Below are 72,089 nucleotides of genomic sequence, written 5' to 3' on the forward strand. Positions count from 1 at the left end.
AAAACATTTAAGAACATTGAAGAGAGAGTGAGATGTGTGTGTGTGTGTGTGTGTGTGTGTGTGTGTATGTGTGTGTGTCTGTGTGTGTGTGCGTCTGCGTACAGACGTATGTGTATTGTATGTGTGTGCTGTGTATGTGTGTGTCCGTGTGTCTGTGTGTGTGTGCTGTGTCTGTGTGTGTGTGCTGTGTATGTGTGTGTCCGTGTGTCTGTGTGTGTGTGCTGTGCCTGTGTCTGTGTGTGTGTGCTGTGTATGTATGAAAGAGAGAAAAGAACAAGATATGAAAGCGATACGATGTCCGAGATTACCAGCACACAATGTGCCGTACTGAAATGTCCCTCTGTCCAAGTTGTTTTAAGAACGTCAGCCAGACCGTCTTTCAGCACTGCTAGTTGACCTATATTAAACTAGTCCACCCCATACACATTTTCCCCAACACTGGTCTTTAATTATTATCAATAGAAGTTTATTCAACTTAAAGCATTGGTTTAAGAGTACAGAACAGAATTAATACAGAAGTAATACAGAACAGGGGTGATACAGAACCAAATTGATATGAAACCCGGCGCCGGTCAGAAAAGGAAGAAGAAGAAGAGAGCGGTCCCTCCCCTTACATTGACTTTTATAGACATTCTAGAACAGTTGATCACATGACAACATGACAGGCTTAAACAGGCGTATCTTCTCCCTAACATCATACCATATGATCACGACCCAAAATGCTTCTGAACGGGATGTCATTATGCCTCTGTTTGGTGTAGACAAACACATCCCTTCACAGAGGCCTGTTAAAGTTAATATATTACCGAGTACTCTGGAAGGGCTGAGATCGATCGCAATGATGTAATTCTGATCTAATATCATATAGAAACTATACATTTTCCACAACAGGGTTAATTGTATTAACGTTACCCACACCAAAAGAGTTAATAATAGGCTCAGGAATGGACACAGAACACAGAACCCCAGGAATGGACACAGAACCCCATCTAATTCTTTATGTTAATTGTACTGTTCAGTTACAAAGATTTAATGGCAATGTTTAAATAGGATGGAATTTTACCATTACCCAAGTTGTAACTCAATACCTTCTAGACACTTATATTATACACCAATGTGCTTGACTCATCACCCACGTCTGGGTTAGTACCAGGGATAATACTTCTCTCAGGCTTTAATTATATGGTAAGGATAGTACCTCTCTAAGGCTTTACTTATAGTACCACTGGTCAGTAACCTTCCCGCAGGGAAAGGGTTAATTAGATGGGAAATTATTATTAAAGAACAAACACGTTATCACACTCAAAGAAAATGAAAAGGTGGGCCCACTTTACCAAAACAAAAGTCCTATACTAATGCCGGCATGTAATGTTTATGGGCTACCCCTATGAACTGTAGTTAGCAACGTTAGCTTCACCCGTAGGCCGCATCACACTGTGTACTGTGCAATAAGATCCTGAGCATCGAAGCTCTATTGTACTCAACCAAGATGGCGGCCTCGCCGCGCCACCACTGTCCGGGTAGCAAGATGGCGTCGAACGCTCTCGTCACGGGCGTTAGCAAGCGGGGCTGGGGCAGAGGGAGCAGTAGCGGGCTGAGAGCGCGTGCTGGGTGATGGCGACCTCTGCTGGACGGGAAGAACTCCCGTGCTGGGCTGAAGACAGCCGGTGCAGAGCAGATGTCGAACGTCGGCGAAGACTGGTTGTTGATGGCCGGTGCTGGGTAGACGCGCGACACTAATCTGACCCTACCTTAACTGAAGCTACTCTGTGGGTCCCAAACAGCCCTCCTGTTATTCGGTTATACTGTTAACGCAACGTGGCTGACTACACCACCGGTCTCTTCAGCGCCTCGCGCCCGGTGTATACTGGAGTCAATATAGCCGTTAGCAGCATGCTAATACACCGCACACACTGCTACTATAACACGTTATCTAGGGACGTTAGTCCTTGGGTTCGGTCTCTCTTACTCACACACTATCACGGATAATTCTAGGATAACCCGTCATATACTCAAGTTCAATACGTTCACCCGTGTGGTCCACAACGGGGGCTCTGTCAAGACACGACCGACCAGGTCCAAGTCCACTGTCGAAGAGGCTGGCCCGCCTCACTTCCGTTCCCGTTCACTTGCTTCTCCTGCTGTCTCTCTCTCGTGCGCTCTGCCTGCCACCGCCGCCCCCTGCTGGTACCGCCAACTAGCCCCACAGGAAGCACTGGGTGGAAAGAATATGATCCAGTTTACTGTTTATAATCCATATTCCAGCCGGTGAAAGAAGGAGAAGCCCGCGTCATTGTTCGAGGGAATATCAATGGAAACTAGTTAATATGTCTTTGTGCACAAAGGGGAGATAAAAGGCAAGTCAGCACTTCTGAATAATAGCCACATATTCAGGGTGCTACATTTATATATATTTTTTTGGGTGGCATTTCTCCCTTTTATTTGACAGGAAAGATGGTTGAGAAAGAGAGAGGTTATGCCATGCGACAGAGAACGGCGGCATAGAACTTCAATTGATAGATTCTCATTCAAATCTACGTTCTTGAATGGTAATTTGGTTGATATACAACGTCCAATGGCTGCCACAGAATGTTTGATAATCACGATTATTAAACACGATTACTCATTGATTTGAGAACATCATATGACGAAACCTGCCTTCTCAACCAAAGGCTGCCTTTCTGTCATCTTCTACAAGTTATCAAAGATAACTGGAGAAATGCTCTGTGGCTCCTCCCTCCTCCCTCTCAACACGAGCCGAAACTACTGTTTGGGCAGAGCGCACCACTGTGAAGGAAGGGTGCGCTGCATTTACAACACAAGACAAAATTAGAGCAACATGGCATGCAACACAATAAGGAGAGAGAGGTAGGGAGGGGTTTTAGCTTGTGTGACTTGTGAGTTCCAAAAAATTTGTGTTGTGAGTTCCAAAAAATGGAACTTAAGTTATTTCAAGTTTCTTTAATAGGATGTGAACATTTTAAAGCTCAATATATCAAAACGTGGCACTTTAGAGTAAACAATAGATTGTTTAAATGTCTAGAAGAGCAAAAAAAATTATAAAAAGTTGTCAAATGATATTTTCGTTTCCTTTTTTGAGTCGATATAAATGTTACTGATTGTGTTAAATGGGCATATGATATTGTCTCATATCGTTCGCAGGCACCTGAATCGAATCGGTGCAGACTTTGTAGGGATGGGTACCGAATTCGGTACTTTTGAGGTACCGAACCGAAACACGTCGGTACTACCGAGTATCGATTCAAGTGAGATACCAAAAAGAATTAAATAAATAAAATCATAATTTCTTTTTTAACTTTTTTTTCTTTTTTTTTTTAACCTTTTTTCTTTTCATGTCAATGTTCACACGCACAATATATGCTTACCTAGGATTCGACTTGATTCAACAACAAAGCAGTCCGAGCAATGGCAAGCCGAAAACGGTCGAAATTGTAGTTATTTGAAGTTTGGATTTTTTTTCACAACTGAGGTAGGTAAATTAAATTTCTTGAGACTAAAGTACCGAAAAAAGGTACCGTTGGGTACCGGTATCGATTCACAGGTACCGGTACCGGTACCGTATCGGTTCAAATGTGAAAGGTACCCATCCCTAAGACTTTGTGATATCGGCAAATATCGATGTCGTATCGTGATGAAACCGGTGATTCCCACCCTACTCCAGCCCTATAATCAACATTATGAATAATTGCTCTACATGGCAACTAGGGCTGCAACTAATGACTAATTTGGTAGTCGACTAATCTGTCGATAATTTTTTCGATTAGTCGACTAATCGAAAACCAATTATGTAAACAAAAAAAAAACAAAAAAAAAAAGGATATATATATATATTTTTTTTTAAACTACCTATCTTTGTGAAAGTGGCTTCTCAGCTCTGGTCCAGCTGAAGACAGAGCAGAGGAACAGATTGGACATTGAGCATGACCTCAGAGTTGCTTGTCTACCATCACCCCAGACTTTGAGACTCTTGTCAGGACCAAACAACAACATCATAACATGATGATCCCATAGCAAATTAAAATAATGACTCATGAAACATTTGAATTTGGATCTTAAGCCACTTTAAATGAAAATGTATTTGAAGAACAATACAGCAATCACTCATAACAAGATAAATAAATTAAATAATACAAATTAAAGTGGAAGTGTACTTTAAATAACTAAAAAGATAATAATAAAAAAGAAATAACTAGCAGCATCTGCCCCCAGCACCGCGGCTGATGGGGCTGTAACTTGGTCCAGGACCAGGAGTAATTTGTGTATGTGTGTGTGTCTTACTCTTATCGCTGTGTGTGAGTGAGAGGAGTGTGAATGTGTGTGTGTCTTACTCTGATCGCTGTGTGTGAGAGAGAGGAGTGTGAATGTGTGTGTGTCTTACTCTGATCGCTGTGTGTGAGTGAGAGGAGTGTGTATGTGTGTGTGTCTTACTCTGATCGCTGTGTGTGAGTGAGAGGAGTGTGTATGTGTGTGTCTTACTCTGATCGCTGTGTGTGAGTGAGAGGAGTGCGTGTGTAATGTATTGTGTGTCTAGTCTGATCATCATCTCCTGCAGGGGAACAATGTTTTCAATGTCCAAAATTTGCTATGGGATCATCATGTTATGATGTTGTCTGGAACCCTGAGAAGCCACTCTCACAAAGATAGGTAGTGCACAAAAAAAAAAAAATTAAATAAATGATTATTATTATTTTTTTTTTTAATGACTAATCGACGCAACAATTTCTCGTCAACGATTTTTTATAATCGACGTCGTCGATTATGTCGACTAATCGTTGCAGCCCTAATGGCAACGTCTCTTCCACCTGAGCTTCCGTTGTGAGAAGTGGATGAAATCTGTAGCTTTTGAAGGTCAACCCTTTCCCCCTCGCTGTCGTCTCGGCTCCTGACGTGCGTTCGGTATGCACACCGAGTCCGGTGCCGGCGACGCCGAGCTTCCTGACAGGCAAATGAAAGGCCCCATCCCTTTCCCCGTCTCTCCCCAGTTGACGCCCGCCGTCCCCATTCCGTCACCGTCGGAAAAGCCAACGAGGAGACGCAGCGACTCTCAGAAGCGGTCCATTACGGGGGGCTGCCTGGGGGCGCGGCGGCGCCATTAAGGAACGATACCGGCTACGAATAATGCATGCCTCGTCCTCGTCTCTCTTCTGATGGAGGAGGGACACGGCTGGGATGTACTGTACAGATGCACCACGGAGACCGCGGAGGATAAAGGACGTCCTCCTCCTCGCGGACCAAGGGCGTGTTCCCTCCCCTCCACCGGAGACGTGGCGCTGATGAGAGGACCCGGCATGTGTGCTTTCTGTATCCCCTGAAGTTATTGAACGTTTGGACAATGACAATAAGCAGTAAAAAGTCTCTGAGCGCACCCCCATCTGTGCTGTCCTTTTTATTATAACCTTATATATATAATAGCATAATGTGACTTTAAGGCTCAGTTTTGGTGACGGAGGACGCTTAGTATTCCAGTTCATGAAGCAAACTGATAAAACAAAGAGTTGTCATCAGTCTCAATAACCTCACCACCGGCGGTATCGGTGTCATTTATCCTGCCGGCTGGAGTGAAGGACGGCATGGTCGGACGATGTCATTACTTAGGAGGAAGTCATTACTCTTTAAGCATCTTTGCACGCGGCGTAGCTGTGCAACAGCGCTGTGGAGCTGTTCTCATCAACCTTCAGACACACGGGGTTAGACGAGCAGCACACATCACCAGCAACATCTCTGTCGGGGCGGTGAAAGATGCAGAAAACACAAACAGGGCAGGACGCCATGCAAGATGGATTTCACTAGAAAGGTGGGATCAGTAGAGTGCAAGTCCCCACCAGGCACACATTTCTCTCTCTCTCTCTCTCTCTCTCTCTCTCTCTCTCTCTCTCTCTCTCTCTCTCTCTCTCTCTCTCTCTCTCTCTCTCTCTCTCTCTCTCTCTCTCTCTCTCTCTCTCTCTCTCTCTCTCTCTCTCTCTCTCTCTCTCACAGAGCAAACAAACACGCCTACGATATTTTAACAAATGCAATGACCATCTATGTACACTATTACACACTCTCACGCCATTCCACTATTACACACTGAAGCATGTGGGGGCGTGGCTGACCTAGACCAATGACAGTAGTTGTCTGTACTGAGTCCATTGACACCACGCAGGAGTCTCTCTCTACGACGAACGGTATTTCAATGGACAATGATAATTTATAAATGTTTTAGGGAATAGGTGTATAAATGACAATAGGTTCTCTCTGGCAATTCCATGTTGTGAACAGGAGTCAGAGCTGATGCTCTGAACAGAACCTGTGAACAGAACCTCTGAACAGAACCTGTGGACAGGAGTCGTTTTGAGATCAGATATGGGCCCCTTATCTTATATTAACACATCTCTCTGTGTTGGTGATGTTGCCTTTTTGTGTTTCCACCTGTGCATCAGTTATCCACGTTGACACAGTGCTGCGCATTTATTTATTTTATCCATCCAGGGTGTGTTTGCTTTGTCAACCCTAGGCCCTGCAGGCGAGTGGGGCCGGCTTCTGTTGAAACAGGTGAAACATAGCTAAGGCCCCCCCTATGACTAGCACAAAGGACCAAGGTGTTTTGTGGTGTGTGTGCGTGTGCGTGTGTGTGTGTGTGTGTGTGTGTGTGTGTGTGTGTGTGTGTGTGTGTGTGTGTGTGTGTGTGTGTGTGTGTGTGTGTGTGTGTGTGTGTGTGTGTGTGTGTGTGTGGGGGGGGGGGGGGGGGGGGGTCTATGCAGTATTTTCCCAAGATGTGCAACGTTATGTGTTTACAATCTCCATCCATCCATGGCATACTTTTTCTCACCAACCCCCCCACCCCCCCCCCCCCTCCTCAAACGTATCTATGAGCCAATTATGTTGTTTTATAGACACTGTAACCCTCTATTAAGCTACATGTAGCTTGTTTGTAATCAGATTACTGTAATCCCATCACATGTAATCAATATGAGACAGAATGGATCTTGTTGGTGTCCATAATAAGAAGAGAAAAAGTCTTGGTTGGTTGATTATCTGAAAAGCATTACATTACATGGATTTCCCCCCTGGCCCCCCCTGGCCTCCCCTGGTCCGGCTGGAAGCATCTGGATGAGTAACTCTCTCCTGTCTCCCAATACCAACTGCTGAGGTGCCCTTGAGCAAGGCACTTAACCAACTTCTCCAGTGGAGCTGCTCAGTGGCCAACCGTGTCACACTGTGATTGTACCCTGGGCAGATAAACCTATCATGGGCAAATAAAGGGGAAACAAACAACAAAAACATTACACTGCCAATAGTATGGAGATGAAACCATTAAAAGAAACTGCTGCAGAAAAGAATAATAAAATAATTTTGATGATACTGTATGACAATTGTTTTTGGCAGATCATCAGAGTTTCAGAGGGAAATCGTTGCATGACTTCACAATCAACAGGCAACAGTGTGCCGACAGCAGCCACTCCTGTTTCTATAACGAACGATCTTAAGATATAATCTCAAAACTCTGAGGGCCGACCTCTTTTAGTCGCAGATGCCATTAACTTCTGAGGCATTTATGTATTTTTAATGAGCGGAGCTAAATCGCCTTCATACGCCGTGATTTCCGTGCGAATGAAAGCCCGGTAGACCATCGTGTCAAGCAGAGTAGACGACGGCTGAATGTCCCTCGACACACAGTGGGGCCGCCCGCCGGCGCCGGGATCCTTCACAGCGATAAGCGCTGCGAGTAGAACACAGAGTAAAAATGCAGATTTATGGTGAGACAAGATTGAAGTTATAAATTAGCCGTAGAATGTGCATCACAGATTCTTGAACAAAAAGTGCTTAGTGTAATAGTCGCCCCCGACCCCCCCCTCAAAGAAAAAGCAGAGTACTTCATTCTCTTTTCTCCCTGCTGGTACAGAGTATAGCTGAGACAACACTGTGCGTACTACAGAGTAGGGCTGAGCCCAAATGTTCGAACGTATATGTATATATATTTTATGTGTCTATTCATTCTGTTTAAACCAATGGGGTTTTTCTTCACAGTTGCAGATAAAGATTAGGCTACACTAATATTATAGTATTAGACTATTATAGTATTTTACTCGTCATACAAATTAAAATAAAACATAATGATGTAGCTTTTCTGCATCCGCTCGGCGCTCCATCAAGACGTCACCATCACTTTCGTACCAACCGTGCCCTTATTGGATTATTTATGTTGACGAAACTGATGAGTTATATTCATTAAACAAAGTTGATTTAATAAAAAAAATACTAATTTTATCAGATTAATCACTTTATTCAAATTGAGGATTTAGATTGAGGACATTTTATATAAAAAAATAGATTTTAAATTTTTTTGTGTTTTTTTTTGTAATTAAAAACGAAGGTTCGAACGTCCGTTTGAAAAACCCTGACGAAGTTCGAAGCCCAAAAACAGGCTTCAGGGACAGCTCTAGTGTACTACAGAGTATAGCTGAGACAACACTGTGTGTACTGTATGTACTGTAACAGTAACCAAACAGGTCTGATGTCACCAAGGCCGTAGGTTTGGTTTCAACATGCGGGGGACACATTAAGCGGGGGGGGGGGGGGGCTCCCCCAGGACATTTTTTGCATCAAACACTTCATTTCCTGCATTGTGGTGAACTTTTGTTTCTCTCTTGTTCGAATATCTCACATTTGCTATTAAGTAAAAACAAAATCATTATGTTAATGTGTGGGTGGGGGCTATCGATTAGTATTCAAATAGGTCCCCAATCCATCCCTAATCATCAATCAGAGGCATCGGACATCGTATGGGAGGACCCAACATCTCCCAAGAGTTTGCTCAACAGCTTCAGTTAAGCTGGACAGGGGAATGGGGGAATATCACTCGAGTTCCGAACAGATTCCAAGCCCTACTAGCAGAGGGAGGGAACATTAATGACAAGTGGACACGATGCAAGACGGGCCCCTTCAAAAAGAAAAGATCGGATTGGATCGGAAAGATTGAAACCTTGAAAGAGATGGAAGCCAGGCAACTTTACAAAAGAGAGTGGAGTGACGACAAGAAGAAGGAAGTCCTCTGATAGGAATGTGAACAGAAGAAGCAGCAGGAGTAGGGATGTTCGATATTGGCTTTTTTTTACCCATATCTGATATACCAATATTGTCCAACTCTTAATTTCCGATACTGATATCAACCGATATCAACCGATACCGATATATGTGGGGTTTCCCCTCCCGCCAAAAATTTCAGGTAATTAACATTACATATCTCTCGTCATGGAATTAACACAACATTATGCATACTTTTGACAATAAATAAAATAAGAATTTGGATTTAAATTGTTTTTTGAAAAACCGATACCGATAATTTCCGATATACATTTGAATGCCAATATCGGCCGATAATATCGGACATCCCTAAGCAGGAGGGATGAGGACACAGAGAAACAGAGAGAACAGACAGAACAGACAGAACAACACCAAGGCAGACAGCAGGAGGGATGAGGACACAGAGAGACAGAGAGAACAGACAGAACAACACCAAGGCAGACAGCAGGAGGGATGAGGACACAGAGAAACAGAGAGAACAGACAGAACAACACCAAGGCAGACAGCTGGAGGGATGAGGACACAGAGAAACAGAGAGAACAGACAGAACAACACCAAGGCAGACAGCTGGAGGGATGAGGACACAGAGAAACAGAGAGAACAGACAGAACAACACCAAGGCAGACAGCAGAAGGGATGAGGACACAGATAAACAGAGAGAACAGACAGACCAACACCAAGGCAGACAGCTGGAGGGATGAGGGCACAGAGAAACAGAGAGAACAGACATAACAACACCAAGGCAGACAGCAGGAGGGATGAGGACACAGAGAAACAGAGAGAACAGACAGAACAACACCAAGGCAGACAGCATGAGGGATGAGGACACAGAGAGACAACAGCTCAGACAGAACAACACCAAGGCAGACAGCTGGAGGGATGAGGACACAGAGAAGCAGAGAGAACAGACAGAACAACACCAAGGCAGACAGCTGGAGGGATGAGGACACAGAGAAACAGAGAGAACAGAGAGAACAGACAGAACAACACCAAGGCAGACAGCTGGAGGGATGAGGACACAGAGAGACAGAGAGAACAGACAGAACAACACCAAGGCAGACAGCAGGAGGGATGAGGCCACAGAGAAACAGAGAGAACAACACCAAGGCAGACAGCTGGAGGGATGAGGACACAGAGAAACAGAGAGAACAGACAGAACAACACCAAGGCAGACAGCTGGAGGGATGAGGACACAGAGAAACAGAGAGAACAGACAGAACAACACCAAGGCAGACAGCTGGAGGGATGAGGACACAGAGAAGCAGAGAGAACAGAGAGAACAACACCAAGGCAGACAGCTGGAGGGATGAGGACACAGAGAAGCAGAGAGAACAGAGAGAACAACACCAAGGCAGACAGCTGGAGGGATGAGGACACAGAGAGAACAGAGAGAACAGACAGAACAACACCAAGGCAGACAGCTGGAGGGATGAGGACACAGAGAGACAGAGAGAACAGACAGAACAACACCAAGGCAGACAGCTGGAGGGATGAGGACACAGAGAGACAGAGAGAACAGACAGAACAACACCAAGGCAGACAGCAGGAGGGATGAGGGCACAGAGAAACAGAGAGAACAACACCAAGGCAGACAGCTGGAGGGATGAGGACCCAGAGAAACAGAGAGAACAGACAGAACAACACCAAGGCAGACAGCTGGAGGGATGAGGACACAGAGAAGCAGAGAGAACAGAGAGAACAACACCAAGGCAGAGAGCTGGAGGGATGAGGACACAGAGAATCAGAGAGAACAGAGAGAACAACACCAGGGTAACAGAGCATGAGGTGAGGCGGACCTTTAAAAAAGTGAATAGCAGGAAGGCAGCAGGACCGGACGGCATCCCCGGCCGCCAGGGCCGCCTCAGGGGGTGTGCGAGCAGTGCGGTCGCACAGGGCCTCGCGGGAGGGGGGCCTCGAGAAAAAAAAAAAAAAAAAAAAAAAAAAAATATAATTTTTTTTTATTTTTTTTTTTTATTTTTTTTTTATTTTTTTTCAAGGCCCCCCTTCCCGCGAGGCCCTTTTTCATCACAGACCTAAAATCTAGTTTTGCTTATATGCTTATATATTTCACATTAGACACGTTTGTAGAATGTGTCTGACTTGTTCCTGGGTCCTGCAGACATACTCACTATTGGAGCTCAGCTGGGGTTCTGCAGCAGCAGGCAGGTTTCAACGAAGGGAGTGGTTTTACTTACGTCATGTGTAGACAGTAGTACGCCCGCCGGCGCCGCGTGAGTCGAGATGCTTCCAGCGTGAGTCAGCTGCGTTTGACTATTTCATTTTCAGCGTGCAGCTTTTGACTATGCTTAGTCAAAGACGAAGACGAAGAAAGAGGTCGGTCATTATCATCATTATCAGTCGGTCGGTCGGTCACCAAGGAACGTTGACGAAAGGCCTCTCGCTAGCGGGACAAATGGCCGGAGCCATGATGTCGGCTATTAGCTAGCTTAGCTAAATGCTAACTAGCGTTAGCTAACCTATCCAGAGGGGCGAGGCGAGTGGATGTCTTTTCAAAAGAAGGAGAAGATAACTTGTGAGCAGATAAATCTGTTAGGCAGCAATACGCCGAAAGGTGTCCAGTCTGCCGGAAAGTACTCGAAGAAGAAGAAGAAGAAATTACACCGTGGGGCCAAGAAAGTCTCCTTCCACGTTGATACTGCGTTATGGTGAGTGACCGTGAGTCAACCTATGATTATATACCCGCCGTGGATCTGACATCTCTCTTTCTCTCTCTCTCTGGAGCCAAACTGGTCGACTAGCTAATACTACTAGTAGCTAACGCTAACGGTGTGTGCCTGGTGGTGAGAGCACCTGGCTGTATGCATGTATACCATGACAAGGCAGCGAGAGGCCTTTCGTCAACGTGGAGACCTGTGTTGCGGCCTTTCGCCCTGCGCCCTCGTGCAGGTAACTAAGATTAATGAAAATGTCATGACATTACCCCACTCTTCCTTCCTTCCCCTCCCGAATGTTTTGTTAATAACGATGTTTTTTTCCAGGCAAAACATATGCTACTTCACAACATTTGGAGATACGACATGTGCTGTGTGTGAATGGTGTAGCTTGTGTAGCTTGTGTAGCTTGGGTAGCGTTGGGCCATTGGCCAAAGCTGTGTGTGGCCTGGTGTCTCACAGTACCTGGCTAGCCTATTTAGCTGATGTCGGCCATTGGCTCCTTGCTTTGGTTTCTCTGGTATACCCTGCTCTTCTTGTTGGATTTAAGTGTTGATCTTTGTCCTTTTGAATCTGTCATACATGCTCTAGTCTCTCTCTAACACACACACACATGACAAACACACATGTTCTCTCTCTCTCTCTCTCTCTTTCTAACACACACAGTCTGCCTATGGCGGCCTTTCTCGATGGCTAGGCTGTGCTCAAGGATCTTCAGTCACAGTGCTCAGGTATTCTGCCACTGTGTACTCTCTGTTTAGGGCCAAATAGCATTTCAATTTCTTTCCAATGTGTCTCTCTCTCTCTCTCTCTCTCTTTTGATCTTTGTCCTTTTGAATCTGTCATACATGCTCTAGTCTCTCTCTAACACACACACACACATGACAAACACATGTTCTCTCTCTCTCTCTCTCTGTACACTGTATATTGACTGTAGAACGGGAGCTCTCTCTCGCTCTCTCTTTTGCTATATGTTGACTGTATCATGCCCCGCCTCGGGCAGCGCTATTATTTAAGAATATGTTGACTGTATATATAAAAAAAAATATATATATATATATATATATATATATATATATATTTTTTTTTTTTTTTTTTTTTTTTTTACCTTTGGGGGGGGGGGGGGGGGGGGGGGGCTCGCGTTAAATCTCGCACAGGGCCTCGCATTTCTCCCAGGCTGCCCTGCCGGCCGCGTCCTAAAAGTCTGTGCAGACCAACTGGCCCCGGTATTCACTGACATATTTAACCTGTCCTTAGAACAGGCTGTCATCCCCACCTGCCTGAAGAAGTCCACTATTATCCCTGTACCCAAAAAATCCAAGCCTGCTTGCCTCAACGACTACCGCCCTGTAGCTCTCACCTCCATAGCCATGAAGTGCTTTGAGAAGCTAGTAAAGGGCTACATCTGCTCCTCCCTCCCCATCAACATGGACCCCCTGCAATTTGCATACCGCCCCAACAGGTCCACGGAGGACGCCATAGCCCATGTGCTGCACACAGCAGCATCACACCTGGACAAGAGGAAGGGGAACTATGTGAGAATGCTATTCATCGACTACAGCTCGGCATTCAATACCATAGTCCCCTCCATACTCATAGCCAAGCTCAGGGACCTGGGCTTGAACTATGACCTCTGCCAGTGGGTCTTGGACTTCCTGACGGGAAGACCCCAGGTGGTGAGAGCAGGCAACTGCACCTCCTCATCCATCACCCTCAACATAGGGGCCCCCCAGGGCTGTGTTCTGAGTCCCCTCCTCTACTCCCTGTACACACACGACTGTGTGGCTCAGCGGAGTAGCAATACAATCATCAAATTTGCTGACGACACAGTGGTGGTGGGCCTGATCTCTGCCAACGACGAGAGGGCCTACCTGGAAGAGGTCAAGGTCCTGGCGGGATGGTGCCAGGAAAACAGCCTCTCCCTGAACGTCAGCAAAACAAAGGAGATGATTGTGTACTTCAGGAGGTCGGGGGTCAAGGACTACAGCCCCCTCAGCATCGACGGGGCACCGGTTGAGAGAGTCAACAGCTTTAAGTACCTCGGAGCCTACATATCCGAGGACTTGACATGGACCACACACATTGACTGTTACAAAGGATCAGATTAAACCGAATATATATATTTATTTATTGATATATATTGCATAGTATTTGTATATCGTTTGATATCCCTTGTATATTCCTTGTACATATACACGGAATATCCCTTTAGCCCAGACCATAATATTTCATTCTCCTATTGGACAGCGGTCCACCGGCGCCAGGGACCAGCCTCCAGAGTCAGGTTCAAAGTCACCGTCAAGACATGTCTGTGCATGCCCGGCCTTGCCCAGGGATACGAGACAGAAATGTCGTTGGCACTAGTTTGTTCACCGTACGTATAAATACGGCGCAGGTGAATACAGAAGCACTTAGTCTTACTTAGTCAGAAGTCAAGAGTTACCCAATAAGTTGAAGCCTCACCCACGATACAACGTGCGGTGAAGTATGGCCTGTTTGGCCCCAGAATAGAGCATTGAGACCGCGTGCGAATTAATAACTGAATTGTCAGAGTTTGGCGCTATACCGTCGAGTGCGACATATTTCTATTAAGTCAGTAATAGTCTATTTGTGTATAGTGTATCGTGCGGCTAAAGTTCTACAGTGACCAGCATCACCAACGCTTCCTCGTATTAGCTAGAGTTCTTATCCAGGCTGGGCTGCTCTCATGGCGCTTTCACCCGAGGAGACCTAGACGAGAACCGTGTGGACATGTACACTGGATTAATCTACCCGACGACTACATAGCCCTTTGCGGCTGGATTATATTTGTTTTGGTCCTGTGATTTATGGAGCGGAGAATCGCCGACGCTTACACGTGTTGGATTTACCCCGCGAGGAGCCAAGTCGAGTCGGCGCCTCAGAGAGCCTGAGGCCGGCTAGCTTTCTTCACTGTGGAGCTACAGTCTACGGAGAACAGCTGTATTCGTCTGTGGATCAAGAGGCTATTGCACCGTCTCCTGTACTTGGAGTCTCCTTAGTCATCGTTGACCAGACTCTCTACTACCGACAGATCCTCTACCCCTGCTGGCTTACAACCAGGGGGACCCTTCCAGTATCTCCCGCTATATATTACTAGTGTACCATAGATATAATTCCCTAAGATTCAGGTTGTATAATTACCTCCTGCGTAACCAGAGAATGGACATTCATTATTGATTTGCCTACGCACATTCCTTTGCCTTATAAGCGCATCCAAAGTATAATAGAGAAGTATTATGTACCTTTTGCTGCAATAAATACTTAAAGACAACTTTGTGTAGAACCGGTTCATTGTGGGAAGTGTTCATTATATTTAGATATCATGTACTGTATGGCCAGTAATTAAAGTACATAAAGCGGTAGTGGTTTAATGATACCATACTTATCAATACAGTCAGGGAATTGTACCCCTCAGTTACAATTGGTCCTTCGAGCCGGAGGGTAACTAGTGTAATATTAATATTGGACTTCCTGATTAATATTGACATGGCCTATGATGAACACTCCACAAAACGGTTCTCCTAAAGTAGATCGCCCGCAGCGTAGACGGCAGACACCTCAGTACTTAGAGGATTACGTTGCCAATATACTACCTAGCTTTCTACAGACGGTAAACGCGGAAAAAGTAGATAGTAAAATGATGTCCGACCCTATCGACCAGGCTACCCCGCCAATAGAGGCCCTAGTGGGTTCTAACGTAACTGACCAAGCTCACGGTAGGGACCAGGAGGGACCCGACATGACTTTACCCCCCGCCAAGACCGAAGAAGTAGTCCCCGGAGAGCTCCAGGATAAAGACAGCCCTCCAGGGATGGAACTCTACCCGCTACAAGAAGAGGAGAGCACCCCGGAGATGGATCTCCAGGACTCGCCACAGGAGAACAGATCTCCAACGAGTACTGCCAGGAGCGGATCACCTCAACCAGCGTCTTCCCCCAGCGAGGCGGACAAGATGCTGGCACAGGCATTCCTCGCCAGCCTAGCAGCCTCAACAGAGCGCGATCGACTCCAAGCACAGACGCTTAGTGAGCGCGAACATTCTTCCATGGAAAGAGAACGCCTTCAGGCGCAGCAACGGAGCGACGAAGATCGTATACGTCTAGAGATTAGACGCCTTCAGACGGAAGAGAATATGGTAAGGGACCGGGCCGAAGCCCAGCGCGCCGCCGCCGAAGCCCAGCGCGCCGCTGCCGGTGCCCAAAGAGGAGCAGAGCGCGACCTCGCTCTCATCAAGCGCGAAGCCGAGCGCGACCGATTACAAGCACAGATAATGGAGCAGCTGATCACCAGGGCAACACCCCCTCCCTCCGCACGGGGTTCCAGGGCCTCGTCAAGACAAGGGTCAAGGGCACCCTCCCCTACCCGATCAAGCGACCCTGAGCCCGACCACCAGAGAGAGCCTATACCCCCCTCCGAACTCCTTCCCCGACCGGTCCACGCGAGACCCAGCTACAAGGAAGAAACGGTCTACACCGCGGAGAGGCTAAATAGACGACTACAGGATCTAGAGGACCTGCCAGAGGAAGAAGAAGAGGGAGAGGAGGAGAGTCAAGCCCGACAGCAGCACAGTACTCCACAGGACCAGGAGGTCCAGTACAGCCCAGGCTCTACCCCCGCGGCTCTGCGCTACAGACCCCCGACTCAATTCACGGGTGAGCTTGACGCACGACCAGCCCAGAGGAATAGCACCTGGATACGCGGGCCATGGTACCCAGCAGGTACCAGCCCACCAAGAGGCGTAAGAGGAGACTCGCCTAGGAGGCCTCTCTTCCAACGCTCACCGATGTGCCAGCCATCCATGGCATCATACATTGGCACACCGACGTTTCCGGACTTCACCCACGAGAACAGAGCACAGTACACGGAGCTACGAATGTGCTTAGAGACAATGATGTCCGATGTAGCTGATGAACCGTACAAGTATGCTATCCTACTGAAGCACCTCAAGGTGCCCCGAGCGCACAATATAGCGCTGGCCTATGCCACCTCTACTACCCCATACACAGCGGCTCTAGCAGCACTCGACCAAAGATATGGACGCATATGGGACTACGTAATACAAGAGATAAGGCATATTGACCGCCTACCCCCAGCCACAGACAATCGCTCACTAGATGACCTGTCTATCAAGGTACAATCCCTGGTAGGGATGCTGGGGGCGCAAAGAGAAAAGGGTATGCACGAACTGTACGCAAACTCTAATGTCGAGAGGATTTTAGAGAAGCTTCCGCCCGCCCGACAAGAGCGCTTCAGGCGGCAAAGAGACCACCGTGATCCTAACGGTCCCGAGCCATCCCTCCTAGACCTAGCCGACTTCCTGGCGAGAGAAGTCAACAGCCTACGGTTGGATACGTTCATGCGGAGCACCCCAAGCTCCAGAGAGGGACCTAGGAGAGCAAACGATGGCCGAAGATTGGTGACCGTCATGCACCAATCAGAATCAGTACCGAGCAGCAAGAACCACAGTACCCCCTCGATGAAAGAGAAGTGGAAGATGGTGTGCCCGTACTGTGAAAAGGAACACTGGTTGTCACAATGTGACACGTTCAAGAAGATGACCGCCGACGAGGTGAGTCAATGGATAAAGTCCAACCGACGCTGTTACCGATGTGCGCGCAGTCACATGGCAGCCGATTGCCGCTTAAAGAAGAGGTGTAGTCGGTGTGACGGAGCCCACCTAGATGTCCTACACGACAGTAACAGAAGAAAGCCTGCACCCTCAAGCAGCACAAAGGCAAGTGTTATGTACATTGACCCCGCCAGCAGCGGGGGCGCCCGGGTGCTCTTAAAGGTGGTCCGCGTAACACTGAGTTACCAAGATAAGGTCATGGACACTTACGCCGTCCTTGACGATGGGTCAGAGAAGACCCTTCTCCTCGCGTCCGCTGCGGCCCAGCTGGGGCTGCGGGGGAGCGAAAACCAGATGACGATTCGGACAATAAGAAGAGATCTAAAGACGATAAAGGGCGAGAATGTCTCCTTCACTATCGCAGCAAGCGGGCAGCCAGAGAGACGGTATAGGATTACTAACGCTTTCACCAGCCAAGAAATAGGCCTGTCGCAGTACACCTACCCCATCGCCAAGCTGATGGATAAATATGTGCACCTGCGTCAACTACCTATACCGCTCATAGACGGTGCCACCCCGACCCTGCTGATAGGCTCCGACCATGCAGACCTCATCGTCCCGATAGACCGGGTCCACACAGGGCCCAGAGGCTGTCCTGCAGCAGTCGAGACCCGCCTAGGATGGACATTACAAGGCCCCCTCGCTAAGTCTCTTAACCGAACAGCAGCCACTAACTGCCTCCACTCCAGAGTGACAGAAGAAGACACCACCCTCCTACAGCATGTCGAGAGGCTATGGACACTAGAGACAATGCCCTTTAAGAACGAAAAGAAAGACATTCGTTCCAAGGAAGACATTTACGCTATAGCCCTCCTCGATCAGGGGACAAAGAGAGTCAAAGTCAACGGAGTGATGAGATACGCAACTCCACTCCTGAGGCGAGAGGGTATGCCTACCTTCCACGCCCCAAAAGAAGCGACGGAGCGGTATCTATTGAACACAGAGCGGCGCCTAGCCAGAGACCCCGCTCAAGAGACGGTGTACCGCGCTGAGATTAACAAGCTAATCACAGCGGGACACATGAAGAAAATTGACATTAAAGAGGCCGATCAGACGACCGAATCATGGTACGTGCCGCACCACAAAGTCCACCACAACGGCAAGGATCGTATTGTGTTCAACTGCAGCTACCAGATCGGATCACAAAATCTGAATAAAGAGCTCTTGCCCGGCCCAACACTCGGCCCCTCTCTACTAGGCGTGTTACTACGTTTCCGCCAAGACAAGGTGGCCATCAGCGGCGACATCAAAGGGATGTTCCTGCAGGTGAGACTAGTGGAGGAGGACAAGCCCCTGCTGCGGTTCCTATGGAGAGAGAGGATCGGGGATGAGCAACCAGCCATCTATCAATGGGAAGTCCTCCCTTTCGGAACCACATGCAGCCCATGCTGTGCTACGTTTGCACTGCAAAAACACGTCGCAGAGGACCCAGCAGCTGATGAAGAGGTCCGACAAAGTGTAGGAAATAGTTTCTACGTGGACAACTGTCTGCAAAGCGTCTCGACGCCAGAAGAAGCCGAGGCTCTTCTACTCAAGCTCCGCGCCTCCCTGATCAAAGGCGGCTTTGATCTCAGGCAGTGGGCCAGCAGCGACCCGCAAGTATTGCGCAGCCTCTCCCCCGAGGACAAGGCAGCAAGCAGCGAGACCTGGATGGCGACCATCCCAGGAGAAGCCCAAGAAATGACATTAGGACTAGTCTGGCGCTTCAAAACAGACTCGTTCCATTATAAACACACACCCCTGACCAAGGAGCAGGGAAGGTCGACTGCACTACCGACCACCAGACGGAGTGTATACAGAACACTCGCCAGACAATATGACCCGTTGGGATGTATTCTACCTTACACCACCAGGGCAAAGATGATTGTAAGAGCGTTATGGGACAAGGACCAGGGCTGGGACGACCCCATACCCGAACACCTTGCATCCACATGGAGAGAGTGGGAGACGGAACTCAGCTCACTCCCAGGTGTCAACATACGCCGCAGCTACTTCCCACCCACAGTGAGGTCGGAGACGTGCCAGATGGACCTGCACGTCTTCAGCGACGCCTCCGAAGTAGCCTACGGTTCGGTGGCCTACTTGCGTGCCCGAGAGGAGGGAGGAGAAATACATACTGCTTTCATCCTGGCTCGCTCAAGAATAGCCCCACGAAAGCAACAATCTATCCCGCGTCTAGAGCTCTGCGCAGCCCTAGCAGGAGCGCAACTCGCCACGTTAATCCAACGTGAACTCACCATTCCGGTGCAAAGAACAATCTTGTGGTCAGACTCCACGACAGTACTCACATGGATCCGGTCTGATTCGTGCAGATACAAGGTCTTCGTGGGAGTCAGAGTCACAGAGATTCAAGATTTAACAGAAGTAGCAAGCTGGAGGTATGTGGACACAAAACACAACCCAGCTGACGTCATCACCCGGGGAATGTCCCTGGATGACCTCACCCGTCACAACCTATACAGTGACGGGCCAGAGTTCCTCAAGCTCCCGGAAGAAGAGTGGCCTACACCCACCCCACGGGAAGCGAGTAAAGAGGAGGCCGAAAACAAGAAATCTATGTTCTGTGGATTGAACACACTCGTCTCCACAGACCCCGACATAGACGATTGCCTCACCCTAGAGAGTGCGCAGCTAAAGACATTCCTGTGGCACCACCCAGAGGTTCAGCTCACTACTGACATTACAGCAGCTGACTACGAAGAAGCAGAACTTCTTCTACTACAACGAGCCCAGAGAGACTCGTTCCCCGATGAGCTAGACTGTCTACAGGGAGCAAAGCCCGTCTCATCAGACAGCAGACTGCTCCACCTAGCCCCCGAGAGCGACGCCCATGGTCTCATCAGAGTGGGTGGTCGTCTGCGGAGAGCTCCAGACCTACCGGATGACGTCAAGTACCCGATAGTCTTAAACAGCCGACACAAGGTCACAGAGCTGATCATAAAGAAATACGACGAGGATGTGCATCACGCCGGGGCAGAGAGAGTCTTCGCGGAGATCAGACGTCGTTATTGGATACTGCAAGGGAGAGAAGCAGTGCGGCGCTTCCAGCGAACCTGTCTAGACTGTCGTAAGTGGCGAGCGCAGCCCAGTATACCCCGGATGGCTGACCTACCTCCCTGTCGCCTCCGACTCGGCGACAAGCCTTTTCACTCCACCGGTATGGACTGTTTCGGCCCGCTGTATATAAAGAAAGGAAGAGGGACCGAGAAGCGGTGGGGTATTGTATTCAAATGCATGACCACCCGAGCGATGCATATAGAACTCCTTCCAACCATGAGCACAGACTCATTCCTTATGGCCTTCCGAAGATTCACATCGCGGAAAGGCAAACCGTCTATATTATTGTCTGATCACGGGACAAACTTCAAAGGCGGAGAAAGAGAGCTGAGAGAGAGCTTCCAAGCTATGGGCCCAGAACTTAAGACCCACCTCGCTCCATCCCAGATTGACTTCCAGTTTAATCCCCCGAACGCACCTCACTTCGGTGGAACTTGGGAACGAGAAGTACGTTCAATAAAGACAGCCCTGTACGCCGTGCTTGGGGCCCAGACCGTGGCGGAAGAAGTCCTAATGATCTCCTCACGGAGATCGAGGGAGTATTGAACTCAAAGCCCCTCGGTTACGTCTCAAGTGATGTAGCAGATGTCGACCCAGTCACCCCCAACACACTCTTGATGGGGCGGCTGGACCCCGCGCTACCACAGACAATGTACAGGCCTGAAGAAGCGAACGGCCGAAGAATGTGGAGGTACAGTCAAGTATTGGCTGACAAGTTTTGGAACAGCTTCCTACTCCACTATCTACCGTCTCTACAGACCCGCCAGAAATGGGTGAAAGAGAGAGACAATTTGACAGAAGGAACAGTCGTCATGATTATCGACCAGTCACTACCCCGAGCTATGTGGCCGGCTGGCCGCGTAAGCAAAGTGATCACCGGTGCCGACGGAAAGGTCCGAGCAGCCGAAGTGCTCGTCCAAGGACGGATCTACACCCGACCCGTGGCGAGGCTAATAGAACTGCCAAGGCTCCCCGATACTATCGATGACGACCATGACCCCATGACTTTGTGAACTGACCGACCCCTCACAACAGACATGTAGTGGACAGTGCGGTTAATCTGTCTCTGCTTAGCTAATTAGGTGGGACTAATTAGGGGGCGGCTGTTACAAAGGATCAGATTAAACCGAATATATATATTTATTTATTGATATATATTGCATAGTATTTGTATATCGTTTGATATCCCTTGTATATTCCTTGTACATATACACGGAATATCCCTTTAGCCCAGACCATAATATTTCATTCTCCTATTGGACAGCGGTCCACCGGCGCCAGGGACCAGCCTCCAGAGTCAGGTTCAAAGTCACCGTCAAGACATGTCTGTGCATGCCCGGCCTTGCCCAGGGATACGAGACAGAAATGTCGTTGGCACTAGTTTGTTCACCGTACGTATAAATACGGCACAGGTGAATACAGAAGCACTTAGTCTTACTTAGTCAGAAGTCAAGAGTTACCCAATAAGTTGAAGCCTCACCCACGATACAACGTGCGGTGAAGTATGGCCTGTTTGGCCCCAGAATAGAGCATTGAGACCGCGTGCAAATTAATAACTGAATTGTCAGAGTTTGGCGCTATACCGTCGAGTGCGACATATTTCTATTAAGTCAGTAATAGTCTATTTGTGTATAGTGTATCGTGCGGCTAAAGTTCTACAGTGACCAGCATCACCAACGCTTCCTCGTATTAGCTAGAGTTCTTATCCAGGCTGGGCTGCTCTCATGGCGCTTTCACCCGAGGAGACCTAGACGAGAACCGTGTGGACATGTACACTGGATTAATCTACCCGACGACTACATAGCCCTTTGCGGCTGGATTATATTTGTTTTGGTCCTGTGATTTATGGAGCGGAGAATCGCCGACGCTTACACGTGTTGGATTTACCCCGCGAGGAGCCAAGTCGAGTCGGCGCCTCAGAGAGCCTGAGGCCGGCTAGCTTTCTTCACTGTGGAGCTACAGTCTATGGAGAACAGCTGTATTCGTCTGTGGATCAAGAGGCTATTGCACCGTCTCCTGTACTTGGAGTCTCCTTAGTCATCGTTGACCAGACTCTCTACTACCGACAGATCCTCTACCCCTGCTGGCTTACAACCAGGGGGACCCTTCCAGTATCTCCCGCTATATATTACTAGTGTACCATAGATATAATTCCCTAAGATTCAGGTTGTATAATTACCTCCTGCGTAACCAGAGAATGGACATTCATTATTGATTTGCCTACGCACATTCCTTTGCCTTATAAGCGCATCCAAAGTATAATAGAGAAGTATTATGTACCTTTTGCTGCAATAAATACTTAAAGACAACTTTGTGTAGAACCGGTTCATTGTGGGAAGTGTTCATTATATTTAGATATCATGTACTGTATGGCCAGTAATTAAAGTACATAAAGCGGTAGTGGTTTAATGATACCATACTTATCAATACAGTCAGGGAATTGTACCCCTCAGTTACATTGACAGTGTTGTGAAGAAGGCACGACAACGCCTCTACTTCCTCAGGCGCCTAAGGAAGTTCCAAGTCAGTCAGAAGATCCTTAAGAACTTCTACTCATGTACAATAGAGAGCATCCTGACTGGCAACATCACCTCCTGGTTTGGGAATAGCACTGCACAAGACCGAAGCAGACTACAAAGAGTGACACGTTCAGCCGAACGCACAATTAGAGGGGGGCTCCCCACCCTCCAGAGCATTTACAACAAGCGGTGCAGGGGCAAGGCTAAGAGAATCATTAAAGACTCCAGTCACCCGAACAACTGCCTCTTTGAACTGCTGCGGTCAGGCAAGAGATACCGGAGTCTCAAGGCGAGCACAGAAAGACTCAGAAGAAGCTTCTATCCCCAGGCCATCAGGCTGCTAAACGAACAATGAACACTACACAACAACAACCATCAAACGCACATAGCACACACATCCACACGCACACACTCACTTTAAACAAACACACTGTAGCACCCACTCCACACACTTTATAGCACACACTCACTTTAAACAAACACACTGTAGCACCCACTCCCCACACTTTATATTTATTGATGAAGGATTGCACTACAACTCGTACACCTTACTGTAAATTGTACCTAAATTGTACCTCATCCCATTTCTGCTTGCACAATATAGTATTGTACATTAGTACACTGCATAGTATTGAATATTATATGGTAACTCAGTTACGTCTATTCTGCATCGAACATTGTACATTATGTCTATACTGAACACTGTGACCTCATTTTCTACTTCTAAATTACATGCTATACTATGTTATTTGATACTATCTTGTCTAGCACAGTCTCTGGAGCGTAACAGTAAGAAGCATTTTGTATGAAAGTATTCTGTACTTCTCTATGACAACTATTAAAGAAACTTGAAAACTTGAAACCAAGGCAGACAGCTGGAGGGATGAGGACACAGAGAGAACAGAGAGAACAGACAGAACAACACCAAGGCAGACAGCTGGAGGGATGAGGACACAGAGAGACAGAGAGAACAGACAGAACAACACCAAGGCAGACAGCTGGAGGGATTGTGGGATATTTGTGGATATCCTGATGAAGAATGTTCTCAGTCAACCGAGGTTTGGATAATAACAAAGGTTTATTAACCAAACAGATAGTAAGTACATAGAGAGAATGGCTGAGGGCTTCCCCCAGGTGATCAGCTGAAATGACCCAGGTAAAAGACCTCGATTGTGGTCGGGAGGAGCCCTATATAGTTCAACAAGGGGGGGTGTGTGGTCCCATTTGATAGGTCAATTGGGGGGGGGGGTACATGTTTGGGAAGAAAGGGGAGGGGAATGTATTTACACAGAGAGGGGGGGGGGGCACAGGTAAGGGGGACACAGGGGAGGGGAATATATTTACATGAGGACATTATATTATACCACAATACTCACTTTTCTCTGTTATAATGTGGGTGAGATTAATGTATAATATACCAGGATTGTTTGGAACAGGTAAAAGTGAAAATAGAAAACAATTAAAATAATGAACATTTTGGCCGATGTGATGTTGGTTGGCATAACAGTTTAAAATAGAATTATTTACATACATGATTCATGACATGATCGACTGGACTGCGGTCTGTGTTATTTTTGATATCAGAGATGTGGGAATAGATATCACCCTTTTCTTTTATTAATTGATCAATGAGTGGTCTTCAACTCTGATATCAAACAACAATTAACATCATATATCTTGGCATACCTTCAGTCGTTCATGTCGTGACTCAGGGGAGCTAATGTGATGGTTGTACATACAGGCATCGTAATAAACCAATTAAATACATGCACTGTCTCTGTGTGGTCAGAGTGCACAGGGTGAAAACACAAAATCATGTGCATAATTATTAGGAATAGGATTTACACATAAGCATTAACTTAGTGGCTAATGTGTACAAAAACATTTAACAATCGTTAACCTAGTGGTTAATAAAACTAACATGATTGATTATGGGAAACTGTTCAAAAATATATATATGCACAATTTATAATGATTCTTGATGAAATTACTTAGGATCCAGTTGTATTTAACCTGAGTTTGAGTGTCACTTTCATCTGTGATTGAAAGATTGATCTTTACTTAGAATCAGGCAATTTTGTAACTTAAGTAATTCAAATGTGATGTAATGTGATCATGTGACCACTTCTTCCTTCAGCAATACATTTTAGCTCATTATTACTAACCATTGTTAATGCTTTCTCATTGATTTCTTTTCATCAAATCCCTAGTTCATCGTTTTGCAGATACATACAATTGTGTGAAAAGTTTCCTGCTTGTGAAGGTATTAATCTGAATGATGTTGCGTCGTTGTTGACAAGGTGTTCTCTGTCGGTCGTGTGGCAGGGCCAAACAGTAACACATAAAAATTACATAAATACATAACAATGTGGACACTGTGTGTTCAGAAGTCTCTTGGTTCACAGGTCTCTGATGATGTGTCTCTTGTTGACGATGCAGTCGGGAACATCCACTCCTCCATCATTCAGAGGGGGCCTACAGGAGGTTGCCGTCCACTCCCTGTGTACCTTGTCAAGGGTCACCGGTAGCAGTATGCTAGTAGTGGCCTTGCAGACTCTTTTCCTGGAGCCTATGTTGTTCTCCACCACCATCACATGTCTGCCACTGTGCTCACGCTTGACCTTTATCAGGCCTAGAGACATGGCGGTAGGGTGGTCTTGAACGTGCTGTGTGATGGTTGGTCCCCCGCTCCCCGTCATCGTGGTACCAGAGGGGCGAGGGTTTGCTGGTGTAGTGGCCTGTCTGTAGGACGCTCTCTCTCACACGGATGACAATCTTGTCATGGGAATCCACCTTGATGGTCGGGGACTTCAGTTCCCTTTTGCAGATGGTCTGCCGCGGGTCGCCGGGGTGAGGCTGCATGTCGTCCTTTCTGTCTCTGCTCCCCTTCCTTTGGGGACGTCTGTGTTGTGTGGGCTGGTGGTTCTCCCACGGTTGTTGTCGTCGCCCTGGTGGTCCTCTGCTGTCGTGGGTCGCTCAGGTCACTGGGTTGTGTTTCTCTTTGCCTGGTCCTGCCGTCGTTCGTGGTTCAGGTCACGCGTTGTCTCACTCGTCCTGTCCTCTCACCAATTTGTGATCTGAGGATGATAAAAACTGCCTTAGAAAACTCCTCACATAAATGATTCAACGCCTTTCTGCTACAGAGGAAAATCATTTAGGGTTAATTAATTTCATTGTGTAATACCATCGTGCATTTGATATCGTTTGGATCCGATCTTTGCATGGAATCAGAAACATTTATTTTTTATCTTTATAATCTGTGATTTAATTTAATTTAATTTGATCTTACCTCAGGATGCGTTTGGTGTACCTCAGGATACTTACCTCGCCACGCCTTCTCTGGCGTTCTTCACATCTCAGTGTGGCTCGTCATAATTTAGCATGGGGAAAAAACATAAAATCTAGGCAGCCAGTTAATTTTGCATGAAAAACAATCATTCATTTTCTCGTCTACTCTTAAGTAGTATTAATTTAATTACCTCTAATATACCTTGTGCATTTTGATAATCATTGTGTAAATGATTATCCTGCTTTCAACTGATACAAATAAATCTAACCCTAGCTAACCTTACTGTTATGCATTTGTCCTAATAAACTAACCTACACTGTAGCACTCAACACTTTGATGAACATTGTTACTCAGCTGATAGAGTTGTGCCCTTTTTGATGTCCTGTCATACAGACCCTGTGAGTTGCTTTTGGATAAAGTGTCAGCTAAATGATCAATGTACTTGTATATCTTGTACATTTAGATAATTGTGTTTCAATTTTGGTGGTTGATATTTTGCAGTCATGGAAATGTATTAGTTTGTTAAAAGAATCATGCATGTTATTGGTTATAAGCAGAGAATAGAAGGAGGGGATAGCATGCAAGTTATGTTATTTTGTTAGTATGGGAAATATGGTGCCTTTCATGACTGAAAATTCTTCACCCGTGTCTGATTCATGTTAACTAAGTGGTTCTCTGTTGGTCCACCAAGTCTGTGGTCAGAGTGTAGGCATACCCTGTGGGTTTCAAGTGCCCATCTTGAATAGTGTCTGCTATCGTCTCACAATTGATTTCCCTTTAGCTCCAAACTGCTTTGTTCTAATGTAGATTAACTCAGTCCCTTTCTGTCTCTTGATTGTCTGTTTGCTTCTTGTAAACACAATTTACATGTGGGTGTTTGGATGCAGATTTGTTTTAACTGGTCAATCGATTGTCTTTCAGCTCCACACATGTTGACATGCAAATTGTTGGAGTTTCAGTCTTTTGTGATACAATTTGGGTGTAGGTCTCTGCATCTCGCCTCAGAGCTTGACTGAAAATAAAAACACATGTTAATTTTCCACTCTTAAGACCATTTGAGTGGGTTCTTTGTTGATTGTCTGTGAGCTTAACAAAACATCAGCTAGTTCTCATCCATCCCATCCTAGGATGTAATGATAGTGTTATCATTTATCAATCATATCGCATATGTACACAAGCATCATATGAATGTGGAACCACACATTTTGAATCATGTTTAAAAATGTCTTACGATGGAAAGGGCTAGTTATCTTTCATTGGTTCTTTAGATAAACACATTAACTCAAGTGAATATAACCTAAACATCTTACTTTTAAACATAATCTATGTTGTTTGTGTCCAAGTTTTCAACATTAAAAGCTTATAAAGTCTAATCTAACGCTGTTTATGTGGACTACAATTCCTGTACTGCCATATACCGGAAACCGGAAGTGTTTGTTTAGCTCCCCGTATTGGTCAGTATGACCGGTACGCCCACAGATGTATTATAATTCTGAAACAGACATTGTAATTAGCTTTATGTGACTTATAATGTGTAAATTAAAGCAACATAAACACTCAAGTGATCTGAGATAGTTGTAATTTACTGTAACTGAGATGATAATTGTGTATGTACAGTTTCTACGTCAAATCTATATACTCTCTTTTCTTGACTCCTTTTGTATCAGCTAACCTTACTGAATTTGCAAATCTGGTATGTCATAAATGTATAGATGTAGCAGTACTGACTATCTGTATGTCATGTATGTCATATATGTCCTGATGAATTGAAAATGGGGGACCCTGATGTAAACAAGACAAAAGTCTTTCTCTGGTCTGCATCCCCTTAACAATTGTGTGTATTGAGCTGTACTGTATTGTACCCATTCTGCAATCTGTTAATAAAGTTTTCAATCAATCAATCAAAGCATCTATATTATGATTTTCATACTCACCGGGGAAAGCTGTTGTGTTGACGTCGTATATTATACGTGGATTTCATATACCTTCGGCCTCGGGCATATTAAACCTTACCGTTCGCCCAATGATAGTTTCATATCGCACTTTTGTATGACGTCATCAGTCCACGCGACGTTCATGCGTTCCCATTCATCTCGGAAATAACGCTTTGCAATTCATACAGTATTTTTTTCACGAGCTCTCAATAGCCTGGAATTCCTAAACCAGCGTTTTGTTACCGAATGAACGCGCCTGTGCATATGTGAAACGTAAACAAACTGAAACGATAAAACTATACTTCCCCAAATGGTCGTTCCCGTGGGCCGGTTTTGTTGATTCAGGAAATTACTATCCTAGTTTGTCGCGTGAATTGCACCTCAATGTTATTCTCTGTATAACGGTACTCGTCTCTCAATGCTTGGCGCGATATCAGTCGGCATATTGTGCGTATACAAACGAGACTTTAAACAGACAAACAAACATTAATACATATAAGTTAATGTGTGTGTATATCTGACTGTTTTGGATCGCTGTTCGTTTAGTCGACCAGCATCTGCTGCGACAAGGCATTTATCCCTTGATATATAACTATACATCGTTATTAAAGTCATAACGACCGAACCTGACTTCGAAATTTACCAGCGATATATTAGATGTGAATATACCGTTTAATCATACTCTCGGTCTCTTCAACTCGCGACTAATGTCCCGTTTAATGTACTTTCCGCGACTGATGTCCCGTTTTGATGTACATTCACGTACTCCCGGGGCATCGCGTAATCATGTACTACTAGGACATCGCGTGATCATCTTCCCGCTATCTGTATGATCAATTGGTTAATTTAATCCAAATACATCGTTTTCAGGAATGGAAGAGATTGTGGGCTTAGTTTGAGGTTGAAACAATGAATATTATGATGCTACTCTGGTAATTTCTAATTATGATTCCATCAGCTTCTCGGTCCTAACTTCCCGCCTCTTTGCAAAGGAATCACAGAACGTTTTTAACAGAGTAGCGTTTTCAAGGATATCACATCTAATAAGCCCACGTTTCTTGCCTTGTTGCCTATATTTTAGTCTGCATCAGCTAGACTTGGGTTAGCAATCCAACAACCTTATTTTGTGTGCCTTAGCTTTTGGTCGGCTCCAACTCGACCTGGAATAGCACTTCAACCTTTGTGCCTAAACTTTTGGGAATAGCACATATAACCCATCCTCTCAGAACTGCCTGATAAGGACCCAGGTGCACGCGCACCCTGGTAACGATTCTCAATACAGATCAGATATATTAATGCACATTATTCTTACTCAGCCATGATCTCAATATTTGACAACATTCTGTAATATTCACCTGGCACAGAGAAAAGCGGGAAGGTTTTAATTCATTGCCATACATTTTTGGTCGACCATCTATTATACTCACTTTTCTCTGTATAGCTGAAACAATACAGCACGCCGGTAGGACGCAAGAAGTCCGTCACAAGTTCGTAGACGCCAATTGTGGGATATTTGTGGATATCCTGATGAAGAATGTTCTCAGTCAACCGAGGTTTGGATAATAACAAAGGTTTATTAACCAAACAGATAGTAAGTACATAGAGAGAATGGCTGAGGGCTTCCCCCAGGTGATCAGCTGAAATGACCCAGGTAAAAGACCTCGATTGTGGTCGGGAGGAGCCCTATATAGTTCAACAAGGGGGGGGGGGTGTGGTCCCATTTGATAGGTCAATTGGGGGGGGGGGTACAGGTTTGGGAAGAAAGGGGAGGGGAATGTATTTACACAGAGAGGGGGGGGGGCACAGGTAAGGGGGACACAGGGGAGGGGAATATATTTACATGAGGACATTATATTATACCACAGATGAGGACACAGAGAGACAGAGAGAACAGACAGAACAACACCAAGGCAGACAGCTGGAGGGATGAGGACACAGAGAAACAGAGAGAACAGACAGAACAACACCAAGGCAGACAGCTGGATGGATGAGGACACAGAGAAACAGAGAGAACAGACAGAACAACACCAAGGCAGACAGCTGGAGGGATGAGGACACAGAGAAACAGACAGAACAACACCAAGGCAGACAGCTGGAGGGATGAGGACACAGAGAAACAACAGCTCAGACAGAACAACACCAAGGCAGACAGCTGGAGGGATGAGAACACAGAGAGACAACAGCTCAGACAGAACAACACCAAGGCAGACAGCAGGAGGGATGAGGACACAGAGAAACAGACAGAACAGACAGAACAACACCAAGGCAGACAGCTGGAGGGATGAGGACACAGAGAAACAGAAGCGTAGACAGAACAACACCAAGGCAGACAGCAGGAGGGATGAGGACACAGAGAAACAGAGAAACAGCAGCGTAGACAGAACAACACCAAGGCAGACAGCTGGCTGGAACACGAACAAGGAGCGTACGCATCAGAGACAAACAGGGAAACCTGGAACAACCGGTGCACTGGAGGGAACACTTTGAGGAAGTCCTACAGTAAACACATCCCCCCCCCCCCCAAAAAAATATATTGAGCCTGCGAAAAAGGTTGGGCAGGGCACCAGGAACTGCGGAGAGCAGACATCGGTACCACCGCTGATGCCCGACATGGCCTCCGGGATGAGAACTAGGGATGGAGATTATTCATTTTGTATCGATATCGATATCATTTCTGAGACTGCTTAACAATCAGGGAACAAACTTAACTTTTTGACTTACCAGCCATTTGGCTAGTAGATTTAAAAAATGTATTACCAGCCAAAAATGATAAATAGCTTTTTAGTATATCGCCATGTGTTATTATTACTATATAATACTCTCATATGCTATTTTCAATTAATATCATAAACAACATACAGTAAGGACTATTAGCATAATTTTGAGTGGACTGAGGGAATGAGTCAGCGTTAATAGTTTTAAATGCAAATAATTTATTGAAACATAGAAGTGGGGTCGGGACCCAGATAGCAAAAGGTGTTAATTCAATGTTGATTTATGGTCACAATGCTTGATTTTTGGTTAAGGTCGACGATTGATGTTGAATCACCCATTAACCGCTAAAGCAATTGACTAATATTGAAAACATATCATTGAATCAATATTGTTTTGTGGTTGCATTTTAATGATTGAAATGCCAATATCAATAAATGTTGAATCAATGTACGCTGCTCAACGTATGCTGTCGTCATTGTCTCATCACCCAGACTGCACTGCACTTGTGTGCTGCCCCGCCTCCCAGAATGCACCTGTGCGGCAGCTTCCTGGCTGCTACCTCATGTCTCTCTGCATCGTTAAGACTGGTGAGTACTGCATGGCAATAATGTCGATTATGTTGTATGTTGTATGTATGCTTTCGATTGCAAACGCCAGCGGAGTAGTGCCGTGTTCGTTTTTACATGGTAGAGAATATTATATTAACCGTTATTCATGCCTGCTAGCTGAAGCTAATTTAGCTAGTAGCGTTAGCAGTTAGCTATGATGAATGTTTCTTGATTTTGGTATAGTGATCCACCTGTTGCATATACTGTTATACATTTTATGTAGGCTAACGTCAGTAACGTTTCAAAATGTGGCTTATGATGTATTCTTTAACAGGATACACTGGCACAATCAGTTAGCTTAGCATTGCTGCTACCTTGCTTGCTAAAAAGTCATGGTAAACCAACATGGCAGGGTGCAGGCATACAGGCCGGGCCTGTCTCTCTCCCTCCCTCCCTAATGTGTTTGTGCTTAAAACAGTGAATGATGACCGCATGTTCTCAGAGCATTTTCAGAGCACTGTTAAACTGTTAAATGGTCATTTTAAAACTAATATAAGAAATTAATGTATATAGTGGTATATTTATGAGGGAAAACAAATATTTGCAACAACTTTTAACATTTATACAGGTAGGTTATTGATAACTAATTCTGCTATGAGTGTCATATTATAATCAATCAAAGCGAGGAACATAGAACCCGGGGAACATAGGACCGGGGGAACATAGGGATGATCCCCTGGTGGGTATCCACTTGCATTCATTGTGCTACAGTAAGCTAGGCTAGCTGGTTTGTATCCACTTGCATTCATTGTGCTACAGTAAGCTAGGCTAGCTGGCCTGTTCTGTTTCCATTCATTGTGCTAAGCTAGGCTAGCTGGTTTGTATCCACTTGCATTCATTGTGCTACAGTAAGCTAGGCTAGCTGGTCTGTATCTGCTTCCATTCATTGTGCTAAGCTAGGCTAGCTGGCCTGTTCTGTTTCCATTCATTGTGCTAAGCTAGGCTAGCTGGTCTGTACCTGCTTCCATTCATTGTGCTAAGCTAGGCTAGCTTGCCTGTTCTGTTTCCATTCATTGCGCTAAGCTAGGCTAGCTTTCAGCAGGATATCTTTCTACTGAATGCACAGAGAGGAAACTGGTATCTATCTTCTTGTCTGACTCTGGAGAAGACGATAAGATAATTTCCCATAATGTTGGCGCATTCTACTTTAAACACTCACTTTTAACATTCACTTTAGACACTTTAAAAAATGTTTAACAGTCCATCATATAATATCTATGTATTACTAAACTATACTATATTTTGTATCCAGGTGACAGCCACTGGCCCACTATCGCCCCAGACCATTGCAATGGTTCCAGACAGTCTCCCATCGACATCGTGTCGGCTAATGCCACCGAGGACTCTGCCCTCACTGCCTTCTCCTTCGTCAACTACGGCAACACCTCTGCCCTGTACGAGAGCGAGAACACCGGCAAGACAGGTGAGCAATGATAGGGACCCTGTATTGAGAAAGGATAGGGACCCTGTATTGGGAAAGGATAGGGACCCTGTATTGAGAAAGGATAGGGACCCTGTATTGAGAAAGGATAGGGACCCTGTATTGGGAAAGGATAGGGACCCTGTATTGAGAAAGGATAGGGACCTGTATTGATAAACTATAGGGAACATGTATTGATAAACGATAGTATTCAGTCACATAAAGAGGAACAAAAATAAACAGGATGATTAGTAGTCATTTAGAACAACGCCACCAGACTGTTTGTAAAGAGTTTCTAGTTTGAGGAGAAACAGGATTCCTTTCACTCGAGTCTCCAGTCAGTCTGGGTGTAGTTTGTGTTCAGTGCATCACCTCCATCCCAACAAGAAGACCCCCTGGAGACCCCTGTCCTAGAGGACCTCTCTCCCAGTCCAGACCCCTGTCCAGGACCTCTCTCCCAGTCCAGACCCCTGACCTAGAGGACCTCTCTCCCAGTCCAGACCCCTGACCTAGAGGACCTCTCTCCCAGTCCAGACCCCTGACCTAGACTAGAGGACCTCTCTCCCAGTCCAGACCCCTGACCTAGAGGACCTCTCTCCCAGTCCAGACCCCTGACCTAGAGGACCTCTCTCCCAGTCCAGACCCCTGACCTAGAGGACCTCTCTCCCAGTCCAGACCCCTGACCTAGAGGCCCTCTCTCCCAGTCCAGACCCCTGACCTAGACTAGAGGACCTCTCTCCCAGTCCAGACCCCTGACCTAGGGGTGGTTAAGGACGGGGACATGTAGGCCTAATGTATGGAGATGTTTTTCATCCACATGCTCTTGTACAACCCCATCATGTCTGACTCTGTGTGCATGTTATGCTTGTTCAGTTTATTATTCAACGTTTTGTGCCCTGGCTTTCTGGAATAACTTCTTTTTTTGTATGCAAGAATGTGCTTTAAAACTCAATGCATTATTCTGTGTTTTGGATTATTAAAGCTGCAGTAGGCAACTTCGGAGAAGTTTAGCAAATAGCAGTTATAAATAGAGGACAGTTTAGCAGTTATGAATAGAGGACAGTTTAGCAGTTATGAATAGAGGGCAGTTATGAATAGAGGGACAGTTTAGTTAGACGAATTGTGCACCATGACAATTCGACGAAAGGTCATAAGCCAGGATTTGAACCCGTAGCGTCGCGGTACGTAGCTGAACCCACCCTCTGTTTGTTTGTCTTCCAGTCAAAGTGACTCTGAGGAGTGGCGTGCAGGTGTCCGGGGGGGGTCTGTCCGAGGCCTACGACAGCCTACAGTTCCACCTGCACTGGGGCAACGGCTCTGAGGTGAAGGGGTCCGAGCACACGGTGAACGGCAAGCGCTACGCCATGGAGGTACGGGTTCGACTAGGGATCAGACTGGGGGCTAGATCCACAAAGAATGTATTGCACGGTGCTAATTGCACCCTTACTTACAATTCATTATGAATTCAAAATGGGGGACCCTGATGTAAACAAGACGAAAGTCTTTCTCTGGTCTGCATCCCCTTAACAATTGTGTGTATTGAGCCGTACTGTATTGTACCCATTCTGCAATCTGTTAATAAAATGTTCAATCAATCAATCACCTGCACTGTGATTGATTGAATGACATTTGTACTGTACTTTACTGTACATATAAAACCATTGAAACAATAGAAAAAAGATGCAGGTGCGTTGAAAAAGGAGTCCAAAGAAGTGGGCGCAGGCGAGCGTTTTGAGCCCCAGATGTTCATTAACCCCCGCATGGCTTCCCCTCAGATGCACATCGTGAACCTCAAGTCGTCCTACGGCGGGAACACGTCGCTGGGCGTCGCCGACCCCGCCGGGCTGGCTGCCTTCGGCTTCTTCAACGAGGTGAGGATGTGTGTGTGTGTGTGTTTGGGCGTTCGAACGTTCGGACCTTCGTTCATTACGTTGGCATTCAAATTCTAAATCAACATTAGAAAATCTTAATTTTTAATTAAAAAAATAAATCTATTATTTTTAATTGTTTATGTCTATTCATTCTGTTTAAACCAATGGGGTTTTTCTTCACAGTTGCAGATAGAGATTAGGCTACACTAATATTATAGTATTAAAAACTGATGAATTATATTCATTAAAGAAAGTTGATTTAATAAAAGAAAAAGACTCACTTTATTCAAATTGAGGATTTAGTTTGAGGATATTTATATATATAAAAAAAGAAAAAAAAATTTTAAGATTTTTTTTTTATTAAAAACGTAGGATCAAATGTCCGTTTGAAAAACCCTGACGAAGTTCGAATCCCAAAAACAGGCTTCGGGGACAGCTTTAGTGTGTGTGTGTGTGTGTGTGTGTGTGTGAGAGAACAGGGTACAATAGACTCGAGCGCTAAACCATGACTGCGTTTTGACAGGAAATGTCTGGAAATGCGACTAACTCACCTGCCAGTTGAAACGCCTTGACCTCCCACCTGAGCAACGTCATGCTGAAAGGTAAGAGGATGTTTCGATATGTGTTGCCTTGTCCAACGAGAGTTAAATCATCTCCTATCAGGCTGTCTGGCTGCAGGTTCAACAAGTTAAATCATCTCCTATCAGTCTGGCTGCAGGTTCAACAAGTTAAATCATCTCCTATCAGTCTGCCTGTAGGTTCATATAAAACCATTGAAACAATAGAAAAAAGATGCAGGTGCGTTGAAAAAGGAGTCCAAAGAAGTGGGCGCAGGCGAGCGTTTTGAGCCCCAGATGTTCATTAACCCCCGCATGGCTTCCCCTCAGATGCACATCGTGAACCTCAAGTCGTCCTACGGCGGGAACACGTCGCTGGGCGTCGCCGACCCCGCCGGGCTGGCTGCCTTCGGCTTCTTCAACGAGGTGAGGATGTGTGTGTGTGTTTGGGCGTTCGAACGTTTGGACCTTCGTTCATTACGTTGGCATTCAAATTCTAAATCAACATTAGAAAATTTTCATTTTTAATTAAAAAAATAAATCTATTATTTTTAATTGTTTATGTCTATTCATTCTGTTTAAACCAATGGGGTTTTTCTTCACAATTGCAGATAGAGATTAGGCTACACTAATATTATAGTATTAAAAACTGATGAATTATATTCATTAAAGAAAGTTGATTTAATAAAAGAAAAAGACTCACTTTATTCAAATTGAGGATTTAGTTTGAGGATATTTATATATATAAAAAAAGAAATACATTTTTTTTTAAAGATTTTTTTTTTATAAAAAACGTAGGATCAAATGTCCGTTTGAAAAACCCTGACGAAGTTCGAATCCCAAAAACAGGCTTCGGGGACAGCTTTAGTGTGTGTGTGTGTGTGTGTGTGTGTGTGTGTGTGTGTGTGTGTGTGTGTGTGTGTGTGTGTGTGTGTGTGAGAGAACAGGGTACAATAGATTCGAGCGCTAAACCATGACTGCGTTTTGACAGGAAATGTCTGGAAATGCGACTAACTCACCTGCCAGTTGGAACGCCTTGACCTCCCACCTGAGCAACGTCATGCTGAAAGGTAAGAGGATGTTTCGATATGTGTTGCCTTGTCCAACGAGAGTTAAATCATCTCCTATCAGGCTGTCTGGCTGCAGGTTCAACAAGTTAAATCATCTCCTATCAGTCTGGCTGCAGGTTCAACAAGTTAAATCATCTCCTATCAGTCTGCCTGTAGGTTCATATAAAACCATTGAAACAATAGAAAAAAGATGCAGGTGCGTTGAAAAAGGACTCCAAAGAAGTGGGCGCAGGCGAGCGTTTTGAGCCCCAGATGTTCATTAACCCCTGCATGGCTTCCCCTCAGATGCACATCGTGAACCTCAAGTCGTCCTACGGCGGGAACACGTCGCTGGGCGTCGCCGACCCCGCCGGGCTGGCTGCCTTCGGCTTCTTCAACGAGGTGAGGATGTGTGTGTGTGTGTGTTTGGGCGTTCGAACGTTCGGACCTTCGTTCATTACGTTGGCATTCAAATTCTAAATCAACATTAGAAAATTTTAATTTTTAATTAAAAAAATAAATCTATTATTTTTAATTGTTTATGTCTATTCATTCTGTTTAAACCAATGGGGTTTTTCTTCACAGTTGCAGATAGAGATTAGGCTACACTAATATTATAGTATTAAAAACTGATGAATTATATTCATTAAAGAAAGTTGATTTAATAAAAGAAAAAGACTTGTTGTTACTTGTTACTGTAGACCTACAGAGTGAGTAATTGAGTGATTAAAAAAAATCGCACTCGTGTGAAGTGAGGGGTGCTCTTATCATCGTACATCATCTCACCTCTCTTCCTCACTTTTTTATTTTTTTGTCTATCAGCTGCTGCTCGACAGTTTGACCCCAAGCTGACCGACCAGGACTACAGCGAAACTGTCAAGAAGTGGCTTCGTTATGCGCCAGACCGGGAGGGAGGCATCTCAAGGAACCGAAGTGACCCAAACTTAAGTCAAGCGAACCAGAGTCAAACTTAGGGTACCCCAGCACAGCACACACTGTTTCCCTGGTTCATACAGTACAAGGAATTACCCTCATGGACACTGTTCTTCCATGGATGGCATCTACTTGAATGACTGGCTGCTTCAGCCTGTTCTTGGAACCGAAGTGACCCAAACTTAATTGTCAAGCGAACCAGAGTCAAACTTAGGGTACCCCAGCACACTGTTTCCCTGGTTCATACAGTACAAGGAATTACCCTCATGGACACTGTTCTTCCATGGACGGCATCTACTTGAATGACTTGCTGCTTCAGCCTGTTCTTGCAGTGTTTTTTTTTTTTTTTTTTTTTTTTTTAACCTTTATTTACCCAGGGTAGGTTCGCTGAGCACGGATGCTCTTTTTCAGCTACGCCCTGCTTCACATTCACAGAGTTCCATTCACACCTGGGAGCTGCCCAGGCCTAACAAAATTAATAGTTGGTTTCAGGTTGCCGACCGACCCTGCCAATTTAGGTGCGACCCAATATATTTTATGAGTTTTTAGGAAAAAATTATTATTTTATTTATTTTTTTAATAAAGTTTCATAGAAATCTTAGTCAAACATTTAGTATTATGGATATTAAACATGCTGGCAGAGTACATGCATCCATGTTGTTGTGAACATTTTAATTAAATAAAGAAATTCCCTATCCATAGTCGCCGTGGGAAAGAATACAATTAAAAAATTAAATAAAATAAATTCCCTACCTACCCATGGCCAAACTGACAACCAACCTGAAACCAACTATTAATTTTGTTAGGCCCCAGTACAACCACAGTCTGACACTGTTGGCCACTGAGCAACTCCACTGGAGCAGTTGGGGGTTTAGTGCCTTGCTCAAGGGCACTTCAGCGGTTGGTGTTAAGGGTATGGGAGAGAGTTATATGGGAGAGAGTTATAGAAACATTAGGGGTGTAACGGTACACAAAATCCACGGTTCGGTACGTACCTCGGTTTTGAAGACACGGTTCGGTATTATTTTCGGTACAGTGGGGGGGGGGGGGGGGGGGGGGAATCCAAAAAAAATTGCTTTTCATTTATCTATTTATTTAACTGTATTAAACAATATAAAACGAATTGGCCATAATTGACTGAGCAAACTAATGCTTACTGCTGTAACCTACTAATAACACTTAAGTAAATCTGAAGATTATTATATAGCAGATGCCTTGGAGGATAAGTCGTGGACAACTGTAGATCATCTAAGCTCCACTGTGTTTAAATTCAAATCCTATGCCATTGTTTATATTTAACCCTTGTGTCTGAAAACTAAAGTATTATACTCTTATTAGGGGACTAAATTGAAAAACTCCATAAAAAGATTATGTTGAAATAATTTCCCACTTTCTTTTCCATAAATATTTTATTCAACTTCAGCCCTGATCATAACCATTTTTTATATTATTTTTGTAATGAAATACTCCCACTTTTCTGAAAAGAGTTGTTAAATATGACAAAAAAAAGAATATGTGGTGGTTATGATCGGGCTGAAGTGGAATAAACAATTTATGAAGAGTAAAAAAAAAATACAAGATAATTAAAAGATTATGCCACATATTATGTTGGCTCATCACTGCAAAGTTATCAAACAAATACGAATCTGATCAGACACAAGGGTTAAGTTGTTGTTCCCTTTCTAATTTCCTCAAACATCTAGTCTAGTTAATGTGATCAATATTATTTGACAATTGATGCTTTTTGTTGGACATTTCAGTCAGTAGTGAGCTCATACTTTGAGCTCATAAATTTATAGTTAAAATGATTGCAATCTTGTCTTCGTTGTGCATGAATGCGTGTGCTCACCACACACAATATGTGTGTCACTATTCTGGCAGTGGCTATATTGTTAATGAAAGCCTGTTATAAGGTCTGTTATTTGTTTTTTGTAAAAAGTTTTAGTCACTGGAAGTTCTGATACCCTAGAAAAAAATAAATTTTCATATTAAAGCCATGTTGTCATTTTTGTTCACACATTTTTGGAAATATGGTCATATAAGAATTTTATTATTATTTATTTAACAATAGTGTGTTTAACAGCAGGAAAAAAACATGTAATGTTATGATGTATACATATCAGCAGCAATATTTTAATGTAAAATGTACATTAATCAGTATTGATTCCTTAACTTTACAAGTTACAAGTAGATGTACAAGTTACAAATGTACAAGTAGAGTACCATTTAGATTATGGTTGAATAAACATTGATGTCTAACATTGATTCAATATAAAATCAACTAAAATGTGCATGTAGATTACCATTTAGATTATGGTTGAATAAACATTGATGTCTAACATTGATTCAATATAAAATCAACTAAAATGTGCATGTAGATTACTATTTAGATGATGGTTGAATCAACATTGATATAGTATCAGCTATGGTTGACACCAACGTTAGGGTCATAGACAACGATCTATATAATTTAGATGTCAGGCTTCAACATAGATTAAATATTTCTGCTGAACCCTATTTCAACGTTGATTCACTCATTTTTTGCTATCTGGGGACACACACACACACACACACACACACACTGTTTCAACTCACCACCCCCGCATCATATTGTAGTCTGTCTTCAAACTTCCACTCCTCTCGAAACTTTTTTATATTTGAATATCAACATTATCTGTCCATCCTCAGTAATCCTCAGTTTACTATAATATACTCCTGTCCTGAGTCCTGACTAGTGACTTCATCGTCTTTCCAAACGCACGCACGCACACACACAGGGAAGGGGAGAGTGCCCCCCCATTTCCCTTTCCCCAGTCCACACTGTGTCTGCTGTTCTCTATGGCTCTGCGCCTCTGCCTCTGATCAGGATTAGCTTGTTAGCTTACGCTAACGTTGTAGTGATTGTAATGGTACATAAACGTTAATTTCGGGCGATGTGGGCATAAAGGAATGGCGACGGTGCAAAGCATGTAGATGCATTTGACCCGTTGTGAGAAGAAAAAAAACACCACAGACTTATTTCGGGTCGTGTAGGCGCACTGCTGTGTAGCGCTGCTCTGCTTTCACAAGCACGGACTGGGCGGATATCATATGACTTGCGGAGTTGCTACAGGGTTTTTCAAAATAAGAGTATCATATGAACCGAACGTTGCTAGCTGCCGGAGCGATAGATATTATGACTGGAGCTGCGCTTGGGGCGGAAATGAGACCCGCACAGGATTTTCTAAATAAGAGTATCGATATGAACTACACGGCAGGTGGCGGGCAGACCTCTCACCCCTGGCTGTCGCACTAGAATACGTCATCACAACAATGTGGAGCCGGAGATTAAAGGAGCACATACACATGATGTATTGGCAAAATTATTGTCAGATGTTAACAAAGAATTCAAGGTTGTGTGTACAGTAACAGACAACGCTTCAAATTGTAGAATAGCTCGCAGCAACGTATTGAAAAAGGAACTATAAACGAGTTCATTTTTTAAACCATTAACGTTAGGTTATGACTATAACCAAGTTCTGTCAACACTTAGTGAACGCTCAGCGTTCATTGCTTATATCTCGCTTCAGCATATATACACTGAATAATTCCACAATGTACCTTTAAATTCCAGCATTCATCTGGCCACACCCCCATCCGCTTACCTATATAAGCAGGGGTGGTGCCACACACTCATCTCCTTCCCAACAAATTTCATCACAATGAATGAATGAAAAATCAAGGGCCTGCAGCGTCGTCTAAACGGTGAGCGTTCACTAAGTGTTGACAGAACTTGGTTATAGTCATAACCTAACGTTCTGTTCCACACTAGCTCACGCTCAGCGTTCATTGCATAATAGGAGCTGAGCGGGAGCTAGAAGCTTGACAAATGTACCCTGCTGAGGCCCCCCACAACCATCAGACCAGGGAGGGCCGAGCCCCCCCGACCCACCCTAATGGAGGGCACCCCCCCTAATGGTGGCTTCACGGGAGGGCGACGGACCCGACCGTGCGAAGAGGCACTCAAGCAACTCAACGCACAGGGTGAGCAGACCGTGGCTTGACCCCACGACTACACACACGCACAACCCGCATGCCACCCGGGAACGAACGGAGGGAAACAACCTCGTTACTGCCCCCAGAATCACGGGGTCAAGGGCAAACCCAACCCCGTGGCAAGGCCGTAGCAGCGGAGCGCGAAGGAAGACCCAGACCCACCAAAAGGACTGGACTACCTGGAACGGGGGCCCGGAGAAGTCCATGATGCCAGCATCAAGACCCCACCAGGTGGGCACATAGTGCCGCGCCCCCCACATCGCCAGCGTATTCGGACAAAAGCCCCTCAGCCGAGCGGGCCCTGTCCCCCCAATAGTACACCGCCTGGCACACTGACCCTGCAACAGGCAGTCAGCATGGCCGTAAGCACACAAAAAAGGTTAACCAACGGAAGCAGGCAGCGCACCGGGGAAAAACCAGGCAACAGGCTATTAACCCTAGCCTGGAGACTGCGGACGAGACAGGCGCCAGAGGGGACAGCTGAACACAGCCGCCCCGGCGGAAGGAGCGGAAGCTGGCGGCGTTGCATGACCAAGCCTCCATTTAAAAACCCCCACCCAGAGGGGTTGAGGCAGAGAAGGCTGACACGATTGGCAGACGTCATGAACGTGCAGGGGCACCCTCAACCGGTGAACCCGAGAGTTGACACTGCTCCAACACACCAGGGAATCAACCACCTTGGCGTTACCCAATGCGATGGTTGTTCCTATAACCCCTCAAGAAAAAACTCCAAAACACACCTGCGGGTATACACCGGCTATACCGCAGTACAAGTGTTTCAGTTTTCAAAAAAGGGTTAACCCAGGCCTACGGGTCGACGAAACATTACCTCGGACCGGGCCTGTCGATACGGGAAGCACAGGGTCACCAGAGGAGGTCAAAGACCACCCCAACAGGCCCCTTTTCGCCATGCGTGAGAGAGGAGCGAAAAAGAATGGAGAACCAGCCCCTAAGCACACCGTACTTGGTATTCCCAGGCGGTCTCCCAACCAAGTACTAACCAGGACCAACCTGTGTAGCGGCCGAGATCCGACGAGATCGAGCGTGTACAGGCTGGCATGGCCGTAAGCCATTACGACAGTGCTGAGTAAAAACGTACCCAACCAGGGTCTCCGTAGCGCTTAACCCTGTGACACCCGGACCGACCTGGCATTTTTCCCCCTGAAAAAAGCCCAAGTCCCTCAGGGTACCAGAACAGCAGATCTGCATCCCCGGCGGACAACGGGTTCAACTGATCCGGACCAGCGTGACCAGAACCAGTCCCGTGCCCTAACCACGCCGACATGCCTACTCCAGGAGAAAAGGCAGATATGCGTGTCGATCTTAACATGAAAAGAAGGCGCCACCCAGACGTTCGGGCGAACCGCGCCTGGTGGCCCACCCCAAGGGCGTGAGACCCCTCTACATATGTTCAGATCCATTCCGTCATCATCCCCCAGACATGAACGAGAATCCGTCGATAACCAACCCAGGTCGTGGGATGTGGTCGTCGGAAGAGGAAAAACCCCCATCTCAGTTGCTTTATAAAAACGCCGTTTTAACCACAAGCAACCAAGGCGTGCCAGTCAGTCGCCTGTTTACAGCGAGCTAGCACTATACGTGCGTCGGGACACACCCCCATCAATGAACAGGCTATTTAGACCTGTCATTGAATCCCCAAGGCGCCCAGGGGAACGACAAGAGGGGTGTGACACTTCCTAACTCCAACACTTTTTGAATAGAAAAGAAGGAAGCATCAACAGTATGTATCCCAGTCTACACAGCCGGGGGTAAATTTTTTTCACATTTTTACATCCCACCACCCTCCCATAGGAAGGAGACGGGGATCCCCAGAGAGACTTCCCACGCGAGCTGTACAGATTGAAAAGAATATATTGCACCTTGAGCCATGTAAAAAATTGGTTTTAGGGCTCTCCGGGGAAGAGGCACTGAACCCATACACACTCAATAATCGAATTGAATCGAATACATATACAATAGAATAGGACACCTTCTAGAGGGTCCACTCACTTTGACAATCTGAGGAGGAAGGCTCTGTACTCTGATGGAGGCTCCCTCACATGGAAGGAGGAGTCCGAAATCACAGAAGGCCCGAATAGGCGCTTGGTGAGGAGGAGCCCTGACCACCCCCCTGAAACAGATCCATCACCATGGACCTGAACAGCACACGGAAGTCCTACCAACAGAGACGCGCACGGTGACGTACTCTATGGCGGGGGAATTTCTGCGGTGCACACGCCCAATATTCCAGGCCGTGGTACCAGGAAACTCCCTCCCCCCCCCCCCCCCCCCGTAACGTGCCAAACCGCAACGTGACGGCAACCTTGAAGGACAGGGGGTGTACCCCTAACCGACAGAAACAAGGGGGAGAGGAAAGGTTACCAGTTCACCCCTTTACGACCCCACACCCATGATACGATGTAATGACAAAAAGAGAATATGACACAGTCATAGTCAGCTCTATGAAGCGTTTTACAGCTCCACACAGCGCATGAGCTAACCTGCTATCTGATTTTTACTAAGGAAAAAACACAGAATAGAGAGGGCTCTAAGAGCCCCGGTCCAACATACACATGTGCTTCTGTGGCCAGTCCAACCCAGTTGTAGGTCACATGACACACACAACCCATCATCACCTACAAAAAATGGCAAAAACACTCTACAGAGGAACGCCGTTTTTCATAATGAGAGAATACATAATTCTCGATTAGTATCGGCCACAGGCCTTGCTAAGCACACACGACAGCGACCAAACAATCTTTTCTTTTAGGAAAATAAAGTTTCTCCAGCAGTTTTAGCACAACCTCAGCAATCAAGCTAAGGGTTACATCGCATCCCTACCACACAAAAGACACAATGTAGTGCAACATGTCTGATAGGAGGATGAAAAAGTCCCCAGGGAACCGGGGGGAAACACAATCCTCTTATTTTACCCTTAATACGGCCAGTTAAAACAGGAAAACCTGTTAATATGTGAACACTGTTCATTGTCATCACAGGCTGAGAAAAGAACATTCTTTTACTCATTTGTCACCAAGCATAGCTTCATAGGTTAGTTACCTTAGTTGTGAGTACACGGTACATATAAACACACATGATGTTTCTCACACAACAACCAGATCATTTTCACATCTGTAACAACCCGATTTGCACGGAGAAGCTGCCAGTGACAAAGACAGTTCACACATAACTCGCGTCGTATCCTAAATGCATTGCAGCAACACACGTTTTGGGAAAACATCGTCATTCACAAAACATTTAGAAAAGTAAAACCAGAAGACGTGTTATAAGGTCTGGTCAAACCTTGTCCTACCCGGAACGTAGATCAGCGAAGTGCAGTCACAAGACACCGTAGAAACACAGCCGCCCTGTGTCGTTCGATCCGGGCAGCGTCGCCGCTCCAACCAGTCGCTACAGTCCTCTTTGTTGACGCAATCCCCGTCCAGGCTCAGGGCAGGGTCGACGAACATCCCCTGTCAAGGATGACGTCGTAGTCAAGAGTGTAAAACATGTTACAATCAAAGCACGTACAACAGAGTAGCATTAAGCTAACGGCCGCTCCAACCGTCGGTCGCCATTACCCCTGCTCGCGAGACGCCAAGCGAACGGCGCACGCGACCAGAGGGGAGCTCACGGCGGCGCGCGAGTAGCAGAAGCTACCTCGCGCTGGCCTTGTCCGATAGCAGCAAGCTAACGTTTCCTAGTGATCACAACAGCTAGCGCCGCAGCTAACAGCTGACTGGCTAACAGTAGGCCCACCTCTGTAGGCCACGCAGTGATCCCAGCAGGCTAACGCCGCAGCTAACAGCTGACTGGCTAACCGTAAGCTAAGCAGCTATCACCTGAACTTTGTACACAATGACATAACACTCACCCAGACAGGCCGCCGTTCTGAAACTCTCCTCACTTTTTAAGCGTCAAGAGAAACAAGATGTCACACAGCTTTACAACGGTGATTTTACCAACACCCGACGGAATCAGCACAATACCAAACTGGCTTGTGTAGCTGACTTGAACATGGATCTGCCGCTATCGCACATCCATGCACATATCTCCTCGTGAAGGAATACTCTCATTCGGATATGAAAGAAGGGGCTTAACACGGGACAGAGAGATATCCACTCGTCCAGAACACAAAGGGATCACCAGTGTTAATGGTCGCGGCCCACTAGTTAAAACTACAATGGTCTTCAGACCAAGGTCTTCTGTCGCCTAGGTGGCTGAACAAAGGACCCTAGCCTGGGGCCGGTTTTCATAAACATTGTCAAGTAGCCCCCATAGCACTAACAGACAAGTGAAGCATGCCAGCGACAGTACTCACCCAACCTGAAACCCACCGCTCCTCACAACAGCGGCGCGTCTTACAGTTCAGCTGTGGCCTGAAAGGTTTCACCCCAACAAACACAGCAAGGAACTGCAGTTGAGAAGCATGCAGCGGCGTGCTCCCAATACGAAAACCGGTGGAGGGTTTTTAGAATGACCACCATCTTCCAGACACTCCAGTGACGAAGACAACATTGCCGTATTTTCTCGAAAATAGTGAGAGAGAAAATAAAGATATGATGTCAACGTATCTCCTTGTTCTTCCTTTCCTTGTAAACAATATTTTTCTCCACGTCAAGTGGGCATATGAGCAACACGTTGCTTGTGATGAAATTTGAGAAGGAGATGAGTGTGTGGCACCACCCCTGCTTATATAGGTAAGCGGATGGGGGTGTGGCCAGATGAATGCTGGCATTTAAAGGTACATTGTGGAATTATTCAGTGTATATATGCTGAAGCGAGATATATGCAATGAACGCTGAGCGTGAGCTAGTGTGGAACAGAACTTTAGTTAAACATTTTGAATGATGAACTATGAACTGAACTAGTTCATGTAGAAAGTGAACTTTCCCAACACTGAATGTAGCCAAGTCTTTGACCGCTTTGCACGTTCAGCCGTCCTGGCGAGCACCCGATTGACCAGATGACGGAACGAAGCGCACGAGGGGCGTGAGGTGATTCAAGTGAATTCAAAGAATCTATTCATTGCAGAGGGTAAATAAATATACAGTCCATCTGTGTTTGTGTACCAGTGATTTGATTTACTGTATAACAATTGTTAGATTTTTTTTAAATGTATTATTATCTGAGGGGTATTAAAAGATATATCATAATTCTCAATTGTAGGCCTTAACCCTTTCACTGCCGCACTACCAAACGCTTAACCCTTTCACTGCGACACTACACAGAATGTTAACCCTTTCACTGCCACACAACAGCAGGTTAACCCTTTCACTGCCACACAACAGCAGGTTAACCTTTTCACTGCCACACTACAGAAGGTTAACCCTTTACTATCACACTACAGACGGTTACAGAAGGTTAACCCTTTACTATCACACTCCCGGTAGTGTGATAGTAAAGGGTTAACCTTCTGTAGTGTAGCAGTGAAAGGGTTAAAAGGTATTAACAAGTCTTATATTTAATTTACACAGGTATACAGTCGTTGGGGGGGGGGGGGGGTGTAGATGGTACTGAGGCCAGCCTGCCGGGCAGAGAGAAGAGCTGTGGGCAAAGAGCTAGAGTTAAATGGCCTAGAGCAAATTAAAGGAATTAATTGGAGACTGTTAACAGGGATTTGAAAACGGTGTTAGATGGACTTAAAGGAACAGTTGCAAATAAATTAGATGGCTGACATTGTTTATGAATATGGTGCTAAATCAGATTCCTTAGCTAGTTGTCGTGACAGGCTATCGCAAATGTAGGGTGATATAGTTTTCAAATCTATCTAATCGAGGCCCATTTTCTACCTTTACAATGTTCTATCTTATGTCGAGGTGTAGCCAGTACAAACCAATGCTTTTTGTCAGACGTCCTATTTAAAGGACCAATCAGCAATCCAAAACAGACCTATATACTGATTTACAATGGGTTGTGAAAGTTCCAAAAAGCTTATTTTCCATCTACAGATAAAACTATTTAGTGAATATCTCCCATATTTATAAATGTTAAAAATATTGGGTCTATTTGGTGCAGTCTACAGTTTACAAATGGTGTGCCCGTGTTATGTTATTCATAAACCCATTCCATTCACAGTACTTGAACAAGATAGCAATTGCCAAACTCATCTGACAACGTTCTTGGCTGTAGTCTGAAACTGATAGAAACATGATAAAGGATTGCAGTATCACCACTTTCCTTGAAGGTTATTTATCTTTCTTTATCTGGGGACTGTAAATTGAGACTTTCGTCAAAGCTCTGATGCGATTACTGTTCCTTAGTCTATCTGTTCGTGAACTCCGTTCCCCCTGGGGTGGAGGGTGCAATTCCATGGCTGTGGGAGGGGGGGTTGTGCATTGATTGATTGAAAACTTTATTAACAGATTGAAGAATGGGTACAATACAGTACGGCTCAATACGCACGCATTTGGTTGTGTCTGTCTGTCTGTCTGTCTGTCTGTCTGTCTGTCTGTCTGTCTGTCTGTCTGTCTGTCTGTCTGTCTGTCTGTCTGTCTGTCTGTCTGTCTGTCTGTCTGTCTGTCTGTCTGTCTGTCTGTCTGTCTGTCTATCCAGAGCTAAATGGATGAAACTAGGCACACAGGCTAATGGCAGGCCAGGGACGTGAATAATGGAATATTTTTCAAATCAATCAACGACAAGTCTTTTATTTGAATTAATTTCCATGCATGTATATTTTGTATAAAGTTACACCTTTTGAACACAAGAAGGTGATACTACCCAGATTCACTGTTCAGGCCCCTGTTTACAACATGACAATTCCATAGTGAATTTATTGTCATTGCTATACCTATGCATTAAAAGCATGTATGGATCATTGTCCATAGAAATAAACTCACCCCACTCAAGTTTCAAGTTTCAAGTTTCTTTATTAGTTGTCATAGAGAAGTACAGAATACTTTTATATAAAATGCTTCTTTCTGTCTTGCTCCAGAGATTGTGCTAGATAAAAAAAAAAAAAACAAAAAAAACTCCTAACATGCTTCCTATGCATCATATTACCCTTCCTATGCTTCCTAACATCCTAACATGCATACTATCACCCTTCTTATGTATTCTAACATCCTTCCTATGCTTCCTAACATCCTTCCTATGCTTCCTAACACCCTTCCTATGCTTCCTAACATCCTCTCTATGCTTCCTAACATCCTTCCTATGCTTCCTATCATCCTTCCTATGCTTCCTATCATCCTTCCTATGCTTCCTAACATCCTTCCTATGCTTCCTATCATCCTTCCTATGCTTCCTATCATCCTTCCTATGCTTCCTAACATCCTTCCTATGCTTCCTATCATCCTTCCTATGCTTCCTATCATCCTTCCTATGCTTCCTATCATCCTTCCTATGCGTCCTAACATAATTCCTATGCTTCCTAACATCCTTATATCTTCAAAAGGAACATATGGACCATTTTGAAAAGGTACTGCAGGCAGATCTAACTTTGTGTCAATTGGTTGAATATACAGAAAACCTGACCACATGCTTACTGATATACAGTACAATGACTAAATGATTAAAGAAGAAGAAATCAATACCCACAGGCTAGACTAGATTGTTGCTCCATTTGTGTTTTCATTCAGCGACACGTTTACATCCCTCCCGCTATAACATTATCATTCACGCCATGGTGTTGACATTCAGCTATAATGTCCTTTCATCGTGTCTCATGCTTCACCAGCAGAATGTAATGTCACTGCTGAATCTGAAATACATAAATACAAAACTGCTCTGGGGTGAGTGAAGAAAGACAGCCTCCTCTTTCTCAGGCTGACAACCATGTATTTATGAAATTGTTATAGGTGAAATCTGTAATCCAAATGTAAACAAACATGTCCCCCTGGTATTTATAGTGCCTTGTCTCAGGCTACAAGGAGCTACAGTATGGTCCTGTATGGAGCAGTACAGTACATGTGTTAGTACAGTATGTATAGTGCCTTGTCTCAGGCTACAAGGAGCTACAGTATGGTCCTGTATGGAGCAGTACAGTACATGTGTTAGTACAGTATTTATAGTGCCTTGTCTCAGACTACAAGGAGCTACAGTGTGGTCCTGTATGGAGCAGTACAGGTGCATGTGTTAGTACAGTATAGTGCCTTGCCTCAGGCTACAAGGAGCTACAGTGTGGTCCTGTATGGAGCAGTGCATGTGTTAGTACAGTATAGTGCCTTGCCTCAGGCTACAAGGAGCTACAGTGTGGTCCTGTATGGAGCAGTACATGTGTTAGTACAGTATAGTGCCTTGCCTCAGGCTACAAGGAGCTACAGTGTGGTCCTGTATGGAGCAGTACAGGTACATGTGTTAGTACAGTATGTATAGTGCCTTGTCTCAGGCTACAAGGAGCTACAGTGTGGTCCTGTATGGAGCAGTGCATGTGTTAGTACAGTATAGTGCCTTGTCTCAGGCTACAAGGAGCTACAGTGTGGTCCTGTATGGAGCAGTGCATGTGTTAGTACAGTATAGTGCCTTGCCTCAGGCTACAAGGAGCTACAGTATGGTCCTGTATGGAGCAGTACATGTGTTAGTACAGTATAGTGCCTTGTCTCAGGCTACAAGGAGCTACAGTGTGGTCCTGTATGGAGCAGTACATGTGTTAGTACAGTATAGTGCCTTGTCTCAGGCTACAAGGAGCTACAGTGTGGTCCTGTATGGAGCAGTGCATGTGTTAGTACAGTATAGTGCCTTGCCTCAGGCTACAATGAGCTACAGTGTGGTCCTGTATGGAGCAGTACAGGTACATGTGTTAGTACAGTATAGTGCCTTGCCTCAGGCTACAAGGAGCTACAGTGTGGTCCTGTATGGAGCAGTACATGTGTTAGTACAGTATAGTGCCTTGCCTCAGGCTACAAGTAGCTACAGTGTGGTCCTGTATGGAGCAGTACATGTGTTAGTACAGTATAGTGCCTTGCCTCAGGCTACAAGGAGCTAGTGTGGTCCTGTATGGAGCAGTACAGGTACATGTGTTAGTACAGTATAGTGCCTTGTCTCAGGGGGCTTTCACACTCAGCCTTTTGTATCGAATCACCGTCCCGGAGCACGGGGGGCAGTGTTCTCACTCACCACTTTTGGGGTGCGAGTCGGCGAATCGTTTCACCCCCCGCTGAACGGGACCAGCTGGCAGAGGTGGTCTCGGGGTCGGTCCCGGGAGAACGGGGGGTGTGGCTTTGCGAGCTTGTACCTTTTCACGGGCGTGGCGCCTGGTGCTGACATAACGTCATAAATGTTGTTTGCCATTGCTATGTCTATACATTTGTTCGAATGCATTTATTTCTATTAGACCAGTGGTGCCCAACAAGTCGGCCGTGGTCGACCAGTAGATCGCTCAAAACGCTCAAAAGCGGACTCTACAACACCATCCATTCGTGATAAAATATAACTTCATATTTATTGGCAATTTGTTCATTTTATATCAACATCCAGAGTCTGCAGTCGTGTTAAGACATTCCCGTTTACATTTTCGGTCGACCAGTAGATCAATGACATTCAATATAATCGATGCGAGCAATGTTACTAGTATGTTGCATGTGTAGTAACGTTAGCGTTAGCCGTTAGCTTAGCGATATTGTTAACCCTGCAAAACGATCAAAAGCGGGCTCTACAACAGAGTTCCATTCGTGAGAAAAGGGGGGTGGGTTATATTGACAAGGCTTGACAACAGAGGTTCAAATATAGCTTCATATTTATTAGTTATTTGTATCTTTATATCAACATCCATTCTCCAGTCTCCGTGTGAACACTTCCTGTGTTTACATTTCGAGCGTGACATCATCGACAATAGCCGGGGGGGTGTCGTGATTTGTAGCAGCAGCAGCAGCGCTCCTCTAGTGCAACAGCAATGAGCGAGTGCGAGAGGGATCTGTTTGGCAGTAGGCTGCTGTGTTATTAGCTGGCTTGCTAGGCTACTTATCCAAGCTACCGATATCCCTCCCTCCCTCCCATCCGTGCTTTTGCTCATCGACTACGGCAAGCTTACAAGCTCAAAACGCAAACCGTAAACAAAACCCAGAGCGCACCCAGAATGAAGTGTGTACACAAACTAGAGGGGGGAGAGGGGGGGGGGGGGTTCGGATCAGATCTCGGCACGGGCGGAACGGAACGAAATAGAAACGAATAGAGTGAGTGAGAAAGGGCCCTCAGGCTACAAGGAGCTACAGTGTGGTCCTGTATGGAGCAGTACATGTGTTAGTACAGTATAGTGCCTTGTCTCAGGCTACAAGGAGCTACAGTGTGGTCCTGTATGGAGCAGTACATGTGTTAGTACAGTATAGTGCCTTGTCTCAGGCTACAAGGAGCTACAGTGTGGTCCTGTATGGAGCAGTACATGTGTTAGTACAGTATAGTGCCTTGTCTCAGGCTACAAGGAGCTACAGTGTGGTCCTGTATGGAGCAGTGCATGTGTTAGTACAGTATAGTGCCTTGTCTCAGGCTACAAGGAGCTACAGTGTGGTCCTGTATGGAGCAGTACATGTGTTAGTACAGTATAGTGCCTTGTCTCAGGCTACAAGGAGCTACAGTGTGGTCCTGTATGGAGCAGTACATGTGTTAGTACAGTATAGTGCCTTGTCTCAGGCTACAAGGAGCTACAGTGTGGTCCTGTATGGAGCAGTACATGTGTTAGTACAGTATAGTGCCTTGTCTCAGGCTACAAGGAGCTACAGTGTGGTCCTGTATGGAGCAGTGCATGTGTTAGTACAGTATAGTGCCTTGCCTCAGGCTACAAGGACACATTGGGCCTCATTCAACATTACTCTCTTATTGTTTTTCTTATATTATTGCTTACCTGTCTGTTAAGAGAACAATAAGAAAAGCCACCGCCACATTCATGTATTGTTATTATACAGCACAAGTACAGTACACCATCCAACTAGAGAGGATAAATGCATTTAATGCTCCAGAAATAAATACATACATATAAATAAATAAACGGCTTAGCGAGGCAGCCTTAGTGCAAGTCCGACCGCACACACACACACACACACACAACATTTATTTGATGCAAATTTGCAATGCATGAGGGTCATCCTGTTGTGTTAAATGGCTGCATAAAGCAAGCATTTGTTGACTCATGTTGATAAGAGTATTAAAACTTGAAAAAGATCAGTTTATGGTAGATTTAGAACAGATAAAGAAATATGCGATTAATTTGCGATTAATCGCAAGTTAACTATGGACAATCATGCGATTAATCAGATTAAATATTTGAATGGATTGACAGCCTTATATATATATATATATGCATAATATACCCAATAGAAAGAGGGTTCAGGCAGCCTGATCCTCTCAATGAATTCCATTATGCGTTTTATTATTACACATTTCAGAAGTTCAATTCTTTCATCTTTCTGTGTCCGTCTGTGTGCCCTGAGGAAGGAGCGTGTTGGCATAATAATAATAATAATAATAATAATAATAATAATAATAATAATAATAATAATAATAATAATAATAATAATAATAATAATAATAATAATAATAATAATAATAATAATAATAATAATAATAATAATAATAATAATAATAATAATAATAATAATAATAATAATAATAATAATAATAATAATAATAATAATAATAATAATAATAATAATAATAATAATAATAATAATAATAATAACCATCATGGAGGCTGCCGTCCTTCACTTTCCTTCTATTGGAACCAATTGTTGTTCTGTGGACTGAAGCCCTTCAGTGGTTTTATTCTATTGTGTTGTTCAACAAAGTTATTGAAGTCATTTATACAGGGTTCCTTTTACATAATCCTTTCAAACACAAGGTTAAACAAAGGGGAAATGCTTTTGAATTATTAAATTATTATTATTATTATTATTATTATACATTTAATTTATAATGCAATTTGTCATTTCATTCAAATTACATCTCACAGCAGTGGTACAGAGTCTAGGTAACAACCATAAAACATAAGACAACCAAAAATCCAACTACAAAGTTAATTAAAACAATACAACATTTAAAGGAAATTAGGAGGGAAAAAAACCTACAATGAGGCATCAGAGCAAAGATATAGAACATCACAGAATTAAGAGAAGGAACCCTGTTTAAAAGGAGGGTATGCATATAACTCTGTACGATCTGTCTGTAACATACCTGCACCCTTTACATATCTGTAGATAGTATACTATATCTATACTGTATCTGTACATATCCCTTACCCACTACTCTTACTAGTTACTATATCTATATCATTCTGTACATGTATCCCTTACCTACTCTTACTAGTTACGCTGCTGGCCAGTATGACTTACTACCATACTGTCTTTAATAATCTTTATACCTGTATCACTGTACATATTAATACTACAACTCTGTACATACATCTGACCACCTGTACATTGTATATTACTGTTGCATTTTACTGTTACTGTTATTACTGTTACATTTGCACTCTGGTTGGATGACAAACCTCTTTTCGTTGTGCTGCATGATGACAATACATTAGAATCTAGTCTAATGAGAACATCCACACGTGGTGCGTACAGTAGCTATCATATATTCAAAAGAGAAAGAAGCCAAAACCTTGCTGGAATGGGAACCAATAGGTGTGTCTGACTCACTCCAAGCTCTGCAAACTCACCATATTCCAGTGCTACAGTACGTATCTGATTGGCATGAGCGGCTACACATGGCAGTCTCTAAGGTACACGACATGAACAGCTTCTACCCCTCTGCAGTGAGCCTCATCATTTTATTCATCTGCACTTTTGTTTACACCATTTATTGTTCTCATATTTTTATATTCACATCTAATTTTATTGCCTATATCTTTGGCAGAGATGGTTATAATTTGGAACATCTTTTAAAATGAATAATGTACACGTAAAGCTGCCTGCAGCACGTTACACTTTACTCAACATAACATTTCTCAATGTGTTAAATCTTGTTTAGAAAGTTAAATAACTTAATTTTTTTAATTTTTTTTGCTATACTTGGAAAATAACATATAAAGTTGTTATGTATTGACCTTATAAGCCAATAAGAGCTCTACCTCTGTTTAAAACGGTGTCAATCAGAGTATTTGTTTTGATGCTCTCTATGGTGATTGGTTGAGACCAGGGGCGTTTTTAGGGTTAGAAAACATTGGGGGCTTTTTAGAGTAATTAGAGATGAATACTGAAGAACTAGAATCATTAGAGGTTCTCAAAGTGAGGTCCATGTCCATGAGAGGGATCTGGGCAGTCCCCATAGAAAATTCAAAGTTAACAGGACCAAATCATCAGTTTCTTATTTATTTATTTAACCTTTATTTAGCCAGATAAAACATTGATCTGGTCCAAGAGGCCCCAACAGGAGTACAAATATACATATATACACATATATATATATACATATACTGTACATACATACACACATATACACCAATAACAAAATAAAAACAGTTAAGAATCATACACATAAGCAAATAAACAAACAAACAAACATATGCACAGCCTATGTACAAAATAAATAAACAGTTAATCTCTAGTCTTTACAGTTTTCTTCAATTGCATAAACACTCAAATCAAAAGTATTACACAATTATCAAAACATTACACTCAAGGAGCAAAACATAGGCCCAGATTTGCACCTCTATAAGCACAATGTCAGCCTCACACTTTTTGCAAAACAATACACAGAGCAAAAAAGTATCTTGCCAGATCCAGCTAGGCAAAGAGATAATGTCTAGTATTTTCTGTACTCTATTTAAATTTTTTCAAAATTGTTTTTGTTTTACTGTAATTTTAACCTGTAGGCCTACTGGATACAGTATTTTATGTTTGTCTGATATTTGCTGAGCTTACAGTGTTATGCACATAGTAGCATGAAAACTGGGACATGTTTTGTTGTGATTCTCCATGTTGAAATGTTGACTGATTTGGTTATATGGCGAGAAAATTTATATTTTCATCAGTCTGCATCATTGATTTGGGTATATGGAGAGAAAATGTTTTTTTTCCAGCAGTCTGCATCATTGATTTGGGTATATGTAGATAAATAAATAATATTTTCATCAGTCTACAGCATTGGTCTTGTGTAGTGTTTGGTGAATTTATTGTATATTTGCACATTCTCTGCGTACTTCACTTACAGTACTCTAATCACTGAGAAGTAGAATAGCTAAATGTGTTTTAGGTTAAGCACAGCAGTGTGAGTAACTGGTTCAAACAGAATTAAGTCATATAAAACGTGTGTTTCATATAGTAACAAAATGTATTTTTTTTTAAATTAGTGTATGGTTTTGACAAGTGTTTAATTTAGCAAAGGATCTGAGGTGTTCTGATAATTGTGTGTGTGGTTGTGCTAATTGTGTGTTTTGAAACACAGGGCCCCGTTTTAAAAATCATGCTTAAGCAATCGAAAAAAAAAGTCTCATAAAAAAGATATTAGATTTTTGGGTATTTTCCTGCCTTTGGTCCGCTTTGCATTCACATCTCAAATGCAGGGTTCACTTGCAAGAGTGAATGAGCTTTCACACCACCCCAAACCAACCGGACTATCCGAGGAAATGAACCAGGGTTCGATTAAAGCTTATTATAGTTTATCACAGTATCATGAGCATGTCTTTGTCAGTGGACACTGGACATGGGTATGGAGGCTCCAGGTGCTGCTGCGTTAAAGTGCACATCTTCAATACCTATCTGTACTATTTAAAAGCACAGTGCAGGACACACTCAAAGGTTATCGCACCTCAGCGATGGCAGTGGACATGTATGACAGGACAAAGGCCATATGTAATGGCATCTTGTGGCACAAGCTCAGACCTCAGCTCAGGGCCCCGTTCCATGTACCGGGATAACCGAGTTAGCCGGATAACTTTATCAGGCTAACTGTGTTAGCCTGACTTTCCGATTTCATGTACCTGGATTTCCCAAATCACCATGACAACATATCCAAAAGTTTGAGCCTGCTCGAAAGCAGAGTTCAAGTTCAAGTTAGCCTGAACTATCGCCACGCCCCCGCAAAGAAGTGACAGCCCGTTTCCTGAAACTATTCCCACAGTCTACGATCTGCATTATACCATTCTGAATTACGTTTTTGTGCTCCATTCTTCCAGAGGGGGCTTTTGAAATGTAAAATAGACCCAAAATGCTGATATTAAATTCACTTTGTCCTAAATAATGCACGTTATATATACCGTGGCGACGGTGGCGCTCGCTCGTGCGATGTACACATGATGTGGTTATTTTAATTGTAACTGGGATTAAGATGTCTGATGAGATGCGCTGTTTGACGGATTTGAGAAATTGAATGAGCCGTTGACGTCACATTAATGAATGAAGAGATAAACTTCATTCAAAACAACGGATATTCTAAACACGGGTCTCTCGTTCATTAATGTATAAACAATGAATTTATCCCATCTGGCCCAGTGGCCCAGCGGTAGTGCTCATCCCTGCCAGTTCAGCGACCGGGGTTCAAATCCCCGTGTTTCCAATATGATTTTTTTGAATATAATATTAATGATTATACGCCAAAGTAGCCTGGTTTTAAGTTAAAATATTATAAATCTACATGCATTGAGGATGTCATTCTTTATATAGCTCTCAACGTGCACCAAATTGAATTATTCCTATATTGCAAAAAGAAGGAAAAGACTAGGGCCTTGAACCCCGGTCGTCCGTGTGAAAGTCAAAAGAAGAACCCGTTACACCACAGAGAAGATAAGTAAAAGATTGACTATACATCAATCAATGGGTAAGAGAGCCGTATCGTAATTCTGTATAACAGTTAACTAATAATTTTCGCTAGCAAGATCTCATTTGATTATTCAATCCAGCAGGCAAGTTTAAAGAAATATAATCTGATTGATTGAGGTAATGAGGGACTTAGAATTAGCCTATAGATAACGCATTTAACTTGTCGGCGAGGCGATTGAGCCTATTGCAATCTGTCAATAAAGTCTTAAATCAATTAATCAATCAATGCCGTTGAGAATCAGGGTCTCTGCCATCGATACGTGCTGGCTTTCCACCTAAAACGGGAGCGCGCATCTAGCCTGACTTGAGCCTGACTCTCAAGTCTGGCTTGAGTTAACGAGACTGAATCCTCCTTTGTGAAACAGGAAAATCCCGGCTTTGAACATCGGGTTAACTGAAGCTGGATAATGGACATGTTGATCGACTTAGTTGAACCACGTACATGGAACGGGGCCCAGGAGATCAGCTGAGACAGAGACTGTTCTATCCAGAGCTTGAGAGCAGGTTCTCATGAGTTGGATAACAACTTATGAGAGGCATACAGGCATGTTATCCAGCCTCAGACCAGTTTCTCTCAGTGGAATTGCTGCAACCCCTCGCCACACATTACAATATCCAACTATTGCCAGAGGAGATCACAGTTGCAAAGTGTTTCCTGGTCAGGACAGGCAGAGATGCAGTCCCTACTATCCAAAGTGTCTTTTCCCTCCTGGATGATAATAATAATAATAATAATAATAATAATAATAATAATAATAATAATAATAATAATAATAATAATAATAATAATAATAATAATAATAATAATAATAATAATAATAATAATAATGCATTTGATTTATAAGGCGCCTTTCAGGACACTAAAAAAAAAGTCCACAAATCGGTGAATGAAAAATTATAGGATCAAATGAAAACTACTTACTAAAAATGTTTAAAAGTACTAAAAACCAACAAAAAATACCAAACACTAACAAACATTCAGCAAAGACAATGGGGATGCTGACATAAAAAAAAAAAAAAAAAAAGTAAAAAAAAAAACATGTAAACAATTTTTTTTTTTTTTTTTTTTTTTTAGATCCGGGGCTAGGAGAAAAACATCCGGGGCTAAAGCCCCGGAAGCCCAGGGCTAACGACATAGATATCTATGGCTAACGACGCCACTGGTTGAGACAGTCAGGAAAACCCACCTGCTCAGCTGGTCAGTGGTAACAATAGGAACTAAAGGCGACACTTCTGTATCGTAACTAAGGTGTGAGAAATAAATGGACTATTGAATTTAAAGCAGAGCTGACTTGGAGTTATTGATATTGAGAACACACATCTGAGGAGGCAACAAATTGGACCGTCACACTTAGTGATGTGAGAAAAGAAAACGACGTCCAGTTTCGATTTAGTTTCTCTCAGTTGGATTCCCCCGAGGGGCTGGGGTGGGGGGGCAGAGGGAGGGGCCAGGGGTGAGGTGAGAGAGAGGGCCCAGGGTGAGGGCAGAGGGAGGGGCCAGGGGTGAGGACAGAGGGAGGGGCCAGGGTGAGGGCAGAGGGAGGGGCCAGGGTGAGGGCAGAGGGAGGGGCCAGGGTGAGGGGCCAGGGTGAGGGCAGAGGGAGGGGCCAGGGGTGAGGACAGAGGGAGGGGCCAGGGTGAGGGCAGAGGGAGGGGCCAGGGTGAGGGCAGAGGGAGGGGCCAGGGTGAGGGGCCAGGGTGAGGGCAGAGGGAGGGGCCAGGGTGAGGGGCCAGGGTGAGGGCAGAGGGAGGGGCCGGGGTGAGGGCAGAGGGAGGGGCCAGGGTGAGGGCAGAGGGAGGGGCCAGGGTGAGGGCAGAGGGAGGGGCCATGGTGAGGGCAGATGGAGGGGCCAGGGGTGAGGGCAGAGGGAGGGGCCAGGGTGAGGGCAGAGGGAGGGGCCAGGGTGAGGGCAGAGGGAGGGGCCAGGGTGAGGGCAGAGGGAGGGGCCAGGGTGAGGGCAGAGGGAGGGGCCAGGGTGAGGGCAGAGGGAGGGGCCAGGGTGAGGGCAGAGGGAGGGGCCAGGGTGAGGACAGAGGGAGGGGCCAGGGTGAGGACAGAGGGAGGGGCCAGGGGTGAGGGCAGAGGGAGGGGCCAGGGTGAGGACAGAGGGAGGGGCCAGGGTGAGGGCAGAGGGAGGGGCCAGGGTGAGGACAGAGGGAGGGGCCGGGGTGAGGACAGAGGGAGGGGCCAGGGTGAGGGCAGATGGAGGGGCCAGGGTGAGGGCAGAGGGAGGGGCCAGGGTGAGGACAGAGGGAGGGGCCAGGGTGAGGGCAGAGGGAGGGGCCAGGGTGAGGGCAGAGGGAGGGGCCAGGGTGAGGGCAGAGGGAGGGGCCAGGGTGAGGACAGAGGGAGGGGCCAGGGGGGGTGGGGGCAGAGGAGACACGGTTTGGGATCCAGCCTTGACTAATATGTTTGTCCTACAATGGGGTTGTTAAAGTTGTTATGTATTGACCTTATAAGGTACATGTACTTTACAGTGAAATGCTTGGTTCTGTATGAGCCCCTGAGAATGTGCTTCATACAGTAAAAAAAGTAAGTAAAAGAGGAATAACACTATACAATATACAATATACAATATACAAACTAAAGTACAACCTAAGTACAATCTAAGTACAATGAGTAAAAATGCAGACAATGAGGTACAAATGCAGACAATGAGGTACAAAAACTTTAAGGTAAGGTGCAAATGCAAATGAGGTATAAATCTCTTCAATAAATAGAGAAATATAATGTAGTGTTCAAGTGTCTAAAATGAGTGTTAAAGTGGAGATGAAGCATAGCGATAAATACATATTCATAGCATCACATTAGTATTTAGATAAGCCACAGAAAATAAAAATAAGCAGTTTCTAAGAAAAAACGATTTGTTATGTGCATTTTTGAAGCATTTATCATTATGGGCCATTTTGTTGCTGACGTCATGGGGGTGGTTTGGCTGCCTGCGACACTGCAGCGCACTGCATTCTACTGACCACCTCAGGAGACTTGCACGCAGTAGCACACTGACCTCCAGAGGCTGTAGTTTGCAATGGATCTGGACGAGGTGGACAGACAGACAGAGGTTTATAGAAACCCAATTGCATATGCATTTGAGCCTATTACAGCGACACCAGTGAGCGGCTGCATCGACACAAACAGCACTCAGTCCTACCATAAAGCATGTCATGACCAGTATTACAGTGCAACATAGATGATTTTGGATGGTAGTTTACAGAGCAGAGCTTTATAAATGTACAGATACCAATGATTATCACATCTGTCAGTTAGTGAAGACCAACATCATATCATATAAAATATGATGTCACCGTATGATGTCATAATCAAACATTCTAGAACATTTGTGATGTCACAGTATGATGTCATAATCGAACATTCTAGAACATTTGCGTTCTATATATATTCAACAATTCTCTCAGCATTTCCTGGCATTTTTTCAGACTACAACATGAATCCAGACTGGTTTGACCCTCAAAATGGTCGACCGAAGTCAAACACATGTGGGTAAAGCCCTATTTTTGATAGTGTTTTTTGTCTATTTCAGATATATAGTCATCACAACTTCTGTACTGTATATAGAGTCATCACAGCTTCTGTACTGTATATAGTCATCACAACTTCTGTACTACTGTATATAGTCATCACAACTTCTGTACTGTATGTAATAAATACGTGAGTTATACCAGTAGCAGGAGAAACTGCTATGTAGCAGGGAAACTGCTATTTGTCCAAATGCCCTGAAATAACCAACTGCACAACCGGGTACAAGGAATAACAACTTTATTTCATAAAGGTACCTATGCTAAACAATTATACAGAGGACACGGGATCTATTAATTAAAACATATCATTACCCGGCCCATTCACATCACATGTATATAGAGTCATCACATTTATGACTAACGTTCTGATACAGAGCAAGGTATCAGGTGAGACTAGACTTTCGTCTTGTTTGAATGAATGAATGACCTTTATTTATATAGCACCCTTCACAGCACGAATGCACAGGGTGCTTTACACTACAGCTTAATATAAAAACACAATAAAAACAAAATCAGAAATAAATGACAACAACAACAAACAGCAGTTAAAAAACAGTGAAACCAGATAGAAAAAGTAGAATAAAATAATTTGGATAAAATCATGAGTCACTAATTAAAACAAAATTATAGAACAGTGAGGACAAGAAAAAGTGCATATGCATGACCAAAAGCCTGCACCTTGTGTATACTGCACCTTGTGTCTACTGCACCTTGTGTATACTGCACCTTGTGTATACTGCATCTTGTGTATACTGCACCTTGTGTGTACTTCACCTTGTGTATACTGCACCTTGTGTATACTGCACCTTGTGTCTACTGCACCTTGTGTATACTGCACCTTGTGTATACTGCACCTTGTGTATACTGCACTTTGTGTGTACTTCACCTTGTGTATAGTGCACCTTGTGTATACTGCACCTTGTGTATACTGCACCTTGTGTCTACTGCACCTTGTGTATACTGCACCTTGTGTATACTTCACCTTGTGTATAGTGCACCTTGTGTTTACTGCACCTTGTGTATACTGCACCTTGTGTATACTGCACCTTGTGTTTACTGCACCTTGTGTATACTGCACCTTGTGTATACTGCACCTTGTGTTTACTGCACCTTGTGTATACTGCACCTAGTGTATACTGCACCTTGTGTATACTGCACCTTGTGTATACTGCACCTTGTGTGTACTGCACCTTGTGTATACTGCACCTTGTGTATACTGCACCTAGTGTATACTGCACCTTGTGTATACTGCACCTTGTGTATACTGCACCTTGTGTATACTGCACCTTGTGTTTACTGCACCTTGTGTATACTGTAGCTTGTGTATACTGCACCTTGTGTTTACTGCACCTTGTGTATACTGCACCTTGTGTTTACTGCACCTTGTGTATACTGCACCTTGTGTATACTGCACCTTGTGTGTACTTCACCTTGTGTATACTGCACCTTGTGTATACTGCACCTTGTGTCTACTGCACCTTGTGTATACTGCACCTTGTGTATACTGCACCTTGTGTATACTGCACTTTGTGTGTACTTCACCTTGTGTATAGTGCACCTTGTGTATACTGCACCTTGTGTATACTGCACCTTGTGTCTACTGCACCTTGTGTATACTGCACCTTGTGTATACTGCATCTTGTGTATACTGCACCTTGTGTGTACTTCACCTTGAGTATACTGCACCTTGTGTATACTGCACCTTGTGTCTACTGCACCTTGTGTATACTGCACCTTGTGTATACTGCACCTTGTGTATACTGCACTTTGTGTGTACTTCACCTTGTGTATAGTGCACCTTGTGTATACTGCACCTTGTGTATACTGCACCTTGTGTCTACTGCACCTTGTGTATACTGCACCTTGTGTATACTTCACCTTGTGTATAGTGCACCTTGTGTTTACTGCACCTTGTGTATACTGCACCTTGTGTATACTGCACCTTGTGTTTACTGCACCTTGTGTATACTGCACCTTGTGTATACTGCACCTTGTGTTTACTGCACCTTGTGTATATTGCACCTTGTGTATACTGCACCTTGTGTGTACTTCACCTTGTGTATACTGCACCTTGTGTTTACTGCACCTTGTGTATACTGCACCTTGTGTATACTGCACCTTGTGTTTACTGCACCTTGTGTATACTGCACCTTGTGTTTACTGCACCTTGTGTGTACTTCACCTTGTGTATACTGCACCTTGTGTATACTGCACCTTGTGTATACTGCACCTTGTGTATACTGCACCTTGTGTTTACTGCACCTTGTGTATACTGCACCTTGTGTTAACTGTACCATCGTCACCCACCTGGACTCAAACCTGCGTCCCTCGCGTGGGAAACCATTCATCTACCGGTCAGCACAAAGGGCATTCTGGTAAGGGAGATATAATTAGGCTTACTAGGCTTCAGGAAGGGCTGCTTTCCCTTGTCCGTCCCACCGCAGAGAAACGCGTGCGTTAGGAACGTCTGACCACTAAGTGTGTCTGACTCTTAACCACCAAAACCTGCACGGACTGCAACTTATAACGTACAGTATATCAGGCCAGTTAGGGTGCCTTGTGTGTACTGCACCTTGTGTATACTGCACCTTGTGTATACTGCACCTTGTGTATACTGCACCTTGTGTTTACTGCACCTTGTGTATACTGCACCTTGTGTATACTGCACCTTGTGTTTACTGCACCTTGTGTATACTGCACCTTGTGTTTACTTCACCTTGTGTATACTGCACCTTGTGTTTACTGCACCTTGTGTATACTGCACCTTGTGTTTACTGTACCATCGTCACCCACCTGGACTCAAACCCGCGTCCCTCGCGTGGGAAACCATTCATCTACCGGTCAGCACAAAGGGCATTCTGGTAAGGGAGATATAATTAGGCTTACTAGGCTTCAGGAAGGGCTGCTTTCCCTTGTCCGTCCCACCGCAGAGAAACGCGTGCGTTAGGAACGTCTGACCACTAAGTGTGTCTGACTCTTAACCACCAAAACCTGCACGGACTGCAACTTATAACGTACAGTATATCAGGCCAGTTAGGGTGCCTTGTGTGTACTGCACCTTGTGTATACTGCACCTTGTGTATACTGCACCTTGTGTATACTGCACCTTGTGTTTACTGCACCTTGTGTATACTGCACCTTGTGTATACTGCACCTTGTGTTTACTGCACCTTGTGTATACTGCACCTTGTGTTTACTTCACCTTGTGTATACTGCACCTTGTGTATACTGCACCTTGTGTATACTGCACCTTGTGTTTACTGCACCTTGTGTATACTGCACCTTGTGTTTACTGCACCTTGTGTTTACTGCACCTTGTGTATACTGCACCTTGTGGAGAGAGAGAGAGAGAGGGAGAGGGAGAGGGAGAGGGAGAGAGAGGGAGAGGGAGGGGGAGGGAGGGAGAGGGAGGGAGAGAGAGAGAGAGAGAGAGAGAGAGAGAGAGAGAGAGAGAGAGAGAGAGAGAGAGAGAGAGAGAGAGAGAGAGAGAGAGAGAGAGAGAGAGAGAGAGACTTTTGTGGTCCGGCAGGGCTTGATAAAGTGTCCACTGTCCAGACTCCATATAAATCCAAATCCAACACTGTCAGTAATGTACAGTATCTCATGCTGATCTCTCCAACTCCTGAGAATACACTTCTTATATCTTATTACCGAACCACGAGCCTAGCTAAGCTAACGCACTGAATCAAAACTGAATAAATAAAATAGGACTGACTGGCTCCTCCTCGCATTCTTTTCTGTCTGACGACGTGGCGCAGAGCTTGCTTCGAGCGCTAGAAAAATGCCCCCCGATTACATCATATTTGAACGCACTGATAGGCGAAATGTATTTTCTTGACCTATTTACATTGGCTGCGACAATGTGCGCGCTACGTCTATGCGCCCAGCTTTAGAGGTACTCTCTATCAGGAGAGAGAGTGACGTCATGTGAATCACACACAAAACAATGATTTATATTTGATATATTAACGTTATTGTGCATTTGAAACACAAACATACTTAAAATGAGTAAATATTATAAATTTTAAACATGTTTAGTTTATTTTTAGGGGTCTAAAATAAAAATAAAACATTTTCTTCTTCTCCTGCTCTCTTCACCAGGGGGGGCGGCGCCCCAGCGCCCTCTATTGGCCGGCCGCCACTGCGTTTACTTTTACTCTTACTCATAGTGTATATTCAGATTCAAATTCTTTACATGCATAAGGACCCTCATCTGCACCTTTGTTTACACTGTTTATTTTTCTCATATTTTTATATTCAGATCAAATTTTATTGCTTATATATGTATGTATATATATATATATATGTATGTCTTTCTACCATTACCCTGCCCATACCTGTACCCCCTCTCCTCCATGCTGCTATGACGCCCAAATGTTCCAAAGGGGATCAATAAAGTAATGTTTTATCTAGGGCTGTCAGTTTATCACGTTAATTAGATGAATTAATTACACAGCAAATTATCGCGATATGAAAATTTACTCAAAATTAATTTAAAAAAAAATATATATATATATATATTTTTAATCGTATTCATTCCATAAGAACATAGAATAGACTTCCGGTATGAGAGCAGACGGGTAACACACATGCGGTAGAGCTCCTGGTCAAAAGAGTGAAAAACGGATAAATAAAGACCCGAAAAGTGATTAAAAATGAAGATGCAAACGAGAAGGAAGGAGGAAAAAACAATTGTGAAGGAAAGAGAAATGGAGGACTCACGGGAAGAGGAGAGTTTGATGGAACAGAGTCCCCGAAGCGAGGCAGAGGAAAAGCAGGCGGAGGAGGGGGGAAGACCGGCCGGGACAGACACAGGAATGCCAGGATGGGCCGTGGCCATGCAGGCCGGAATATTGGCGACCATACAAATGAACGCGGACACGATGCGGGCCGGAATATTGGCGACCATACAGTCGAACACGGACATGATAAGGAGCGATATTGAGAAGCTACGGGAGGAATTGAGGAAGGAACAGGAGGATTTCAGAGGCGAAATAAGTACAGAACTCAAAATGGTGGATGAAAAGATGGCGGAGCAGGGTAGAGGAGTAGCCGAGCTACAAACAAGAGTGGCGCAAGCTGAAGAATGGAGCACAGAGATACACGAGGTGTTAACGAGAGCAATTCAACAACAAGAAAAGATGGAGACAAAGATGTCGGACATGGAGGGGAGGTCACGGAGGAATAACATCAGGCTATGGGGATTGAAAGAAGGAGTCGAAGGGGAATCAATGACCCTGTATGTGGAAAAGCTTATCAAAGAACAATTGAAGGAGACGGGACTGGAAAAAATGGAGATACAGAGAGCCCACAGGGCGTTGGCTCTGAGACCACAACCGGACAGACCCCCGAGGGCGGTGATTATTAATTCGATAATTCGAGGTTAAGGAGTTGATACCGCGTGGACCAAGAAGATAGAAATCGAGGGGAAAAGACTATCGTTTGACCACGATTACTCGACAGCGGTGGCAATAACACGCAGGTCTTACGCGGGACTGAAGAAAATTCTGAAAGAAAACGGAATGCAATTCCAATCACCCATGACCTCGCTAAGGATCCACTGGAAGGAAGGGACGGTGACGTACGCGATGGCGCGGGAGGCGGCGGGGGAAATGAGACGACGGGGGATGCAGATGGCGGAGGACGGAGAAGGAAGGAGACAGGAGGACCAGACGCTGAGCCTGCAGCAGAGATTGGAGAAAGCACGCAGGTGGACCAGAGTAGGAGATCGGAACCCGGGAGAGGAGGGAGGAGAGAGATGAAGGCCGAGGTGAGACGTGACAGACCGAAGGCGGAGACAGACGAGGAGGCCAGAGACGGAGAAGGAGGGGAGAGGAGGCGGGAGGAGACGAACGGATGAGTACACGCACGAGATTGTAAAGACTACCCAAATAGAGACAAAATATAGAAACTGAAATAACATATACATAAACACACATTCCCAGGTAGAGACAAGGTATAGGAACAGACATAACATATGCATGGACACGAAATACAAATGCTGATGAAGGAAATAAATGGAAATATAATTAGGTATAATAGACGGAACACAAAACATATTGAAATAAACATCACATAGAAAATAAAGGGGAGGAAAAGAAAGTAAGAGGGGTACACAGAGGACGCCACACACTTGTTTGGGAGGAAGGAGGGACATTGGAACATGTGAGCCACATTGAGAGAGACCTAGGAAATGGGGATCTTTGGACAGAAAGAAAGACAGATCGCTTTTGACCAGGAGCTCGACAGCACTAAAAACAGCAAGAAGGCTGGACAAATATGACGAGCGGTTGGGGGCAAGGGTTTCAGACCCCCAAGCCATCAGGAGGAGGCCTCTCACTAGGAGAGCAGTTACTCCTCACCCACCAGCAGGGGACAGGGGGGGACACAGGGACCCCCCGAACGCCTTGGGAGCACTTTATGTAGAGTTTATGTTTTTTATTTATGGTAATCATTATATGTATTCGGTGAAGAGAGCGGAGGCTACAACCGGAGGGGGAAATAAGTGTGACATGGGGGGGAATGACAGACGAAAGAAGAAGAAAGATGACAAAGGTTAAAGGTATAAAAATGATGTCGTTAAACGTTAATGGAATGAATAATCCGATAAAGAGGGGCAAAGTGATGTTGAAATGTAAAAAAAGTGAGATGCAAGTGATTTTTTTGCAGGAGACACATTTGATAGCACAGGATCATGAGAAACTGAAAAGATTTGGATATGAAAATGCATACTATAGTTCCTTTAAACGGACCCTGAGGAGAGGAGTAGCCACGGTAATCAAGAACACAGTCAAATTTGAATTTATCAAAGAAGTAAGAGACAAGGAGGGGAGATTTGTTCTGGTGAAGGGGAAAATGGAGGGTCAAATGGTTACGTTAGTGAATGTTTATGCACCCCCAGAGAGTGAGAGGAATTTATATGAGACCATTTTTGATATGATAGTGATAGAACTAGAAGGGATATTGATATGCGCGGGAGATTTTAATGTGGTACTGAATCACGACTTAGACACCACGAGTACTAGGAAAGGACGGCCACAGATCAGCAGATATATGAATATTCAAATGACGGAAATGGGAATTACAGACGTTTGGAGGGGGATGCACGCCATGGACAGGGAATACACACATTACTCACACCCACACGTGACATATGCGAGAATAGACTATTTTTTGATGACGACGGGGGACAGTTACAGGGTACGGGAGAGCAGAATAGGAGTAGCGGACATATCGGATCACAGTGCCATATATCTGACAGTAGATCTAGAAGGGAGACGGAGGAACACGATCTGGAGACTAAATGTAGGAATACTAAATAACAAGGGGGTGGTGAGTCAGATCAAGGAGGAGATAGCCAGGTATAAGGAGGAAAATGACAACGGGGCGGTAGACCCGAACATTCTATGGGACACACTGAAGGTGGTGATAAGGGGGAAATTGATGGAGAAGACAGCAATGCTGAAGAAGGCCAGAACAGAGACATATCACAATCTGATAGGGAAGCTGAAGGATCTAGAGGGGAGACACCAGATATCAAAAGAACAGGAAACGCTCTGAGAAATCAAAGAAGTAAAGGCCAGGATAAATAGGGAATTATTGACGGAAATAGAAAAGAAAGCGAGGTTTATGAAACAAACGTACTATGAAGGGGGTCCAAAAGCTACCAGACTGTTGGCTAGGAGAATCAGGACGCAACAGAAGTTAAACACGATACACACAATAAGGGATACAAAGACTAATGAAATATTGAGGGACCCAGCTGAAATAGAGAGGGCATTTAGAGAATACTATGAGAAACTATACACACAGCCAAAGGCAGCGGGAGAAGAGGAAATAGAAGCTTATCTGGAGAAGCTAGAGTTACCATCGATAGGGAAAGAACAGAATGAAGAATTAAATAAAATAATTACGGAACGGGAACTGGAAGAGGCAATTAGTAGAGCTAAAAACAACAAATCTCCGGGGAGCGACGGATTCCCATCGGAATTCTACAAGACATTTAGAACAGAATTAACACCCATGTTAGGGGCGGCATTCAGACACACGATGGAAGAGGGCAAAATGCCCCCCTCGTGGAAGGAAGCCGTAATCACCACGATACCGAAGGAAGGGAAGGATAGAGAATTATGTAGTAGTTTCAGACCTGTGTCCATACTCAACGTGGATTACAAGATGTATACATCAATAATATCAAAGAGATTCGAGACGTTTATGCCAGACATTATAGATGAAGATCAAACTGGATTTATTAAAGGGAGACAGACACAGGACAACGTGAGAAAGACATTACACATAGTGGAGGAGATACAAAAACAAGGTGGTAGTGCGGTACTGATTAGCCTAGATGCAGAAAAAGCATTCGACAGTGTGAGCTGGAAATTTTTATATAAAACATTGATGAGGTTCGGACTGAACGGGAGGGCAATGAAGATGATCAAGGCGCTATATCAAGAACCGACAGCGAGGGTTAAGGTGAATGGCAGCCTGATGGATAGAATCGGATTAGAGAGGGCTACCAGACAGGGATGTTGTCTCTCACCAACGCTCTTCGCGGTTTTCATAGAACCACTGGCACAACTGATCAGACAGACCGAGGACATTAAGGGAGTAAGGATAAAGGGAACGGAATATAAACTAGGCCTATTTGCGGACGATGTGATAGTATACATGAGGCAACCAGACAAGAGCTTCCCGGCACTGATGGATCTACTGAAGGAATATGGCCACTACTCAGGATACAAACTAAACGTGACAAAGACACAGACCTTAACATGGAACTATACCCCAACGACAGAAATTAGGGAACAGTACGGGATAAGATGGGACATGGACAAGATTAAATACTTAGGGGTGAACATCACGAGAGGGGTGGGGAAACTGTTTGAGGCGAACTATACACAGATAAATCAGAACATCAAGAGAGACTTAGAGAGATGGACAGTAATGCCCTTGGACTTCAATTCAAGAATAGAGGTCATTAAAATGAACATACTATCATAGTTACTGTACCTGTTCCAGTCACTACCGATACAAATACCACAGAATCAATTCAGGGAGTGGGACAGACTGATATCGAGGTTCATATGGGCGGGGAGAAGACCACGGGTCAGATATAAAACACTACAACTACCAAAGGAAGAGGGAGGGATGGCAGCACCCAGCCTACAAGATTATTATTATGCAGCACAACTGAGAGCAGTGACGTGCTGGTGTAACGACAGATATGAGGCAAGATGGAAAGACATTGAAAAAGAAGGGGAGGGATACAAGATACAAGCTCTGGTGGGAGATAGGGAACTATTCAAAGAAAAAGAGGGACTGTTAGATCCAATCACCAAATGCACCTTGACCATATGGAACAGAGTAGTAAAAACACACAAATTGGAGAAGCAGTCAGGGGTTCTAAGATGGGTAGCACATGACAAGAGATTCAAACCAGGGAGGTTGGACCATGGATTCAGAAGGTGGGAGAGGGGGGGGGGCAACAGCGATATGCAAAATGATAGAGAAGGGGGAAATGCAAACACTACAAAAATTAAAGGAGAAATTTGGACTAGAAAACAGGGACCACTTCAGATATCTACAGGTTAGAGACTACTACAACAAAGAAATAAGGGGGGCCAAAGACGAAGAACAGAATGGAATAATCAAGATGATAGTATGGGCATACGAAGGGGGGCAAGGAAGAGTAATATCAGCAATATACCGGGCTATAATGAACAGCAAGGGACACACGACCGATTACATAAGGGAGAAATGGGAGAGAGAACTAGAGATAGGAATAACAGAGAAGGAATGGGGTAACATATGCGAGGTACAACATTCAACAACAGGATCGAGGATATGGAAAGAGTTTGGATGGAAAAACATAATCAGATTCTTTATAACCCCAGAGTTGAAGGGAAAATATGCACCAACACAAAGGGCATGCTGGAGGATGTGTGGGAAGGAGGGGGCAAACCACACACACATATTCTGGGGATGTCAGAAGCTGAAGGGGTATTGGGAGGAGATAGGGGAGGCAATGATCAGAATATTAGGATACGGGTTACCACAAACGGGACTGGTGCTTTACTTAGGGGACCTGACACACGAGGGAATACAAGGGGGGGGACAAGTATTTAATAAAGATAATGTTGATATCGGCCAGAAAAGCAATAACGAGACTGTGGTACAAAGAAGACCCACCGACAATAGCACAATGGGTAGGAATAGTAGAGGAGATACAGGATATGGAGAGGATAACACACATGCTGAGGCTACAGGAAGAGAAATTTGGGGAAAGATGGGGAAAGTGGGAGGATTATAAGGGGAACGAAAACGACATCACAAAGGAAGGAATAAATGAAACACAAGAGGGCGAAGGGTAAAGGAGGAAAGAGGTTCAAGGAGGGTCTCTGAACCCATGTCACACACGTAATGTTTTCTAATTTAATTTTTGTTTAAGATATGACAATTGTTTTATGTTTTTTCCACTTCATTATTTATGTATGTGAATATTTGCTTAAGTCAGTATTTTTTATTTTCGTCTTTTTGGGTATTACATTTTTTCTTTATTATTTATGTCTGTTTAATAGTGTTGTTGATGTTATTGTATATGTTGTGTTGTTTGTCTATAAATGTTCAATACAAATTTAAGTTTGTCAGTGTTGGGTCCAAAACTGTTCATCTTGTACATTAACGAGATATGTAAAGTATCCAATATATTTAAATGTATTTTATTTGCGGATGACACTAATCTTTTTTTTTCTGGTGAGAATGTCCAGCAGCTTTTAGAGGTCATCACATCTGAAATGAAGAAATTGAAGGAATGGTTTGATAGAAACAAATTATCATTGAACTTGAGCAAAACTAAAATTATGTTGTTTGGAAACTGTAGATTGGATACTCAGGTACAAGTTAAAATAAATGATGTGATTATTGAAAGAGTTTATGAAAATAAATTCCTAGGTGTAATAATAGACCATAAAATCTGTTGGAAACCTCACATAAAACATGTCCAATCTAAACTCTCACGAAGCATTTCAGTCATGAGTAAAGTAAAGCACTTCCTGGATAGAAAATCACTCTACATTCTCTACTGTTCACTAGTTTTACCATATTTAAATTACTGTGCTGAAGTCTGGGGAAACAATTATAAGTCTACACTACAACCACTTTTTATACTCCAAAAAAGGGCCATAAGGATAGTTCACATTGCAGGTTATCGTGATCACACTAACATATTGTTTCTGGAGTCAAAGACATTGAAGTTAAATGATCTTGTGGAATTTAAAACGGCACAATTAATGTATAAAGCAAAAAGTCATGCACTTCCAAGAAACATTCAAGAATTGTTCTTTGATAGGGAGGGGGGTTATAATCTGAGGGGAGAACACAATTTAAAGGTGCTAAACGTACGCACTAACATGAGAAAACACTGCATCTCAATATGTGGAGTGAAACTGTGGAACAGTCTTAATGT

General features: G+C 44.4%; 1 protein-coding gene across 1 annotated transcript; it reads left to right on the forward strand.

The window, feature by feature from the left end:
* Nucleotides 1-31,383: 31,383 nt before the first annotated feature.
* LOC311228424 (carbonic anhydrase 4-like) lies at nt 31,384-47,507 on the forward strand (the record flags this gene model as incomplete). Its single annotated transcript, XM_084314331.1, has 4 exons — nt 31,384-31,507; nt 32,781-32,951; nt 34,170-34,318; nt 47,472-47,507. 4 exons carry the CDS (start codon nt 31,384-31,386, stop codon nt 47,505-47,507), a joined length of 480 nt encoding a protein of 159 aa, XP_084170457.1.
* Between the last annotated feature and the right edge of the window lie 24,582 nt (nt 47,508-72,089).

Source organism: Notolepis coatsorum (genome assembly GCF_963971535.1).
Source record: "Notolepis coatsorum genome assembly, chromosome: 5".
Taxonomy (NCBI): Eukaryota; Metazoa; Chordata; class Actinopteri; order Aulopiformes; family Paralepididae; genus Notolepis; species Notolepis coatsorum.